The following is a 66,379-nucleotide window of genomic DNA, read 5'->3' on the forward strand; positions in this document are numbered from 1 at the left end:
ACCTTCCTGAAAGTAAAGAACTCATTTTTAAAACTTGCAAATAATAATATAAATAAATACACATATAATTCCATGAAAATTATACAGTAATGTAAATTTACAATAAGAACAAAAGAATATTTGTTATATACCTTCACGCCTTTGCCCTCAGTAGCGATACACGATTGTATTTGCCAATCACGATCTTTGATATTGTGTAAGCCGAGCCCTTCCGCTATTTCGGCTGCCGTCACGGCGTGTCCCAGATCTTGCTTATTTGCATATACTAACAACGGTACACCACGTAACTTTTCTTCCAGTAAAAGTTCTGACAATTCCTGCCCCGTTTCCTCTAGCCTTTTGATGTCTGCACTATCAACGACATAAATCTATTGCCAACAAACATCGTGAAACTTTAATTTAATTTTTATCCAGGAAAAAGTACGAGCTTAAAATATCCGCATAAATTTTAAGATAAAGTTATCTGTAAATAAACGTACGAGTGTGATAGAGACTTCTTGAATAATCATAATTAATTGATAACATTTGTTAAATAACATCGACAATTACAGAAATCATTAAAATACTTTTCATTTATATGTTTTAGTTATTATTATCGTTATAATTATTACATTTATAGAATATTGCAGTTGAAAATACATTTGAATGCATTTGAAAATACATCATTCTCATTTCAAAACATACTATGTAAAAGCGGATGGTTGCTCCAGATTATTATTAAAACAATAAAGCTGTAGCGTAAAGGCAACACAAATTACTTGTTTCCAATAATATTTTTTATATTAAACTTTGCAATAAAATATTTTATTGAACAATATTTATATTGTTGTCACAAAATGTTATATAGAAATTCTAAATAGTAACAAAGTACAAAATGTAATTAATAATTTTTGCATTAAAACTTCAATATTTGAACTTAATTAGGACTTACGAGTACATCCGTGTTCTCAAAATAATTTCGCCAATAAGGTCGAATTTTGCGAGCTCCACCAATATCCCATACGTTCAATTTGAAACCTTCGCTTTGGACACTTTTTATGTTAAAACCTTGTGTCGGAGTCACCTTACAAAAAAAACTCAGAGTTTATTCGTTACATATGTTGCAAGATTTGTTAGTTATGTCAATTTTTACCACACTTTTCAGTAAACCGTCATTATGGAAATCGAGAAGAAAGGCTTACCTGCGTGATATCTTCGCTAGCCAAAGATTTCAAGATAGTCGTTTTTCCGGCATTATCCAGACCCAGCAGTAACAATCGCAGCTCTTTGTCAGGATTCGATCGCAATTTTCGTAAAATAGCAAGCAGACCCTGACAATTTACATGTCAATTATTTGCAATTAATTGCAGTATTGTGTAAAAGTTGTGTCAAACAGCTTTGTAACTTAAATACTAACAATTGATGCATTATTTCTCAATGCCGATAATTAAATTAATATAGAAAAAGAAGAAAAGTCCTCGATTACAATTCTTTATTATATTGCATCATATCATTACAAAATTTGCTCTCGTAAAAATATGGAAATTCTATTTCAAACCTTACTTGAATACACAATACTAAATAATGCAATTTTGTATATTTTTTAGTATAGTAATATAAATATAAATTTATATTATTTTATTGTATTATGCTGCAATCAAGAATTTTGCATTCACGAGAAACAGCATTCTCGTGTACATCAACATTTTGAATTTCGTGTAATCAGTGTATGCAATTCTAATAATATAATTCCCTGTTTCTAGTTGAAACTTGAAACGTAACGAGTTATGGCGATGAGACTATAGTCGGTGATAGCATTCCGAGTGTGCGGAGGGACACGTATGAAGTGCACAGAAAGAGTACAAGTGGAATTTTGTACAAGAAAAGATGATAGAGATTGCTTATTTTATTTAATGATATACTTTGCAACTTTTGACTTCCCAGGCAGCACTTAATATAAATTTTGTGTGCTACAACAAAATCCTCGCAGGTTATGTTTCGATTACTTCGTGCATTCGAGTGTATCAGGCGGTGGTGGGGAGAGGAAAAAAAGAGTGCATATAATATTGTGCATTTGCATTTAATTCACGTGACATTTTTTTTACCATCTTCTTGTTGATATATATTTCAGGTACTGGAACGAAGACGCGTTAACAATCTACTGCGTTATTTCGACGATTTCCATTACGTATTATCAAAATGTGTTGTTTTCCTGGTATCCAAGGAAAACGGTGACATCTGCACGTTCTAACTGGTGTTACACGTTAATCGATATACCTGATACCATTGGAAGAAACGACAGTTCGGTTACCATGTGCGAATATTTTCTATTACTTTTGTAAAACAACAGTAGATAAATAAATGCATTAGTGTTTTACCTATAATTTTATTTATTTATCACACTTGTATTCCTTTTGATAAAGAGCATATATTAATTACTTTTTAGTTTCTTGCTCTTTGCATTTAGCTTTTTAATCATGTCTTGATAATGAGATTACTTATTATTTATTAGATATTTTAGTTAGACAAATATTTATGACTTCGTCAGTTATATAAATTTAAACAATCATAATTTAACAGAATTTTCGCAATAATAAAAGACTATTATAATAATAATGAAATAAGAAATATTTTTAATGACAAAATGATGATGTTATATTAATATTATATTTTTATTATTTGCAGAGACATGCCGGTCTATTATACTGGCTTAAATGCCAGCCCACTTTTTTCAAATGAGGATGGAATTGTCACATCAGTATCGCATTTGACTCAGATCCCATTTCCTGGAGTCACAGACATTGAGATTGGATGGAATTATTTTCTTCTGTGGCAAGACACAAAATTATACATCACGGGTAAAATCAGTGAGAAAGATGACAAAAACAGGCCACGTTTAATGCAGATTCCGGAGGAGTCGTCAGGAAGGTAATAGACGCAAAATATCTCTTTTTCCTTTCTTACAAGTATTTTTTTATTTATAAATTTTTTATGTAAATACTTCATTTTTTAATATAGCTGCAAAATGGCTGTTCCTGGTCGGGATAGCGTAGTTGTTTTGTCCACGCGAAATGTAGTCTGGAAATATAAAGTATACGACGACTCTTGGCAAAAAGTAACACCTTTCATTCCCACCAATGATAACGTACTGGCTGAACACGCCATCAAACTATCACAAGCAGGATGTACAGTGATTTTAACTAATTTAGGTGTGCAATAAAAAAATACTCCGCTCAAACATTATATTATGTTTTACGTTAAATGTATGTTTACTCTAAAATTTCTCTATTTCTTAAGGACGTATATTTAACGCCCCGCTTTTGATTGAGATGCCAAAGAGAGTCAAGTTTGTTGATCTTGCTTGCGGTTTTGACCATACTATCTTATTGGCCGAGAATGGCGACGTTTATTCAATGGGAATGGGAATGTATGTCATACATGCAAAATTTTTCTTAGATTACCTTTACGTTGTTTAATAAATGAAATGATTATTACTATTCACACCGCAGACGTGGTCAATTAGGACACAACGAGTTAGAAGATTGTGATAATCCAAAACTTATTGAGGCCTTGGCAGGGCTGAAAGTAGTACAAATATCAGCAGGTGGTTGGCATAGCGCCGTAGTCACTGATCAAGTAAAGAAATTAATTAAAAATAATTCAAAATCGCATCTATCATTGTGTGTAAATAAAATTAAGTAAAAATAACAGGGTGATCTCTATACTTGGGGCTGGAATTCAAATGGCGAATTAGGAATCGAAAGCAAGGACAAGAAAGTTTACGCCGTTCCAACTCTAGTGGATTTTAAAAACGACAGAGGAGAGGATATAGAAATTAATGTTAAAAAGGTCGAGTGCGGCAATTCTTTTACTATATGCTTAACAGGTAAAAAAAATCTCCCCTACTGACACAATATAATTTTGCAAAGGTTGTATTTCCTACAAGAGACATAACATTTGTCTTCTTCTTCAGATGACGGCATCTTTCGGGGCTGTGGTACTAACAAGTACGGCCAACTGGGGCAACTTCAACGAAACGTGGAAAATTCGTATAATTTTGTCAAGTTGGACATTCAATCGCTAGATTCTAAACCAGTAAAAAAATTCAAATGCCGCGAATGGGGTACGGCGATAATCACAGAATAACATACACTATACTTAAAATTGTTAGGCGATACCAAATAAAATATTCCTTCAATCTTATGTATTTATTACATTACATGTTTTCTGCATGCATTTCATAGATTTGTGCCGCTTCATTCGCTTCTATCAATGGTAAAATAAATTGGCGATTACCGGCTAACATTTCTTCCTCGATTAACGAAGGTGGTGGTGTCCGAGGAATTTTCGTATCTAAATCTTTAATTGTTTGCCCCTTTCTCGCATCAGTCATTTTCTCTCCTGAAATTGATTAGTTTTTAATTATCATATATTGCAGACAAACCTACTGCACAATTATAACAAAATAAAATATAAGTACATTACGATTATAATTAAATAAAAAATATATTAAAACTATATTTTAATATAAATATATCAATAGAAATAATTTTGCATAATATCGAACACAGCATGTATAAACAATTAAATTCATAAGTGCTCTATCACACCATATTTACCTTTACTTTTTTTGCCATTGCTAATTATTGGTTCACTAGCAATCTTTTCCAATCGTTCGCGAAGCTGCATTTCAAACGATCCTTTAGGATCCGCCCGTTTGATTTGACGTGGTATTCGGAAAACATGAGGCATATGAAAAATTTGTATCTGTATCGGTTTTACAAAAACTGCATATATAAGGGCATATCGCAGTTCATTAGCATACCTGTTTTTAAAAAATATGATAATAAAATCTTTGTACCTTCTTTCTTCGAAATATTAAAAAATACTCGAAATACGCTACATTTTCTTATCTGTATATTCTTTACGTACATATTGTATGTTGCTTCAACAATTACATTTAGGATGTCGACAGGATTCGTTAAATTAGAAGATCCGACGATTGCGTTTGTATCTGTGAAAATATCCTTTTGCAAATTTTCTGTAGTTAATAAAGTTTTAAAGTTTTTCGGTAACTCCTCTTGCAAATCATTTGTTACACTAAAATAAGAAATTTTATTTAACGTATTTAAAAAGAAAACAACATGCATAATAAAGAATGTTAAGTGTGTAATTTATAAAAAGTTACACTTTCTTCGATTTACCTTCCGTTGCTGTGATTTGTCAGATCTCTTTCGATAAAGGAAAATTTATTCTCTTGAGACATATATTTGGCATCTTCTGTAATTAATTCCTTCGTAGAGAATTTATTCGTAATTAAATATTCCGCTTCACTGTTTGCAGATGCATCGGTGGTAGAATTTTGTGACATAATTTCCGAATATGCGTCCACGAGTAACTCCCAATGCAGCAATCGATCGTTATTAGATAATTTCTCAGCAACGAGGAGAAATAATATTTTTATTTCTTTGAAAAAGTCTTCCCGAAGTAACTTCTTATCTATAAAAATATTCCGTCTCTAAAAATGTGTTTTTACTCATTTATTATCCTCATTATGTTAAACAATATAGCAAGTTTATTTAATATACATTAATTTGATCACCTCGAATTAATTTCATTTCTCCAACCAACCAGCTAATTAATATACTTCTGTAATGATCATCTAGACAATTTTTGTAACGTATAACTTGAAGAGCTAAGATATCCAAAAACCAAAGAGCAGCTTTATTAGTCTTGTAGTCTTCAACTCCCAAAAGGTCACCTAGCAATCTGTAGTGCATTTATTTCAAATATTTAATATAATTCCAAATTTTGTGTGGCTTGAATAACTTTTATATTTTACCGACTCGATAACAAATCGTGGTTCCTCCGTTTCGATCTTTACTGTCTTCTCAACGAGACTGTTAAAAGCGCTCGGAAGAGTCCGCATATACATAATTCTCTCGAATATCTGTACTTTCAACAACAAACATCATAACACAAAGTTTTTACAAAATAATAACTACATTACAACGTAATAACATTTTAGTTAATAATTTAATCAATAAACGTCTGATATGTATGTATAAAATAAATGTATAACTACACACAAATTAGTTACAGATTAAAATTAGCAGTTAAAATTTGCTCGTGTATTGATTCAGGAAAATGACAAGATACTATTGAACTTCATCAAAATTACACATTTCGAATTAATATTAAATATTAAATGTATATTAAACAACCTCGTTATCCTTGTTAACGAATTCATTCGACACTCTCCTTCGAATGCTGAATCTTTTTCAGAATCTAATATGTTGGACGATTTCATATATTACGAATTGAAAGCGAAATGTTACGCGTCATATAAAGTTATTTGCATCAGATATTCACACTTGTGCACTCACGCGATATGAATGCAATCGCAAATTCCAACAGAGAATTGCCTGTCGCTGACGACGTGTCGTACATCGGGTGAGAACAAAAAAATCACATTTGTTTTGTTTTTACTCATTGGTTTTATTAATTTTTTTTCCATATTTTGTTCAATATTTTCAGAAAATAACACTCCAAAGCGAAAAAACCGTATATTCTCACCAATCCCAATGTATGTATAATATATATATATTATACTTTTCATATATAATATATATGTATATATATAATATATATATAATGTATACTTTTATACTTTTTATATATAATATTATTATGTAGAGTAGCGCACACTTTAGACTGTTATGTATCGATACCTTTTATAATTTTATCGATAAATTACAAATATTGAAAAACATGAAACAGACACAGTCGGCGGGGACGCGCGGACTTCGGCGTGGGACTTTTTCTTACGGAACCGTGAAAAAAGTTTTCGCGACGGATACTGCCGTCCGCTGCTTCCGCGTCCGCCTGCCTCGGGACGAACAAGCGGAATTGATCAACCGAAGAAACACAGTGAGTTGTCTTTTTAATACAAATCTTAAGAGAACTCGTAAAATAAGAGGAAGGAAAAGTGACGCAACTTCGATCGGACACAAAGCCGGAAGTCGCCGATCTTCTCTTGTAAAGTGTGTGTTTTTTTTTACCCGTTGAAGAGTTCTCAGTGAAAGGCTCAAATTGCAGAAGCGAATGTAAGGGAAGGAGGGAGGTACAATGTAGGCTGGCAGGAAGAAGCGGAAGCAGCTAGTCCTCGTCTCTCTCGTCGAACGCTAATAACTATAATATATAATATGTATGCGCGAACATACGCGTGCCCCGGCGCGACTGACTTTTTTTATTTATATATTTTCACACCGAAGTCAGAAAGGCAATACGCAGTATGAACTTACTTAGTACATTTGTGTTTTCTTCTCGTGTGTACATGTGTGTGTGTATGTGTACGCGTTTTTTTATTACGTTTGTGGCTTTTACAACTATTTTTTTTTATCATTTGTCTATTGTTCCGTGGCTTCTTCTTCTCCTCCATCATTTGGTTCTCCTATTTCTTTTTGTCCCGTAATAATACGCTCTCTGACTTTCTCTTTGTTAGATTATTCTACCCCCGTTTTACCTCGCATTCCCCGTTTCTTTCACTTTTAACTTATTCCGTCTTCCCCCCGCTCTTTCCGAGTCACGAAAATTATCCGGAGACGCGTGAGAGTAAGAGGGATAGAGAGGTACGAAGAGGAGGGATTTGAAGGATTGGGTGGTCGGAGGGTAGCGGAGAGATAATCGTATACAGACGCGGTTAATGGAATTAATTAACACTGAATTAAAGTAAAATGAGGGAAAGTAAGTATATATGTACATACATGGATGGGGTGGCAGTTACGATCGCAAATATCATGACTTCGTTCGCTACGCGTCAAGTTTTCTAAGAGATCTTGCGGCATTCCACTTCTGTAGAATATTGCAAGGTATTTCTCGACGTAATCTAAAGAACGGACACACGCATACAAGTTTGAAAGATACTTGAAAAGAATCTTAATCACTGTTAGATGAAAATAGTGTTTTTAATTAAAACGTACAATTTGTGTATCTCTTAATTTGCAACTGTTTCTAAGCGATTCGTCAATGGTTACATCAGAGAAGATCTTATGTTCTGCTGTTAATTGTTACAGATATTATATTAATATTATGTTTCTTCAGTCACTTATGTTTTTCTATGTAGTCAAGTACTCTCTGGAGAACACATTAAGGGCACCTTAGTTTTCATAAAGAAGATATAAATAGTGAACTAAAAATTGCAGCAACACTTTGTCCCCGTCAATGCATTCAGAAATCTCGATTAATTTTAGAAAACTCTCGCAATCGCAAACAATGCTCTTTTGAGATCGCAACAGACTTTGGGATAAGGCGCGCTTCCCCGTGTGTACGGACAATGAGATGTTTCAATTTCTCTCGTTATCTTGCTCACTTAGAAATTACTTTTGACCTTGGTATCAGATTTAAACGTAATTGCATTGCCGCAAATACAAAGAGACGAGAAGGAAATTGTGAACATGCGGTTGCACGATACATGCGGAGAAGCGAGAATTAACCAATTGGCAAACTGAATATATTTTTCAATCGATTTTATTGAAAATAATACAACAAAATGTCTCATAATAATAATATAATAATAATAAGAATATAATAATAATTAAAAATAATTAATAATTATAGATACGTACTGTGTTCTCTACTCGATATCTAGATAATCGCCTTAAAACATTGTTTAAATAATATTATCATCGTCATTTTAATCAATGTAATAATAAAATAATAATAATAAAGGCAATAAAGTTAATAATAATAATTATATCATAGAATAATGTATCAATAAACAAACTTAATAGGCTAATTACTCGTTAATCATTCGTCATCGTTCTCGATTGCTATCAATGGATCTTTTACTTTACCTAGTCATTAATAATGGATAATTAATTAATTCATTAATTAAATTACACGTTGCTTGGATATGCACATAGAGATATAAAGTCGTTTTTGGTCCCACCTAACTGCAAACGTTATATTCATACAATTTTTTTTGTGTGTATCGCTTGGATCGCTTTACATGTGTATGCGTATGTGTTATACGTGTGTGTGCACGTGTTGCAAATAACTACTGTCCCGCTATCGGTATAAAGCTGTCGTTTCTCTATTTCCCTTTTGTCCCCCGCATCCGTATTCCGAAATAGTCTATCGCGTATACACATGAACAGCATTGCGTGTGTGCGAGTGTGTACACTCGAATCGTATCTCGCGGAACGCGCTTGACAGGGTGTCCCCGAAAAACGGTACCGCGAAGAATGACAAACGAAAAAACAAACAACGTAAAAGGGGGAGGGGGGGAAAAAAATGAAAGGACGAAAATCCCGTACCGAAAGTTAAATACGCGTTCACGCCATTTAATAAAATATATACACATATACGTATACATATATACACACATGCACGATATAGAAATATATATGTGTATATATATGTATATTTATATTGCGATTATATGCATACATATCGCTTTTCTCGTGTCCCGTGCCCGTTATTACACCCAGCGTTTCGCCTCCCTATCCTCCCGCCCCGGGTCCCGCTGCCGTTTCTCCCGTGTCTTTCTTCTCGCCCCCACCTTCCCCACCCGCGAATATCCCTTTTGCTATCACTGGAGACAAGTCTCGCGTCATCGGAACACGTTCTTCTCGCCTCTTATCACCCCCTCCCCTTCCGCCCCACCCCCGACCTATCCCGTTTTACAACTGGCATTCCGTTCTCCTTCCGCACTTCGCTTTTAAAGTACGCTTAAGTTTACCTAATAACATTATACTCTCACTAGATACATCGCCGTGCGAGGGCTAACAACGTCCGTCTCGATTCTCCTTGACGTGTCAACCCTCGACGAGAGGTATTTCTTTTTTTTTTTCTTTTCCTACTTATCCCCTTTTCCGCTTGTACAGCCAATTAAATATGATTTTTTTTTTCGCGGCGACCGACGCCATCGCCGTCGCCGAATAAACCTAATTAATCTTTCTTATTAAGGCTACGCCGCGCAATTTCTCGCAATTTCTCGCACGAATACTGGTTTATATCAGTCTCATGTTTCTTCCGCCGAGCCTGGACGAGGCGAAACGTTCGCGTTCCCTCGGAACGGCCTCCGAGGGAACGCGGGATGGCTCGCCGGCGACTCCTTGCCATCGATTCCCCGTCGCCGGCGCCACGCACTCGGACCAGACTCCGCGTATAATGTAATGCCAGTTGTACGCTTCTTTTTTCGGAGACGAAACGGTACGTCACGCTCGTCTTTACGCAAGGAAAACGTGCGCTCGCGGAATAATTCGCTAGAATCAGGCGCTCGGCCCCCTTTGGCGTTCTAATTCGTCTTAATCACACGACAAGTGATAATAATTAACAATAACAATTTACAGGAAATCGCGCGCTGCGCGAGAACGCATTTTTCCCATTGGCCTTTGTCGCTCGCACTTTTCAATTTGTTTTTTCTTGTCTCTTGCAATCGCAAATTTCTCATACGCATAATTTTCCACATGTAAAAAAAATTTATACGCTAAATCTAAACAATATTAACATGAATATTGCGGCGTATACGTTTTACTAAAATATTAATAAAATTCTGTCCAATTCACGGATATTATTATCGTTAAAACGAAAGTGCAAGGAGTTAGCTTACGAAATTTGAATTTGATTGCGGATTCTAGAAGCACCATGTGACATTATTAATTAAGAGCCGCCTTTGATGCGAAGGAAGGTAAATGAAAAGGAATGAAGAACTAGCTTCGGTTACGATCTTTCCAAGAAGATACGAGCGATTGTTTTTTCGTATTGTCTAATTCGCGTTTAATCGCGCGAACAATGATGATTGCGGCTTCTTTCATTTCGCCAAATAAAATTGGAGAACTCAACGGTTGGTCGGAATGAAATCGACTCGGGCCGGTTTCCGACGCAACCGTATCAATTACAGTTGCGGAATTATAAAGCAATCGTGCCGCGTTCACGGACTAGTAACGAACTCACACGCAACGATCAACAACGTCAAAGCAAATTTACATCGCGGCGTCGCGTACACCCTACACGCTCGCATTTACCACTAATTTCGCCTCTCGACGGAATCCCGAGATCGGGTGAGCGCACGTTTTCCAGCTCGTCTCCCCGTGCCGGGCTCTCGCGGGCGAGGCGGCGCGAAAGCGACTTCGAATGGGAAGGATTTTCGCGTGCCTCCCGTTCCGGCTCCCTTTGCCAGAGGGAAAGGGATCCTTCCCGAGGGAGACGCTTCCGATCGCGAACGTCGGAATCCCTCTCTCTCTCTCCTCCCCGTCCACAAGCTCGTCAGGATCGCGCCGCGTCTCCCGCTCGACCCGTATCGTCCGCCTTTTCGTATCGTTAACATACTTCAAATAGTAATATACCTCACAACCATTTTGACAACAATCAACCGTCAACAAAAGAGCGTTCCTACCTCAAAGAACCTTCAAAAGGTGCGCCACCCAGCCAGCGTCGATCTCCGGCGACACCTTCCGCGTCCCCTTTTGATTTGCCGGCCGGAAAGACGGCCGAATTCTCCTCCTTCGTCGATGGCCGGAAATCGAGCTTGCCGGCTGACGTATCACATGTTCGAAAACTACGAACCACGTACGCATCGCGATCGTTTCGTCACTCTCGCATTCATTCACAGATCGCACAACAAAATGCCCTTTGATTTCTTTTTTTCTCCCCCCCCCCCTCTCTCCTTCCGTCGGTCTCGCTCTCGCCTTTCGCGTGCTCTGTTTCTCTTTCTCGCTCTCTCTTTTACTCTCGCATCCGCTTTCTCGCTCTCTTCCCTCTTTCGCTCTCATACTCGCGTTCGCTGTTCCAAAACTCCGCTCGCGAATACATTTCATACATTTCATACAACGTCATATTCGTCGCACGAAAGACGCTCGAAAGGCTTACACGAAATTTATTTTATCATAATTTCGCACACACTGTCGCAGATTTTTGCTCCCTTTCGCGCCGAGTTCTCGTCGGCGTGAAAAAACCTGAGCGAAAATCGTGTTTCTTAATGCAACATGCGTCGACGGGGTGGAAAATCATCGACAGTACGCGACGTACGTTCCAAGGGTCAGGAACCCGTTCGCGCGATTAGAAGAAATTTTCTATCTCCTCCTCTATCCGTGTCGAATCTAGTTATTAAAAAAGAATTTAATTAAAGCCCACGCTTTTGGTAATAATCGGTCGGAATGTATTTTCGATAGCATTTTAATATTCTCCGATAATAATATGGAGATTGAGACTGCGTGGGCTCCAGCTTCCCGATAGCTGAAACCTGGATTTCAGAATAATTTTTTTTTCCGCCCGTAGCCGTATTGGAAAACGCGGTGTTCGATTTCCATGCGCGTTTAAAAGGCTCGAGGATCGCGCGCGTCGAGCTAATAATATCAATCACGATGACTACAGGCGGGAGGATAATCGTATTTCATAGATTTCCATATCACGCGCGATTGCTGTTTAATTCCTGAGAGCGAGTCGCGTATTAAATAGAAACGTTCCTTCTCCCCCTCGTTTTTTTTTGTTTTCTCCCGTCGGAAAACCGGATAAGCGCGACGCCTCTCGATTAAATCGGACATCCCGACTCCGCGTTAACAATTAACAGTATCAACAATCCTTGGTCTTCAATTGGTTTATCGCGCGGTGCCAGATTGGCTCGTTTCCCCAAAATTGATCGCGGTCCAATTAGCAGCGGACGACCGCCGATGAATTTCCACCTCGCCACGCCTCGTCAATTATTACTCGCCTAATTCTCCCCGCGAACGTCCTTCCTCAATCGCATCTTGTCGCACGAAATGCGCACCGTTTTCTTTCTCGCCGGCGTCGATTCATCGCCGAATTAACATCGTCGAGTCGCGCGTAAAAATCCCCTTTCGCAGAGGCGGAGAAAGATGTCGTCACGGTACAACGGTGGATTCAGCGATAAATAAGCTAAACGATCGGTCGGGATCCTTCAGACACCGCGTTTACAGAGGAAAGTCCTCTGTCACGAGCGAGAATTCTAACATGAGACAATAGGTTTTCAACGTCCAAATTCAATCTTTTCTTTTCGCAACGATTACAGGATCGAGCAATCACTCCAATAAATTGATTGGTGGAACCGGCGGACGATGCCTATTAATTTAGCGGAAACTCCGCCGTCTCGCATTAGGAGCCTGTCTCGTAATAGGGGACTCTCCTCTAATAACGCAAAGGTATCGCGAAATTTTGATTGCGACATTGCGTTTAGTTTTACGTAGTAGAATGTCCATTTTCAACTCGTCGAAAAATGTTATGTAACGGTGACCGTCGTCGACGATGCGACCGACGGGATGAATCGTCGCCCCGTGTCGAACGTTCAAACAAAGTCGTAACGAAATTAACACTACTAATTATACACTTTAAAAACGATATATCCTAATTACATCATATTTACGTTGGTGTACGTCAACTCGGTTCCGAAATTGCTCTCGCCCGGCGCGTGTACGCGTGCTTCCACGTGCGTATCTCCTTTTCCTACTCCTCGATCGACCAGCGATCGAAATACCGGCACAATTCCCTGGCACAAGTTGAGACTCTCGTGCAACGGACACGACGAGAAATGTTGTAATCGCTGCGTACGCTCGCGCGACGCGACTCGTCCGAGGCGCGCGCGCCCTTGCCGTATCTATAACGTGGAAAAATTGCTACATTTGTCGAAATAATGCCGGTTCCGATCTCTGTTCGTGACTACCTCGTTCCGTCGAAAAACGATCAGTACATTAATTTGCAAATACGTTGTTTTAGCTGTCTCGTACGTGTGTGTGTGTGTGTGTGTGTGTGTGTACAATATATGTATAGGCGTGTCGGAATGCCCTGCGAGTGTCTCGCGATCGATCCTCGCCGTGTTTCCTCCGGCGTGCACTGTCTTTCGCGGAACGGGAGTAAGGAAAAGCTGTCGGGCCGGAAGGAGAAAGTGCAAAGGACGCACGGTGAGACGTGCCACGCACTCGCACTGTCGATAGTCGATACTGCATTTAATCGACCGGACCCGTCGAGAGGTGCCCTCAGATAAACCTGTCGCGCTGTCGTTGAGCGATGAGATAATATAATCGTTCGACGAGATCGCGAATGACACGTATACTGCCTTACGTGCCGCGTACGTATGGGCGGGGGTGCGTTCGCGGTGCGTGTATATACACGATAAAACGACAGCGCCTACCGCGGTAAGAGAATGATTGATAAACGATATACAATCGCGCGATCTAAACAATAAATGGCGACACGTATTTCAGAGATCGTGTGTTATGCGTGTGTATGTACGTGTGTAGGTGTGTGGCTTCGTATATATAGTAAATATGCATATCTATATACCCGCGTTAGACGCGCCTTAAATTTCTCCCCCTCCGGTACGAAACGATAATATATAACTGTAAAATCCATGTAGAATATAAAAAATATTCTCTCGCCGCCTCTATCTAACTATATGAAACGCTGCACTAAGACTGTATACTTCGTTACGAACGTATATGCGTGTGTATACCCGCGTGTTCGCGCTCGTGGAGTGTCTGCGTATGTGTGTACATATTTGTGTATGCGTGTCCTGCGAGGAGACGTGTACGTGGTCATGTTGCTTTTACGTACGATTTTTCCTTTTCAAGCTTACGGGAAAAAACGTGTTTTACGTCTAGATAGGTGGTGGGTTGGATCGAGGCACATCGTCGGATCGGGATCTTCTCAGTTCTCATCTCGATCAGTTCCTCCCTCTAAGCGCGGTCGACCGAATACCATTAATTTTGATTCAGCGATACGGTTGCGATCCATATTGTCTAAATTTCTAGTCGCTCCCACTAGTCGTCGCCGATTGCTCTCGCGTATCACGCCGGCTGTCGAGGCAATCCTTCCACGATTCATTTGGCATTCGACGGATCTATTATTGGTGCACCGATTTCGCGTGTTGCGTCGCGCTAATTTACAGTCAACAACAATTATCACAGGCGGCGCCAATTACATCAATAAGATTATGGCCCTCCAAATAAAACGTCTATAAATAAGTAGACGCGATAATTCAATGACAATCGCGCGCGGCGAGCCGACGGTTTAATCGACTTTCGTCGTATTTTTACGACACCGGCGTCGAGACGCCCCGTTCTTTTTTTTTTCGCGCTCGATTAAAACTTCCTTTTTAAGCAACGCTGGTAACGCTACAATTTATCTCGAGTCGAGAGAAGTGTTCGATCCTCGATACGCCTCGGACTTAGCTCGGGTACCTTAATAACTAGAAGATACATCGTTTAAATCAAAAGGGGGAGAAAATCCGGGACGAGGGTGTCCGGGGGAAGAGGGGGGGCGGGAGGAAGGGCGGGTGGGAGGGAGGGAGGAAAGGGCGGAGAAATCGAGGGTAGAGCGTAAAGGTCAATCGAGCATCGGGCGCTCGATCGAGAAGGTACGAAGGTACGCGATTGAGCGCTGCGGGATACGCTTTATTATCCCGCCTGCGCTGTTGTGTTGTTGTTGTTGTACTTGACGAACGATCACGAAGGGACACGAGAACAAAGAAGTAAGGTACAAAAAAAGACGCGTTGTTAAACGTTACGTCGGCGGGCTGTAACTGACCCGCTCACTACTGCCACCGTTGTAGAGAACCCGGGTCCTCCCATGAGAGGGATCGAATCGAGAGGGTTGAGGGATTCAACGGGATTGAGGGGGGGGGGGTGCTTCGCTTAAGAAACAAGGCTTCCGCCGTGCTGGATACAACGATAAAAATGACGGCGCCCGAAAGGCGCGCGCGCGCGCTCGATAGCGCCCGCGGTGTTTTTACGCGATAAGACTGGCTCTGCTGCTTGATTAGCCTGGGATTAATTAACGCCCTGTTTAACGGGGTGCCCTGGTGGCCGAATCGTCGGAAGGTCGACGGCCGTCGCGACATACCGCGCGATCAATCCCAAGATTGTACACGGCCTCGGCGAGGAGGCGCGTCTCAAACGAAGACCTAACAAATACGACTTGACCGGCGTAACAGGGGGAATTTGTGCCTTCCCCCCTTTACCCCGTTGTTATACCCTTGCGATTAATATCGATCTGCGTGAGTCGCGTTGGGATTTTATCGCTTAACGCGACCGACGACGTTACGAGGATCCGGACGGTTCTTGTGCCTTAAAAACATCTATCGTGTTACATGGATTTCTTTGAGGAGCAAAACAATGGACAATGTACATGGCGGCTACTGACTGTACGGCCGGCGTTTCGATCTGACGTGCGTGTCGGCATTTAGTGACGAAAATCGGCAATTCGCCCCCGCAAGCGCGCGTCGTTGCCGGATACAAATCTAACGTTCTCCTTAAATTGATTCGAGTTGTCTCGCACCCCGTGTCTCTCTCTCGATAATAATGACAACCGACCTCGATAATGCGAATCGGAACATGGAGATCGATCTTCGAAACGCCGGTCGCAGCCCCGCGTGAGAAGTTGGTTAACACTTCTGAATAGATAATCATACGATCGTCATCGATGAGTATTTAACGTAGGATCGTGGCTGATTAAAACGGATTTCTAAGCGTGTCCTTGCCTATGAAGAAGAATCGGTCCGATCGACCGGAGATATTAAAACGTGTTCTCAATTTACAGAAAAACGTATATACGTCTACGCGGTATGTACAAATATGATTCGCGCAATCTATATACAACCAAATTAGAATTACGATTTATTTAACGTTGGGCCACATCGTGGTAAAGCAGCGTGGATCTGTAGCTTGGTGTAGGCTCGCTGGGTGGATCTGTCGTTCATTCGCCGCCGATTTGGATGACACAGGTGCTCGAAGGACATCAAAGGGCTACCCCGATCTCCCATCGAGGCGGCTCTTCAACGTCTCTCGAGGCACTCCGCGATTTGACTAATGTCATCCGCATCAGAGTCACTTAGTCCGCCCATAGAATACACCTGAAATTTCTGCCTCTTGCAGGATCAACTTGTCCCGCCGATCCTGACGTTTCTTTCAACGAGAACCAACGGGCGCCCATTCGCGTTCGCCACCGCGAGAAGAGAGCTGTGAGACCTCGCTCTCACACGTTCCCTTCCCATTTCCTTCGTAACGTCCCAATGTCTCGGAAGACACGCGTCTTTACGGTACCTCGCCACATTGTCGCGCAAGGTGGGTGCAACGCGCCTTCCGTGCACCTGCCAGGAAATTTGTTGTTCGCGGAAGAGCAGCGACGCGTGTAAACGTGGGGGGGGGGGGGGGTTGTGAGGCAAAAGTATTTTCGCGGGACGCGCAATCGGAGAGACCGCAGACTGTCGTTCAATACGCTCGGTGGCTAAGCGGATCCCGCACACGCGAGCATTGCTCTAATTGCGGGCTGCTCGCACACCGAAAACGGGAAAACGTGTTGATCGACGTCGGATTACGGTATGGCGATCCGCGATTTTCGCATATCGAGCCGACGAGATGCCGAAGAAGGGGACGGGGAGGGAGGAGGGAAAAAGTCGACGCGAGAAAATTCGCAGTCTGTACCTCCGCTGGAATGAATTTACGTAATCTTCTACGCGGCACGATCTGTCCGTCTACCTTTCCGGTGATCACATGGACTCGCGCGAGAGCGAGTTGCCGAAGAGTACGAGTTAAGGAACGCGGTGGAATGATCGTGGAATGACGAGAGGCCCGGGAACGACGGGAGATCGATGCCGTTCGAACGAAAATTCATCCGTCCGCGAGTTCGAGAATTCGTAAGGGCGGGAATTGCACGTTTGTTTCACGCAGATCGCGAAGAGTTAGGCAAAATATCGAGATATCCAGAAACAGAACAATCGCTTTTTCTCCTCTCCCTTTGCCGCCCCACTCGCGTCTTCCGTTGCTTCTCGATTGTGGCCACGTGGTCGCTACGCTTTTGTGAACACATGTGCTTTTGATTGTTGCTGCGAACGTTCAAGATATCGCGCGCGGACAAGTGTCTAGGAAAGAGGTTGAAATCTTAGCAAACTGACGATTTCTTGGATTTCTGGCGAACTTAAATTGCAGAAAACGAACGCCCCACTTCCCAACGTCTGTAATGCATATACGTGTGCGCATACGTCATACAATTCCCCGCTGTTGGTTATTTATTTTCATCGGATTTGATATTTAAAAAGATTTTGGCGAATTGCCACTCGAATGCGTTTCTCGAATACGTGCGGCGTGCCGTTTCTTTATCTTTTTTTCATTTCGTCCTAGACCGAGTAGATCAATAAGTACAAAGTTGAAAAATTGATTTTTGAAAGTGCAAAAGGTCATCTCCTCGCGCCGACGTCCGGGCAGGGATCTATTTTAGTGGTACGATGATACTTTCAAAATGCCTTCGGGACAAGAGGCGAACTTGGTGATAAAACCGATGGAATAAAAGGAAGAGGCAGCAAATTGCACAATAAATATCGAGCCAAGGAGATTTGGAAAATGCATGCGTTCTATCATTCACCGGGGGGGGAAAAAAACTGATGAAAATAAGCTACAATTTTCAGTAACCTATTTTGTTCGAAGTGTCAGTGCTTTGTTTCTTTTAATGCAAAACCCGGTGCAAAATACTTTATGACGTACGAGAGCGCGATTTTTCATTTATCGTTCTCGGCGAGGACTGACCTGCTTCTTCGTGGACGACGATTGAGGCCCGGTTTCACCAAACGTCCCCTACTCTAGGAAAAACAAGACAGTTAGCGACTCATTTTGGGGCTCACAATTACTAATTGAATTATTTGGATTGTTCGTAACTCTAATCTTCTACGAATGTTACCCCGCGTAACTAAAAATCGCCATTAGCTGTTCTATCTATATCTAAGATTGTAAAGTAATACCAATCAATTCTCTCAATTAGTTCTGTCGATATTCAGTAACGTAAAGATAATTTTCGCTTAAGAGGCACTAACCGAAATGTTTAAAAAAAACCGGTCAAAATTTTTCCCAGAGCAGAGTTACGGACAATCCAAATAATTCCATTACTAATTGTGGGCCCCAAAGTGGGTTGCCAACTGCCTTTTCTTTCCCAGAGTAATCTTAGCTTAATTCATGTTTGTCTCTTTCTACAGTAACAGCTGGAGAGAGAGAAAGACAGAGAACGAATTAAGCCAAGCCCAAAGTTAAACAACGTTGGTGAAACCGAACCTAATTAAGATTACGAGAAAAGGAGGCGCTTTCGGAAACGGCACGAGCCAATCGGATATTGATCATCGCGATTCCGCGCGGATATTTAATGACAGTAATAATACATGACGATGATGAGGATGATAAAATTGAGGGTGATAATGGTGATGTCGGTCAACCGTCGTCGCCAGCGGACATTTCGATCGGCGCGCACATATGCATACATACATATGTATGTCGTAATAAGTAAGTCGTATGTACGTTATCTGTTGGTTTTGCATTTGACGCACGCGATCCGGCAAACCGCCCACGAATCCCTGCGAATGTGCGAACGCGCGCGTACAAACGCGTTCGCATGTATACGCGGATATATCCCTGCCGCGCGCGCGTCGGTTTTGCATATAATCGCGTACGTGATCGTTTCGGCACATCCCCGCGCACGCGTATACGTAGTACAGCTTAAATTTTTCATTATCCCTTATCACGAGATCACGCGTGTGTGCACGCAATAATTTTCAATAATATTTCTATACTTGTCTGAGCGTTCACGTTAGATCCGCGCGTCGCGTCACGTATCTCCGTGTGTGTGCGACGCGCCCTCGCGCAAGTCCGCCGTGCGTACTCGCGCGGGCACGCATTTCCGGGACACCCGCGCGCACTTACGCACACCGTACGCGTACGAGCGCGCACCAATCCCTCATTCTCGCCTTCACAACAATAATCACGTGTACAATAATGATAATGATAATAATGATGGTAATCACTGCCCGGCGCTAATCGCTATCGCGACGGCAATTAATGCGCGCAATCAATGAACCCCGGTTAATGAATATGCTTACGCCTACGTCTACTTAATTATACAATCGTAATGATAATTTTCGTAATTACTCGTACGCACGCTCCGGATCTATCGTCGCCGATCGACGAATGCGTTTCCTTATTCTGGCGCACCGTTTATTATCGACCGCGTGTGGGGAAACACGGCGCGGCATTTCTCTCTCCTCGATTGCAACGGATCGGGGACGATCGATTCCGCCCGCCGTCTTCGAATTGTCCTCTCGAGATGCGCCAAATCGCGCCAACCAAGAGATTTCGTTACGATAACGAAACGCAGAACGAACGAGGAGAAAAAGGAATATAATATTCTGGATAAAGTATCCGCTATTAAGCTTTCGCCGGAGATCCAATCGAGCGCCGTTAAATTTGACCCAATACGAATCATTTTTAGCCATTCTTAGAACGCCAACTCCTCGATATAGAGACGGTTAAAAAAGATTCGAGTGTAATTTGACAAAACAAATTTTACAGTGCACACACACGCATTATGAAACAGGTTGCGCCACAAATGTTCGTTCGACGGAAATCTTTTTTTTCACCTCGGAATATTTCTGACGCGTCTCCAAAGCTTTTTTCGTTTTAATTTAATGAATATTTTTGTGTCGCTTTATTCAGCTTATTCGACTGTCTGGTGTCCAATATGCACCTATTTCAGTTAAATTATCGGATTATTGTTTCGCAGCGCCGATTTCAACTAAAAATTCTAAATTTTATATCAACACCGAGTTGATATGATATTTCATCTATGCGTGTGTGTCGAAATATATCGAGAAGTTAAAAATTTCAGAAACGTCTGATGAATGGTAGTCTGGATTACTCCGGCGCGGTGTATTCCGGGAATATCGAGTCGAAGAATCTTTTTACGTGAAACCTAATAACGGCGTAGAATTGGGACGCGAAAAAATCGTCAAACTGTTTCCGACGACGGCCGAGTAATTGAAGTGAGCTTGGTATTCCGCAAACGTACATAACTTTCGACGTTAAAGATTTCTTATTGCGAGATAAGCGACGAGAGCTCTCGACGCGTGTGCATACATTTATACGTACACACTCGCACGAAGGACGCCTGTTTCTCGTTTCTGAAATTAGCATTCCCTCCTTTCTTCCCCGTCGAGCCTTTCCTGGCGTAGGGGCCCTATCAACCCTTACGCGAACGTCTCACGCCACTCGCTTCAAGCTTCTCCTCGCTGCTTTACGACGATCGCCCTGGTACTGTTTAACCTCGCGTACCCCTAACTTCGCGTTAGCATCTTTTTAGTTTTCCTTAAGAGCATATAAAAAGTCGTGTGGCACATTGACGGTTGGAATGTTATTTTGTCTTCATTAAATTTATAATAAGAATCATAATAATTAATAATAGTAGTAATATAGTACTTTTTTCGGTGTTATTAATAATATTGTTTTATGTATCGTTTAATAATAATAATCATAATCATAAGAATCATAATAATAATAATTAATATATTTTATATATAATATATCTTTCTGTGTTTATACTATAGTAGTTTGTTTCCTCTGCACTTATTTATATTCTGCATCTGACTGCGGGTTTTGATTTGTGGGAAACTTCGCTCGGCCTCGCGACGCCGCGATCGACCGCGGACGATCCGCGCCGTGGGTGTCGCGCGCGATTAGATCGACGTCCCCTCGCGCCCACTGTCCCTGCCGCGATCGTGCGACGGTTCCTCGAGCGAACGTTGGAACGTTCGTCGGGGAGGTCTGTCGAGCGTCTCCTCGACGCGTCTGCGTTCGCGAGATCGCAAGTCGCGGGATCGTCGATCCGCCCGTGGGCCCGGCCGATCGCGGCTCGAGGCCGAGGCGATCCTTGTTTTTTTTTTTTGCATTGCTCTTCGTGGCATGCTCTTCTGCATTAGCGTAAATCACTGCTGGATATATGTATATGACGTAGAGACTTTTAGTATAATCTGCACTTGTTATTTTTTCTTTTTCCTATTTTGTTTACTTTGCCGCACGGCGAACGTTGCGGGCGCCGCGCGATCGCTACGTGCGATCGTAGTCGCGGGCGCCACGCGATCGCCGCTGCGTGCCCTGATGCTGAGAGAAATGTCTATTGTTGCCTGTAGTGTGTATATGTTGTTGCCGGTTATTTATTTATTTTTTGCTTTGTTCGCTGAGCACCGGGCGAGTATTCAGCCCCGTGCGCGCACGGGCGCGCCAGTCTGATCCAGGATCGACGATTGCTCCGAGTGAACGCCGTGCGCCGCCGCGCTTTCGATCTCTAATCTACCGATTGGACCCGATTCGAGGTCCCGTGTCTGTCTCGAAGGACCGAGCCGGATGTCTCAGAAGTAGAACAAACGATTAATCAATTGTTTCAGCGGACAATGCAATTAATCGTTCGAGCTCGAGCCATTGAATCCCCGTCGGATTACTCGATACCGAGAACACCCCTGGAGTCCCCCGTTGGACCGAGCGGTTCCTCGTGATATGCTCCGTTGTCGATTGGTCATACTAATCGTCGCACGTATCTAGCGGTCTTCGCTATTCGCGCCTGTCGCGATCGCGGCAATGTCGATCCCGTCTCGGCGGCCCGTCTGTTACTGTAAGGAGACGACTGGTATCGGGAGGCTATTGCAATGCTGTTGTAGCTGTAATGTTAGAGAGCAGACTGCGTGTACTGTTATTTCTGGTATGCTGTTTCGCGTGTCGCCGAGTATGCGAATGCGGCCGGGGGGAATTAGCTGCGGATGAAAGCTGTAATAAGAGTGTAGGGTTGCGCGGAGGTTTCCTGTTGGCAGGACGGGGGGTCGGGGGGGGGGGGGTTGATCCTGTTGTAAAGGTCGTTTGGGGTGGTGCGGAGGAAGGGCTAGGGGACCTTCCGAGGATCGGATGCTTAAGTTTGCTTAATTCACCTCTCCCTCGATTATAGTCACTTTTCTTAATTAACCGTTAAAACCATTGTTGCCCGTGGAGGAGACCCGGCCTGGTTGCCCGCCGAAGTCGTCTTCACCGAGATCGAAAGGCGATAAAACGCGGCGCGAGACGAGAGAACTTGTGTGTGTGCGTGTGGTTTTTCTCTCGGCGTGTGTATGTCTTTTGATCGATTTATTACCGGTGATTCAGCGTACTTGGTCCGTAAACTAATTGGTCGTACTTTGAAGCTCTCCGGCGTATTCAGGTCTGCGACGTTTTGGTACTAACATTTGATTAGAGTACCGACGATCGATTTTCCGATATGCAACTCGATTTTGTTAATTGAAAAACGCGCTCCACCGCTGCACGCTCGTAAATCTTAAATTTTTCGAATAATGCGTAAAACAGAAAGAGGAGATCGAAATGTTTCTCAAATGTTTCCGCGTTGTCTTTCTTAAATGTCCGTCACGATCGAATGTCCCGCCGCGGTTTTTCTTGTAAACCCGACATATCGCGTGGATAAAAGTAATAATAGAAACGTTGGACGAATTTTGCTTCCTCGACAGTATCGGCACTCGTCGTCGACAAAAAGGTTCTCGTCTCGGCGATGTGGCCTGTCACGATCTCGGTGATTTGCGCAATCAGGCCGGGTCTGGCGATAGTGATAGTATATAGAAAAGAACACGATATATAAACAACCAAAGCGCCAAACTACGAGTACCATCGATGCTAGAGCTGCGTAGTACCAGCGCCATTTACCTAATCGCTACTAGTCGAAAAGTCTAGGCTGAGCCGGTGCCGGAAATGGTCGCCTCCGATCGGCTTCTCGGCAAGAATGGAGATCTGCGACTGCCGAAAATTGCAATTTCAGAACTTTCGCGAATCTGACAACTCTTCTGTCGTAAACAATTTTAATTGATATAGTTTCGTAACGATGTTTAATTGACAGTAGTCACGTAATATGAAACATTGATCTGCGAATTAAAATTTATGAACGGATCGAATTCAATTTAGCATGACTTGACGTCAACAGCAAAGAAGCCTACATTTCTGTGGTTGATTATACGCAACAAATTAACGGATAATCCATTGTATGCGTATGAAGCGACTGACGAAACTGATTAAATCGTACCATTTCTTTTGAAAATTCACTTAAAGATATTTGTAGCAAGATCATAGATATTTATTTGACAATATAGCGGCCAGTAATAAATAAAAATAAATCGCAAACTTATAGTTGGCCAAACTGGCGAGAGATTAATTTATTAAGAAAAAAAACTGCAACGTTTCGACCAAAGTACAGGTCCTTACTGATATTTACTTGTTTATATGTTAATATGGAAAAACGTTTTTATTGATTGCCTTTTTCGAATCAGTCAATTATTGTGCGCTACATTTCATCAGTTTCATAAATCACTGTATAATTCGATTACTGCATCAAGATTTGATCAATCTGCTAGTTCGCGAGATTTTGCTCCCTGCAATTTGCGAAATAGAATGGGTTTGCCTTCATTTTACTCGATTAAAAATGCAAGGGGAGTAGAATTTCGACTTCGGCGTCTCGGGAGTGTCCAAATGGCACGGAAACGAAATGGTAAAGGGCGAAAATATACAATCTCGCGGAGAGCTCGTTCATTTCCAGCTGTCGCGAGTCGCACTCGGGGATACTCTCGGCAGTCGCGACACGAGGAGCTTTCGCCTTCTTCGCGGCTCCTCGGAGACGAGATCTCGGCACCGGTTTCCCCATGTTGCCATTCTCGCGTTCAAATCTTCCGACTTGTTCGTCGTATATATCTATCTACCCTATCTACGATACATGTATCCGACGTCCGACGTCGAGACGACGGCGGCGATTCGCCCAGTTGAACACAATTCGGTCGGTATTCTGTTTCTCTTTTTCTTCTTCCCCTTTAATTAATTTTACAGTCTCCAACGCGCGTGCGGTCGATCAACGTATACAATGCTCGCTCGCTCGCCGAGCCTTTTGGTGCCTTTAGAGTCACTTCGTGACTGAAAAAAGCCTATGGATTACAAGCTTATTAAAGCCGATCAGGAAGGTACCGGGTCCTCGACCGACAGCGGAGGAGACTTTTTCGATTTACTACATTGGTTCAGGCGAACTCGCGTGGGACTTGTCGGGCTCGTCAACGCGCGGATCTCCCTCCACATACTTTCGATTATTTATATTTCCTGATTGTTCATCTAATTCCTTTTTCATTAATGACAACCGCCCACGATGTTCCTGTATACCCTTTCATTTACACGTAATATTCCACATTTTAAGATTGTAAAATATCATAAACTATTTTTTTGCCACTGGAGTCAATCGTGTCATTATTGAAACTAAGATAAAATAAAAAAATACTCTACGTTTGCGTAACTTTTCTGTTTCAATGGATTGTACGGTCGCTTTAAAAACATGTAATAATCGTCCATTTTAATGAAAGTTCAATTTCGATCAAGCAGGTCTTACTTCTTCAATCAAATAGATATTCTTTTCAAATAGGCAAATATTAGTTTCCAATTAAATGGATATTTTTTCCTATTAATGATACACTTTCGATGAACATTTCATATTTTTAATACCTGGTTCATTTTGTAATTAATATTTTTTAAAGAAGAAAGCGCAACTTGGAAATGTAGCAAAGATCCACTACTTTGCAATAATGAACATCGCAATTATGATGACGGCGATGAATATCGTCCCCGAGGTGAGGCTCGTGCGAGGTCGATCACACGGAGCACTCCTCGTTATCTCGGCGGTATCAGCGTATACGCAGTTTAGATTAAGCAATGAAATGACTTTTCTTTACATTGCTATACTCGAGAGGCGTGCAGGTGCCTCGTCAATTTTGAGGGAAGATCCGCGCGTATATGCGAGGGAAAGACCTTCTTTTCGTCGAATCGACGTCGGCCGCTTGACTGTGTACATATGTCTCGTGTATGTGCGCGTGTATTCGTGTACTCATGTTTTGCGTGTCCCGTGAAACTGTGTATCCCTATATGAATGACAGGCCAGCTCTTCGTTGATCACGAAAATCCCAACATTCGAGAATGCACGTGAATTGAAAATAGAATTTAAAAAACGGTAACTTAGCGCGTAACAGCTCGTTTTACTCCTTTTTTTTCGACGTGTCTCGCGTACGTGTGCGTGTAATCTGTGTGTGTGTGTGTGTGTGTGTTTAATGGGTGAATGTACGTGCCTGTGAGTGTGTGTATCCTGTCCGTGTACCTAATTGCACTTATTCGAAAAAACGGAACATAAGGTTGAACGCAAGATGGCGGCCGGACGGCCCTGGAACGTATGTGTAGGTAATATACACCCTTGTTTAAGTTACTTTAATAAGAAACTCTATTATACCGCTTTTGTCTCTATCGCGTTCGCTGTTGTCGCCCCCCCCCCCCCCCATTCGGTCAAGCGCGCTCGAACTAAATCCGTTTGCCGCTACGATAGTCTCATCTATTTTCGTTCGTGCTACTGTGAAAGTCGTAAAAACGTAACTTCATAACTTAGGCACAATTTGGAACTGTTTAGACCATTTTCACACGATCCCGTCTGCCCGACGCCCGTGTGTCCGCCGATCGTGGAGGCGAGACATTCTATTTGCGGTGCCGACAGATCGAATCGATGGTAGAGGTAACGCGTAACCGAGAGCAAATCGCTTGAAAATACTCACGACCGTTAAAATCAAATATCTCAAAATCTTGATGCATCTTTCTCGACTAAAATGACTTATCGTTTTACAACGCTTGTTCTTGTTATCGCGTGTAAAAAAAAAAAGTTAGCAATTTGAAACGAGCTCGAGTACCTTCGAACGTTTTTCACACATTTACTCGCATTTGAAATAATATACATTATGTAAAACATGTAATATTGTATGTGATACTTTTATCATTAAAATTCGAATTTTTAACTAAACTCACCGGTGAGAAAATATAATGAAACTGCGATAACCATAAGGCTTTTATGACAATGGGATACTCTTTTTATAAAACGCAATTGATGAGAGGTAAAAGTGTGCGGTAGCGTAGCGATCGAAACAATAAGATTTCGCGCCGAATTCGAGGAAGCAAGTCGCGAATGTCCTTTTTACGCCCATGTTCGTGACACACGAGCGTCTCTCTCGCTGGAACCATACCAAACGTGACAATATTGTGAGGTAGCTGACATTGAGCCGTTTCAGGGCCAATCGGACCAAATCTTCCAGTTTTCCATTATCCAGAGAATCGCGTCCGAATCCCATTCTACCTTCGCGCGAACCGTAAGGGCGTCGGAGGGGAGAGAACCGTCGACCCTTTCTCCCTTCCCCGCGCGAAGTCTGCGAAGGAACGGAGAAAGAGGACGTGAGAATCTCCCTTCCGTTTCCTCACGTTCTGCCGATCGTGGCTCGATGAAAGCGGAAAGAGCACGCGCGCGACAACACAAAGGAGTGTGCAAACGAAAGCGCAAAAACGGGAATCTTTGGACCCGACTTTCCGAGCGGTGCCCGCCATCTTGGTCCCGTCTGACCACCGGTGTGGATCAACGTAATTTCGCGATCACGCTTCCTTCCGTCTTCCTTTCTTCCTATTTATCTACCTATCTATCTCGCTCGATCTCTTTCACGCTTTTTTTTTCCTCTCGCTCTCTTTCTGCCCCTGTCTGTCCCCTGCTTGCTCGCTTTGTCCCGTTAGTTCTCGATTTGCCTTCCCTTATTCGTCTTACTTTGTCTTCGCACACCGTAATTACAATAGTCTTTTTTTCTTTATATATATATATAATATATATATATAATATATATCCATAATCTTATTACATATACACTAGCTGGTTACAATAATTTGTGAAAAATATACATCAAAATTTTGTTACTTTTTACATCACAGATATTTTAATATAATATATCATCTTTTAATTCTTAAAGATTTCTGTTCCTCCCCGTATATTCGACCAATCCGTCACTCGCCGGATTGTTTAGCGTATCGCCCGCGACGAAGGGAGGGACGACGGGATATACAGGCGCGAGCGGACCGAAGAACTAAAGGGTTCTTTTGAGTTCTCCGATCGCCAAGAACCAAGTTACACGCCAAGGTACCTTTCACGCATGCATTTCCGCTTGCCGCGTCGTGGTGCGACAATTATGCGTTTCAGGGATTTCCGAGGCAACGTAAATTTCTAGAAAAGAAAGTACCGAACGGAGAGGCTTAGAAAAGATATTCAGATTACTCGGATATCGTTTAGACGGATAACTTGTAGCTTTTCGCGTTTCTTCTACATTTTTTTTGCATCCCCTTGAAATACAATTTTATCGATAACGATATTACATACGTAACGTCAAGTTTTTTTACCAATCATAAGAAAATCGAACGAGCAAATTGTCATTTTGCGGCGCGCAAACGCGTGCATGAAAGAAACCTTGAGCTCGATTTCCCAATAACGGAGAACGATACGATTTCGACTTGGAGGAGCTTCCGCCGTGCCTTCGTCCCGCCGTCTCCCCCGCGAAAAAAAAAAGAGAACGAAAAGATCGACAGTGCTTCAACAATCGCGTCTACAACGGTACATGCCTAGCCTCGAGTTCTCTCATATCCCTCTCCCCGATGATCGCGCGTAGCAAATTTCTAGAGAGAGAACGGGAATTCCTCTGTAGATTTTATTCGAAGAAGGTCGCTGAAAAGATAGACAAACATCTCCCACGGTCGACGTCGATAAGCCCTCCCTTCTTGCGCGAAGGTACGAGACCTCTCGCGTCTCGTCGATCGCTCGTACGGACGACGATCGCGCTTTATCGCGGAGCCGCGCGCGGTGTTTCGCATATAAGTATCGCGCGATGAGAATGTTCGGCGTTGCCGCGAGAAAAAAAAAGGTTAACACGCGCGTCTATAGGTAGTCTAAACTGTTATGGCAGACACGCCGACGTGTCGCTGGGAGATCATCACGCGGGCGTATCGTTAATTAACGCCGTCAGCGCGTCGATCGTACGAATTGTCGCGACCTAATCGTCCCATCCTAATCTACGCGGGCGAGCCTCGTGCGTACTGGGATACTCTGCGGTCCGCGTCGTCGAAAACGTCGCCTCCTTGGTTGCAACGTGCACGTAGAAGCACATGCCTTGCGCGATTAACGACCAATCGCGCCAGTACACGTTACAGCTCTCTCATTATTTTGTTTTTAATTTGTAACACGTAGAAATAACGAATCTTTTATACATTCGAAAAATAGAATTAAAATCTAAAGAGGTCGTTTCGACTCAAGCGCAAATTCGCTTCTTAAATTATGATTTTTACTCGCCGAATATCAGTTTCAACTTCCAAAGGATAGAAAACGATGAGAAGTTCCATTGTATATTCGTCACCTAATCTTAAACACTCAAATTGCAAATAGCAATGTATTCACATTATTCCCTCGTGTCCCGGCCAATTTTCGCCTGGTTAGCGAACGTGTGTAAAATTACAGGTACCAATTGGATAACGCAGTCTATAGAGAGAAAAACCACTAACAATTTGATCGTCGTCTGCTTGCAGAATTTGATCCAATTACGAGCAATACGATGAAAAGGACAGGTATCCGTAGCGACTGCGAATTATTTTCGGCGACGCGGACAGTCTCGTTTTGTCCCACACTTTTGCCCGCGCGCTTTCTATTTCCCTCTTGGTGTATCACCTTTTCTTTCACGGAACAAAACGGAAAAGAAATCGCCGAAAGACGTACCGCGTTGCACCTGATGGATCGTGGAGATTTGAGATCCGCCGATTATAGACCGCACTTAACGTCGCGACGAAACATCGTAACCGTAATTGAATTAACGACAATCATAGTGTACGCTCGTTTACTATCATCCGCACGATAAATATCATTTTTTTTCACATCTAACGATAAATCTTTCGATAAAAGGTATCGGGCTTGAATTTCTAGGTGTGTCGGTGATGCGAATTCGCGCGGGTATAGGTTTGGATGGGCTTTGGGGTTAGAGGAGGGTGGTAAGGGGGTGAGTGAGTTAGTGGTCGGAACAAGTGTATAAACAGATTTCCCTCCTTTTCGCATAATAATGCCTGGTGAACGTTTAGAAAAAGACATGGAGGCATCGAGTAGGTCAGACCACACCGTGTGACTTGTATACTTGATCGAAGGTGTGTCTGCGAGGAAGTGAGGAGTAGGTGAGGACTAAAGGGAAGAGAGAGAGAGAGAGAGACAGGCGGTGGTGTGGTGGTGGATAGTTAAAAAGTGACTTAGCGGACACAGGGCGAAGGAAGGTTTAAATTTACGTTTACACACAATCATAATTAGCTTGCATTTCGCTTTGTTGCTGTTCAGCTTTTTTTTTCTTTAACCCTAAGGAGACCTTAACGTTTACACTCAATAACTTGTTTCCGCGTTTACGCGCGCTTCCTTTAAAGTTACATTATTCACGGTTTTTTTGCTTTAAATAGGGTAAATTTTAAGTTTAGTTCCAAAAAACACCGAGAGAGTAGCCTTGCCTATATGGTTTACTTTTTTCGTAGGTATAATTTTTTTTGCATTAATAAGGAATTTTTGCATTTTTAAAACACCGAACATACATGCCTTATACTTTATGTACAGCCTAGAGTCTTTCAGTCGTTACTTTTAAAGAGAGTCATGAGATGAGTGCGTGTGGATCATCCTTTTTCGTTTCCTGCTGCTGCCTCTGTATATCCTCCTCTTTTCTGTTTATTTATTTCGCGTCATTTTCCCGCGACTACGCTCGACTATGCGAGAAAAATAGGAAATCCTGGCCCGCACTACAGCACCATTTTATATTTCTTTTTGTCGCCGTTTTCTCGCGTTCGTCTGGCCTCCGATCCTTCCTACTCCGGCTTTCGTCTCCGTCTCGATCTCGTCTTGGTCCAACGGTCTGCCTGCTACATTAACGAAACGACGAAATCGCCCTTTTAACACTAACCGCGGATCCATCTCTCTACGAACTCCCAATTCTTTAACCGAAAGAAACGCGACGGCAGTCGCGCACGTCGTGAAATTATTCACCGGAGAAGTGCGTTAACTTTCAATTGTGTGTACAACTTGGATATTTTCTCGTAAGGGTATCTCTTAAGAAAATATATGCTATTTCTAAATCAAATTATCTATAGATTTCAATCAAATTGTCCGCAACATGTACACGTGGTCGAAATGGAAAATGTTTTCACGTCTGGATCGCAAACGCTGCTCTAATTAAATTACCGCGCCGTGTAAATTATCGGGCAAAATTTTGACTGAGAACCGCGTATCGACGTTTTTATACAATTATTGGCAAAACTTCAGACTTTCATCAAGATTCCAAGAGTTTTCATCGAACTTGAAAATTTACATCGTATCCAAACTCTCAAGTGTACTTCTCTCGAGTGACGTATCACAATCGCGTGCATAATCGGACGTGCATGACCGCGTAAATTCGCAGAAAAACCGAGTGAGAGAGAGAGTGTGTGTGTGTGAGAGAGAGAGAGAGAGAGAGACGTGTGGCCGCGCGAAACGTCGATGTTCGTCATTCGTTCGAGATTCGTGTCGTCGTTACTTGAAACCGGCGGCGGACGATCGAAACGCGCTCCAAGTGTTCCTCTCCGCCCAAAATCCGTCCCGACGCGTCACGATGGGTCTGCTGCTTCCTAATGCATATATCGCTCGCCGGAGCCGCGCGATATGTGTGAGAAACGAAAAGAGAGATTAAAAAATTTTCCTAGGTTTTAGTAAGTCTTTTCCCTTGCGAAGAAACGATACAACACTGCCTCCGCTCGCGCTGCTGCGACCGCAGCTTCGTTTTCTCTTCTTCTTCTTCTTCTTCTTTTTTTACCCTTCTTCCTCTCATTCCCGCTATGCAATAGAAAATTTGTATTCGTATCAAAAAGTGGGCGTCTCGCGCTTTTAAGAAAAAACGTCTATGCGCTTTCGGTATCGGAGAAACCGAATCGAGTGCCGGCGCGCATCGCGACGGTGTCCTCTCCTCTCTTGTCCCACGTTCTGACCTCGCGTTTGCATCTTTCTAGTCTCTGCCTCGAATACGTACCGCAATTTTATCCCGCAACGCGATCTTCGTGGCCGTAATCGCGCACAAAAGGGAACGACTGCGGAATTACTTTCCTCTTCGAACTCTGTACGCAGAAAACGCAGGACTAAAGCTAGACACGCAACAACAAGTGACTTCTAACTCGACGTTATCTTAACGATTCAGCTCTCGCGAATAAAATCCCCACGTTCTTCCATCCTTTTCGCGTGTCAAAAAGCTCGACAAACACTTTGCGCTTTTCAAAAAGTCATTAGAATTACGAAACATTGTAAAACATTCGAATCTTTCGTGCCGTTCGTTGTGCACAAACACTTTGCGAGGAAGAGATTCCGTGCACGAGCAGGCGTGAACGTTCAGCTCGAACGTGCCGTTGTACCGATCGTTCGAAACTAAAAGGGTCACTCGCGACCTCGTAGGCAATTCTCAACGACGAAGATCGCGCTCCGGCATTTTGCGCGTTCACGCCCGAAACGTGGGACGCGCTCGCGCCGAGCGCTGGCCTCGAAACAACCGAGATTATAGAAATATTGTCGCCTCGTGAAAAAGAAAAACGTCACCTACGCGCGCCAACAAAAGCCTTGGCTCGTTCTCGCCTCGCACACGTTCGTAATGACCAAAAAATATATGTATATATAATATATTATTCCTTATATAATTATATCGCTCCTTAGTTAAGTATAGTGTTTAAATAGTAGATAATAAGTTTTTTTTTTCATTTTGCATTAGGTAGTTTTACACTCGCAGAGGAAAAAAATATGCTCGTCGCGTCGGCGTCTTTTTGTTCCATCGTTTGACCTTTCGTCGTCGTCCACCGATTGATAGCGTGGTTTAATTAATAATCGTAATTAATAATCATCGAACGGCTAACATCTCGCGCGTCGCGCGCGCCCGCGCGCGCGTCGCAACGCGCCGCGGCCGAGAGCCTCCTTTCGACGGCCGGGACGCAACCGGACGCTCCCTCCCGGCGCGGATCTTCGCGGCTCCACCGTACAGAAAGTTCACATTGGCGCGAAATGAATAACCCGCGGCGCGATTCTGCGTGAAGCTCCTTCGCGAGATCTCGGCCGCGCCGCTGAGACGACGCGTGCTCGCGCGCAACGTCTAAGTATCTCGTTATGTTCCCCATTTTTGTATACTCGCGTATATGCGCTCGCGCTCGGGTGCGCGATGTGTGTATGTGTGTGTGTGTGTGTGTAAATGTGTGCGTGTGTATGTGTCGAGAGAGAAAGAGAATCTCGTGGAATGTCGGGCTTGTAGAAACGCGGTCAGAATGGGTCCTTGCGTCTGCTAAAGCGTGTCGCGTATGAATACTCAGCACGATGAACATGTCGCGTGTGTCTTTTTTTTTATCCGTTACGTTACTCGGTATACTCCGGTGCGAGGAGCGGTATCCTCGCCGTAAAGTCGAAAGGGTTCTCTCCTGCACACGCGCCTTACAATATACACACCGGGTTTGTCGGCCGCGCGGCACGTGCCGTGGGGCCAGCCGGACGCGGGTTCATACGGCGGGTTCATGCGCGCTTATACTGGCGGAATCGCAGTGGGTTCGCGGTTGGTTGTGCCTAGCATTTATGCATCGCCACTTTTTGTTCTCCCCTTCTTGCACTGTCTTGGACTTGCCTCGCAACGTTCGAGGTCTCTTCCGATCGGAATAGAAAGGTCGTGTGGGGGAGGGGGGGCGGGGGGGTTCGTGGGATAATCGAGGGTGTCTATCGCGTCGGCGACGGTATTTGAGGATTCCCTTCGTCCCTCGTGCTCGAAACGATTATTCGGCGCGCGAGGAGTCTCCTGTGTCGGACTCCTCTTAACATCGTCCCTCTCGCCCGACACGTGGGGGCGAGATCGGGAGGACAGGGGGTGGGGGGGGGGCGGGGGTAAATTGAGCGAGCGCGAAGGGAAACCCCGTTTCGCGGCGCGCAACAACGAGAAGGCGCACGGGGGGTTCGGTGCGTGTGAGAGATCTGGGCGGGAATGTGGGCTTACTGTATATGGGTCTTTTCTTTTGTTTTACTGTACTTCGTAACTGTATACTTTACTCATAACTGATACTGACTTTCGTCTACTCTACGGAGTCCTCCATGCTGAGCGCGGCGCCGCGCTGCTCCGCCGCCGCCGCCGCCGCCGCCGCCGCCGCCGGCTGCTGGCTGTTAGTCGGCTCGCCGGATCTGCTGCTCGCGGTGTTGTAGCCCCTCTGCAGTTGCACGACCAGCCCGCTCACGGCAGCGTATTCCTTTTGTTGTTGCTGCGGCTGAGTCTTCTGGCTCGAATGATCTACTATAAGCTTACTATCACAGGCACTTTTTTTGTCAGTTGACGCGGCGTAGAGGTTGTGTAAGTCCGGGTAGTGGTTCAGCTGTGGTTGCTGCTGCTGCTGCTGCTGTTGCAAGCTCAGAGGCTGCTTCCGGTCGCGATCCTCTTGGCCGCCGTTGTGAACCTCGCGCTCTCTGCTGCTGCGATCGATCCTCGAGTCACGCGTGCTGTCCTCGTCCCTGCTACCCGCTCGGGAGATGGACAGAGGCGTCGGCGGTGACGTCAGCCGATCGCTGCCGTCCTCCGTGCGACCTCTCTCCGACGGTGAGGGGCTGAGATCGACCGTGGGCACGCGCTCCGGTCTCTCTGGCACCATCCTGCCCGTTGGTCCTCGATAACTCTCGTCCTCGCTACTGTCCTGCGCCATTCGCGGCAGCGGGGTCCTCCTCGAGTTTCTGCAGAGCTGGTCGATCAGTGTCTTGCTGCTCATCGTTTCCGGATGTTGCGACGACGACTGCTGCTGCTGCTGGCTTCTCGCCTCCGCTATCGCCCGCTGGTCCCTTGGAATGCCTGTCTCGAGGCTCGACCTGATCAGATTGTCCAGGAAACTGCCGTTCGCCCCGGGCCCGTCGTAGATGCTCTCCACTATGTCGCGCGGCGCCTTCGCCATCGAGGCGCTTCGGGAGTTGGAAGTTCCGGCAGCGTCCGCCGTCCCTGACACGCCAACCCCGTCTCGGTCTCGCTGGTGCTGTTGCTGTACCATCGTGGCGTTTCGTTGTTGCTCCTGCAATCCGCGCATTCTCTGCGACGCGAAATATTGTTCCGGAAGGATCGGCACGTTCGGCGCGCCACCCATGAAGGGGGAGGGCATGAAGGGCGTCGGGTTCCAGAAGTTGAAGGGTCCGAATGGCAGGTGGGGCATGCCCTCCATGAACGGAGGCATTTTCAGTCCGTTCGGACCGGGTATACCGCCGGGCGGTGTGAACGGTTTCTGCGACTTGAGCTGCGGCTTCTTGTCGACGCCAGCGGCGCCCGGCCGCATCGCCGCCGCGGCCGCCGCCGCCGCCGCTGCCGCCGCCGTCGTCGTCGCGGTCTCCTTCGACTTGTCGTCCGGTTGCTTCTGGTCCCTGCGGAACAAGAGAAGCTAAAGTTACAACATTTTTATCATAATTTACGATTACATTGCGAGACATGTTCGTGTGTCACGTGGACGTTGTATCGATCGCCAACGATATGCGAATTATTTGTAACATCCACAGGTGAAAGAACGAAAAGAAGGAATAAGGTGGAAAAAGTCTTTTATCGGAACAATTAATCGACTTACCTCTTGCGCGGCCTCATGAGATGCCGCTCCTTGACTTTGTACTCAAGGGTGGAGTGCGGAACTCCGTAAAAGCTGCCAGCGCGATGCACGCTCATTTCGCCGCGCTGAACTGCGCGTACCGCCTCGACGAGGCTGTCCCTGTCGTAGTTCCTATATTTGCCGCGCTTAGGTCTGGTGCCCTTGCCGCCGGTGCCCGGCTTCGATTTATTCGCCTCCTGCGACTGCTGCTTGCTTTGCTGCTGTTGCTGCGCCGACGATTGCTGTTGCGGTGGCTGCGGAGGTGTGTAACGACCTCTCTTGAACGGACTCGGGTCAGTCATCATGGCCTGCTGCGACGAAACCACGCCGCTCGGTATGCCGGCCGCGCTGGGCGTCTGGCCCTCTTGGAACTTGACGCTGATACTCTTGGCGATGACGTCGCGGAAATTAACGGCCACCGCTTTGCCCACCAGCGAATTCGTGGGGCTGCTGGTGCCGGAGAACGCTGGACTAGCTCGCTCCAGGAGACCCGGACTCGAGGCGGCAGTCGCGAAGCTCTGGGCGAACGCGGCGGAAGTCGGCTCGCCGTTCTTGCTGGAACAGCCCGGCGTGCTGGCGGGCTTGTAGGACGGAATCTTCAGTATCGCTCTGCCCTGAGCGCTGTCGCTGGCCTCTTCCTCGATGTTAGGATTGAAGTCGTCATTCGTTATGGGCGCGCGCTGCTGCTGCGACTGCGTCTGCTGATGCGCGGCGAGGGGATGGTGCTGATGGTGATGCGGCTGCGACTGGTCTCCGTTCACGTTCTTGTTCAGCCTCTTGTCCTCGCACATCAGCTTCCTCATCACTTCGGGTATGCGATAGTCTCGCGTATCCATGCCTACGTCATTATTACAAAGCTCTATAGTAGAGATTCATCGACCTTGCTAGTAAACCAATATAATTCTGCAAGATTGTGCTAAAACTTTCGCAATTGTCATTTTTCACTTCAAGTTTGTATCAAACAAAAATTTGTTAAACTTGATATTTTACAACGTCGTATAAAAAACGTGCCTGCGCGCGAAAGATTTTTGGAGGAAACATTAACGTTTTATTTTTACTCGAGTGTTTGTCATAATTTCAAATACGGACGTAAGCTATTCAAATGCAATTGCAGTCTTCAAAGGCAGAGAAAATATCGGCGAGCTGATTAACTAGGGCCTGGCTTCTATCGATTCCAGAAGTCCTATTGTGGCGTAATACACTTTTCGGCTTTCCTCTCTTGACGCAGATTGGTCGGTCAGTCAATGAACAAAATAAACGAATGCTTATTGGAAATGTCCCGAATCCCGAGTATCAGCGTGTTGCGCCGAATTGTACAGCAAGTAAATTTCGCACGTGTGTAATCGCGCACTACATTGATAAAACGTAAATAAAATTGATTACTTGGAATTTTAGAAATATTTAACTTATTAAGAGTTTAATTGTAACCGAAACGTGTCATCCAAACTGCGCTGCAATTCTCAGATAAAAGTGACGGATAAACTTTGTGACTAACGGAGCTTTTAAGCTACTCTCGCTGTCATTTCGCGATACTAAGGAATTTAGGGGATTTTACCTAACGGTGCAGCGGCAGCCAACATCTTTTGAATATAGGGACCGATGTTCGCGTGTTCGAGTCCCGGCCACTCGGCGCCTGTCTCGTGTCCCCGTTGCAGCAGGTTCCTGAGGGAATCGCCACCGGTCCCCTCGAGCGTGGAAAACCTCACGAGATCCTCCAACGAGAGCAGAGGCTTCAGCAGGGCCTTCTCAACTTCCTTCTCCTCTTCCGCGCCGGATAATTCTTTGTCGTCCACCTGTTAAAAACATCTATTCTAGCGTTTTCTGCACACTCGTCGCTTACGAAAAAGCATCTAAATTGCAGATTACAGTCAAGTTGTCCTCTCGAGGAAAGTTAAAATGGAAGCTTCCACTCCGTCTCCGGAGACGTGACTAGAAGCATTGCTTTTCTCGTCATCGACAGTCATTAAGCAATCATTGCTGCTGATAAATGACAACTCCTTGTTCGAGAGTGCTTCGTCGAGAGGTGTGTATGTACGTGTGTCCGGAGAGTACGTGTACTTGTATCGTGTGTAGGTGTCAATTGTCCATGTAAATATATACGAAGTGTTTCCCGTAAAGTGACCGCATTGCATATTTTTAAAAAAATATCAAAATGGAGAAGAAACGTAATGCGGGAAGAGGCGCTTTAGCTTTGAGAACGTCGCACAGACGGATTTTATGTAAAAGGAATCACGCGTCTGTTTTAACTATTTTGAGATGACTTTTTGAGAATCTTGAGAGGTGTCGCTTTAAAACTTCTTTGCGAATCTTGATACTCGGCTAATTTTATCACCAAAGAAAAAGCCAAGTCACGCACACACACACACACACACGCAGGGGCTGCAATTAATAGTACCCCTTATTTCTATCCCTGCCACCCAACGCTTGTTGTACTACATTCAATATATTCAATTGAGTCACTTTACGCAAAACTACTCGGTACATATATCTCCAACGAATGTAGAATAGCTAAGCGCCATGCGGGAGAGCTGCTAATCAGTAAATGGTATTTTCGTAAGCAGCGGCAAGTGTTTTACAGGGGAGGAAACGTTCTCGATGCTCTCGGCGGTCGCCCGGCACGATAATCGCGACCGCTGCTTTCCCCCCGCTAGTCCTCGGTAGAAGGAAAAGAGGGCGGAATTTTGCGCAGAGAAAAGCTTATCTTCGGCGTGCGTTTCGACGAGATACGCCGGAATTCAAGTGCAGAGATACCACTCGGGACTCGTTCAAGGCGCATGCATTGCACTAAAAGTGAAGCAACAGTCCTCTATGATGGCCGCTACATACATATAAACGCGCGGTACGCGATCGCAGGCACGAAATGCAGGCACGAAAAATGAGACTTTAACCGTTCTCGTGCATAGACCGTGCTTGCGAGCTCGGCAAGTTATACCGTAAAATAGCGCCTCTTAGTGTTCATGCTGAGGCGAAGTTCGGCCGGCAGACGATTTTAAGTAGCGACTATTACGACCAACAGACCGTACGGATGCAGATACAATTTTTAGAAGAGTACAATACGGTTAAACGCAATGCAAAATATTTTCCCGGCTAAGGAAACGATTCGTACTACATGGCGAACACTACGAATTTTATCCCGCAAAATTTCACGATAGTGTCCTCCGGCCTCAGTTCTTTCCGATAAAAATGTACTCCCAAGTTCTAAATAGAATAAAAACTTGGGCCACGCGATACCGTCTCGATTGAAAAATTCCCAGATACTTCAACGTCTCATCGATGTCTCGTTGTTACCGAGCCACGATCGTTTCCCGTACGCGCGCTCAGCGAAATTAATCGCGATCGGATCGAGAATCAAGGCAAAAGACACTATCGGGTGATGAGGATTAAATCGGGCCGCCGCGTTTAATCTGCCGTAATCTTCGATCGCGCGACTGTTTCACGGATAGCGGGCGCATTCATACTGAAATTGTGATCCGCCCGTATCAAAACGGTTATTCGATCGGACGTCTCTATGCGGGGGATTGTATGCGCGACACACATCGAGGATGCAGAGTGTCGAGGTCCAGAAGCGTACATCGACGGATTCCGCGGTGCGACTAGGGGCACCCGTAAGGAACGAAAGCAAGATCGAGCCCGGACAAATCCTCCTTCCGTCTCGACACGACCTTCCCAAAAACTTACCTCGAATCTTGCAACCTCGCGGACACCAAGTTGCCGTGTGTTAAACTACAAATAGTGAGATAAAAAAAGTTAAACAGCCCATGCAAAAGAACACTGGACACTACGGAGCACCACGGCGACCGGTACGGAGCCGCGTAGACCATCGGTCTCCTTCCTTCAACGCGATCAAACGCACAGTTGCCGTCAACGTTCTTCGCACCAGGTCGATATTCCTTCATCTGCCCAATTGGCCAACAACGCGGGACATTGAGAAAGAGTATTCTCTCCTCTCACTATTTCTCCCTCGAGAATTATTTGTCAATCTGAGAATGTCCTCCGAGTAAAAGTCGAAGGAGGAAAAGCGAAATGACCGATGCATAAAATCCGCATTGTTTATTCAACATCGAAACTTGATTCGACAATTCTTTTCGTCGAGAAGCTTCTATATCATTTTATACATTGAGCGCAGAGTTTGGCAGAAATTTAGGACCAACGTATATCCAGAAATGCAGCTACTTCGAGATTAACTGAGGTTAAATGAAATTACGATCGCAGAAATTTTCTGCTCGACCGAGTCCGAATTGGGCGACTATAGGCGCGTCGTTTAGCGATACAAGACACATTCGGTCCACGCGAGATCCACGATCGCCGTGCCAGAGGTATGTTTTGGGGAAGCTTCATTCGTTCTTCCTAACCAAAACCACACTTAGGTACAAATGAACGGTATATATTCGCGAATTTTCCCGGCGAGATTTCCCTCGTGCATCGTTCGGTTTCCCACCCTTCCACGTTTCTCTGCATGGTAATCGGCCTATTTTGCCACGTAAATCATGAAGACTTATCACTCGCACGCGGACGATTCAAGTCGGAAAACATCGTACATGATCTCTCAAGTGTCTGACAGTATTCTATAACGTTGATCAATGCTTTTGGAAATTGTAATTATAATTTTATACTTTCGAGAGAGATAATTAAGATCAGATTTCTTTACATGTCGTTCCTCCTCGTGAATTTTTACATTTTGAAGAACACCCTTCTTCGACTATCGACACGTACTGCAAATTTATACGAAACTTGGCTCATAGATATTTATAATTATCACTGCAATTTGCCCAAGGACAAATAACTGTGACGAGTTTTATCTATAAAATCGTTAAGCAATCTGATATCAGTTTTTCTAACGGAAATCTAATCAGATCTGTCTATTTTCTTATACCTTTCGTCGTGTTATACCATAATCGACGTGCAGATATTGTGACATATCGACTAAAAGTCCAATTACTTTTTCGCGATGCTTTAATATTTGCAATTTATTGGCCGATATAAATCCGCGATGTAATTTGCAAAATCAAAATAACGTATAAACAACGTTGGAGATCGTCAAGGCGGTGGATCACGGACACGAGATACGCGGCGGTATCGATCATCGACATCCCGCGATTATTCGAAACGAGTCAACGCAACAACCGCCGAAATCACTCTGTCGCGCCATCGACTCGTTTCCGGATGAGAAACATCGGACATCGATACCGGAAACGCCGGAGATAAAAAGAAGATACACGACGGAGCATCCTCGCTTCGGCGCGTCGCATCATTTCCCTCACGAGATTCCCCAGTCGCCGTCTATGCCAATTTGCGTCCTCGGCTTCTCTACCCGACACGCGTGAAAGACCGACGAGATTTGGACTCGGCACGTGTCGCTGGTACGTTTCCACTCCCTCTGCATCTCGCCCACTCTCTCGCTCTCCCTTTGCTCCCTTCTTTCCTTCTCGCTCTTTTTCCCTCTTTCTCTCTTCCTTTCTCTCTCTCTCTTTCTCTCGCTCTCTTTCTCTCTAGACTTCTAACTATCTTCTGCTGTCTGTCCCCAAAACCTACCTCGTCCACTTGCGGGGGCGGAGTGGTCGCGGAGGCGTTTTGGGTCGTATTTGGTGGTGTTGTAGTAGTAGTAGTGGTGGTGGTGGTGGTGGTGATGGTGGTGGTGGTGGTGGCTGGGGCGCCGGGCTCGTGAGGGTGTGAATGGGTGCTAGTCAGGGACGCGTCCCTTTCGCGCTCCATCGCGAGCTTGTAGACCTTGTTGCGCAGAGTGCTACGCGGTATCCCGTAGATGACCGCCGCCCTCCGCGTGCCGAGCTTGCCGCTCTGGATGTCCCTGAGGGCGGCCTGCAGCTCCTCCTCGGTGTAAGTCCTCCTGCCGCCCCCGGCACCCACCACTGGGACACCACCGACGCCTGCCGCAGCCGCCGCCGCTGCCGCCGCCGCCGCCGCCGCGGTCACAACCGGTCCGGTCATTCGCGGTTTCGCGCGGTAACACGAGCTGAAACAGCGTTAATCAACGTTATATCGGGGGCCAGCTGATGGTGTTTTTGGCCGCGACGCCACCCAGCGTCGAAACGCAATTTCGGGAAATAGCGTGTATGCAGGCGCGTATGGAAATGAGCTACCGAATAAAATGGTCGGCGAGCACGGGTTCGCTTCGTACACCGGCGTCTCCCGAGCCCTCGCAGTGCGCTGCGAATATCTGTCAAGTATTGAGAGACGTCAATGGAAACGGAAACAATTTGTTGGAATTCACGTTGCTTGTCAATTGCACTTTGTCGTAGGAAAACTTATTTTTGTGCCCCCCCCGCTCGAGTTTTTCCATCTCGCTGCCCCGACTCCTAAGATAGCTTCTATAACTATCCGTCAGTCATCGTATCAGAGATCTCGTTTATCCTGTCGTATACTAATGTCGGAAAATTAATTTTAGTTTCCAAAACGGCGCATGTAAACTGGAGGAAGAGGTAACGTATTAAAAAATGCTACATGGCTCCCGGAGAGGAAAAATCAATGTTACATAAAGCAGTTCGCGTTCGCCGTTCTTCTGATTTCCTTTCATCGGTAAAACGGGGGGAAAAAAGGAAAAATGAAATATTTCACCGAGAGTTTCCGTTTGCGTTCTCTTTAAAATTGTTATGAAAGAGAGCCGCTGCGTCTGGTTGAGACACAGAATATGAAACATTCAAACAGACAAACATTGCGAACGAGCAAGTAGCCAAGAGACGGTTTGATATAATCGATTGGCCAATAGATGCGCGTTCGATACTCGCTCAAGCCTCGTATGTACGTAACAAAGTCAGATTATTCGCCATTTCTCGCAGTGCGAGCTCACGTGTATCCACGTTTCCTAAACTAACTCAAGAGGCGACCCGCATCAAATGGCCACGTGGCCGTTCCGACGCCTGCACGTGTTTGACGTCGTGCCAATGGCGAATTGCGAATCCGTACGGCTTTGATCCTGGCTCCGGGGGACATCGAGCCATGCAAATTAAGCTTTTCAAACGAACAGACTGAAAAACGCGTTAACACGGCAATTTCGCATATTGCATGAAATCGATTTCCGGCCGGAATAAAAAAACAACCGCATTACACATTCGAGCATTTAAGCTTCTTTAAATATGTAATTCATTTACATAAATATCATTTCGCAGCGCGATTTATACGCGTGTCATGCGAACGAGATTTATCTATGCAAAGATGAAAATTAAAATAATGCACCGGTTAAATTGCCAGAAGGCACAAGTCGTGTATTAATAATTTTAATATTTGTCCGCGGGAATTTTCTTTTTATTGCCGCCATAAGTTTTCGCGTCGCTACATCGCCATTTCCCGCATCGCATTATGTCCGCGAGGCAAATCTTGTTGCAGCAAATTATCCTCAGGTGTCTGCGAAAGCGTTCATTACATATTCGTTTCTTGAACAAAAATCTTATCCCATCGAACTGCATACGGAGAAAAAGACAAACAACTAATGCAATGTAGGAAATTAATAATCGACACACCTGTCAACTTTTAATTAAAGAAATTTATTGCGAAAAACATTACCTCAGCCGGGGTTTCAAGCCTGGACCTCCCTACACTCTAGGCGGGCGTTTTTCGCAATAAATTTTCTGTATTATTAAAGATACCAGGTATGGTCAAGAAAACACTGACGTTGTTAATGACCGCTGGCGACATTGAAGAATTCTGATTAGGAAGCTACCTAAGTTTAAGCGACGTTGGTGAAACCAGGCCTACTATGACCTAATTATGACAAACAATTAAACAGCATGGGTTCAAAGTGTGCCTTTAACCATCGACGCCCGTCACCGGCTATCGAAATAATGACGCAAACGTGACATCAACTTAATGAAAATTTAAAGACAGCGTAAAAGACATTTTTATAAAAAAAAACATTAAAAAATCTCGGCTCTATTTCCGAGGGACGACACGTTCCCTCGATCGTTTCCAATATCGTCCAATTACCTCGTACGCCGCGTACGAGGGGCAAGTATATATTTTCGGTGCGAGAGCATCCGGTAATATTTCGCGCTCGCACAAAAGAAGGCGACGTGGAGCGCGAGGAGCGATGGATATCGGGTCGGTGTAATTTGTCACGGAGCGCAACGATAAGATTAGGCGTAAGAAATCATCGCGCTCCCACCCCCGCTCGCACCGTACGAGCCTCCCCCCCCCCCCTCGCGAGTTCGTCGACCTGTTCGCCGCTGATAAAAGTGCATTTCGTCCGACGCTGGCCTCCCGGATAGGTCCCGCTACGTCAGTAGTCATCGACCGGCGCTGATTTATCTGCGATTTTTGTTTGTCGACTCGTCTGCGGTTTCACGCGACGATACGCGGCAGCTACGCCGGGCGTCGTCGGAAACTCGGTCGGCGCGCGCGTTTCCATGTGCGTTTCAGGTTCAACGTTCCTCGAGCAATGTCGTCGCGCGTAATTTCGAAGAGAGAACGGTATCCGCGTACGCCGAATAAAACGACGGTGCGCGTATCTGACCGCAAGGAATTTAGACTTTATCATCGGCCGCCGGCGCGTTTCCGTAAAAACACGTCGTCGCGACGTGCCGGACTTCTTATCGCACACCTCCGCGACGGAAACATCGTATCGCGCATTATATTTTCAATGTAACGCGGCAATTTGTGTCAAGAACGAATTCCTCGACTTGAGAGGCGGATTTATCTCGACGCGACAATGCAAAGTCTCGCGGGCACGCGGGAGATCTTCGGGTAAACCCGCTGAATGCGAACAAGTGGAAAAATTGATGTCTTCAATGTCGACGTATTTACAGATGCCGGAAACCGAGGTTCTATGATCGAACCGGACGGTTCGGTTTAGTAAATTCTCGCATAAATCACGGGGCTCACGCAATCGCGAACCAGATAGTCGTAATCTTGTCCTTCGCAGCGGCGTCAATATCTCTTTGGCCAGCGAACCTTCTCCAAAGCCTTCTACGAACCGGTTTTACTTCAGTGCCCGGTGTCTGGTTTTATTGCAGCTCGCCTATTTTTCAGTATCGCGGCCGCGCAAGTGCGAACCGCACGTCTAATTTCGTTTCTACGCGGCTACTTGCCGTAAGAAGACACGCTCTTAAATCTGACCGGTCGGCTCTTCTCGTATTAAATCTCCGAGAAATTTAATTCGTGTTTTCAGTCTGCCGCTTCAAAATGTAAAACAGCTATAATGTCTTATTAAGATTAATACAATGTCACGGGAAAATATTTTAAGTAATTAAGCTCCCTCTGGTATTTGGCACAAAAAGTTTCAGCCCCGTACGGACAGGCCTGCATAAAAAAATTGAAGATCGCGCCATAGAAGGGCAAACGGCAGTTGAGCTCAAAGAAAAGTATGAAATTAGTCAAACTAGTTTAGCTACGCAATACCAGTTTATAGACGACGCTAAGTACCTTGAGGCTTGTCTACTTTGTAGCACCAAAGTGAAGTGGAAAAACTTGGCGAGCTTAGGTCGCATGAATTTAATAGGTATATACGCTACGACTGTATTAACGGTCTAACAACCTACATAATTTTCGCTCCACTTGAAATTTCTTACGTAATCGCGTAAACAATGATTAAGTTTTCATACGACGCCCTTATTACGAACAAAGATCTCCACAATTAGTATCGCTCAAGTATACAGTAATCTGGATTGTTTTTCAATGAACCGCGTTATAGCGCGAGTCGGGTCCAAATGCAAAGGAAGGTGCGAGCGAGATTGCCGCCTTACGTACTCCTCCATTCACACTCATCTAATGAATTCACACTGCACGGGGTGTGTCTTGATCGGAACAATTCCCGAGAATACAGAAATCACCGGCACTTTCTATGAATTTTTCATGCAATACACGAATTTAGTTTCATCGAAAATTCGATAAACCCGCGCCTTTTCTCTCGCAACATTTAAATATTCGATCCTGAATTCCTCTCGAGAAAAGTGACGGGTGTAATGAATTATTTGAATAGGCGCATTAGTGCAGCACTTTTTCTTTATTTTTCGACACAATTCTAAAGGCCTGCGTCCACGATGTTAGAACTTGGACCAAGTTCTAGCGTCGTGAACACAGGCCTTAAGGCTACATCCCTGCAGATCTGCTAAGCCCAAGATGTAGATCCACGCGAAAATCCAAACATCCGCGCTCCAATCTAAATTAGGCTTTAATTTCGACTCGACGGTTTCGTCGGCGGTCCTATCTTATCGCTAATTACGCAGTCGCGTACGCGTCGGCGCGAACTTCTCTCTCGCCTCTTTCTTTTCCCTCCCCCTCCGAACTTTCTTCCCTCTTCGCTCGCTCGTTCTCCGTCCCGCTCCTTCGCTTTCTCTTTCTCGCATTCCAGTCTCCCCTTTGCGCTTCTTCATTACGCGCCGCGACATACATGAGGTACTCCGCATCTTCGATATGTCAGGAGGTGCAGATTACGGTGGACTAATAATAGACGATGATAAAAATTTGACGCGCAAAATGTTCCGCGGGGGAAAACAGCGAAAACATGGGGGCAACGTACGCCGCCAACAATCTGGCGCGCTCGATTCGCTCAAGTTACCGATCTTTTTCACTTTTCGCGAACCGTACAGCGGAGATAAAAATTGACATTCGACAATAATTCAAGAGTATAAAAGACTTCCAAGATAAAATTTGTCGTCATCTTTGTCAACCGTTCACACGGCATGCCATGTTCTATTCTGTAAGTTCTTAGGATTCTAATAATGGTAAAAAAAAATTGGATTTTCAATATTCAACTTGAAGCTTCTTTCCAGGTTAAATACAAATTTCACTAAATCTAATATTCGTCTGTTACCAGAATTCTGACACAAAGTGGTACGCGAAAGAAAACTGTATAAATGCCATATTTTCATAACTAACCCGTCTCGTAGCGTCTTGATGAAAGAGGCGGAATAAAATATGTATGAAACTTTTCCCTTTGTTGTCATTTATTTAGGCGTCTGGGTAGGTTTACAAAATTTGCTCCATCATGTTTCGTATTCGAGACCACAACCGAGTTGCATCGATTCTGTGAAACGGACTGCTTAAATATTTATCGAGGTACGTACCGCAGACGTATAGCAGTTTAAAGCTCAAAGGGTTGCAAAGTTCAAGCAACTCGTCGGTATTATTACGGTTTGGAGGATACCGGCTGCTTACCGCAATCGCACAAACGTATTACAACGAAATTTTTTCGTACAGTTTAAAACACTGAAGCATGATACATTAAACATTTACGTGTGAGAACCATGCAATAAGCGGCCCGCCCAGTTGTGACAGTTTAATCAAAGAACGTATTATTCTTTTTACGTCACGGCAAAAAATGTATTACGCCATTCTCGTCGCGAAGAAAATATCTCTACAAACTTGAACTTTATATTTCGTAAAGCAATTGCAATTTCCAACAAATTAATTTTCACCATTCTTCGCAATAATATATATTTATGCGGAGACTGGCAGAAATTCTCCGTTTATTCCTTTATAATTATTTGCTCAATTAAAAAAGGTGGAAAGACGCAAATGTTAAAACCACAAAATTATTTATCTCTCTAATCCAGTAACATTTTAAAAGGTAGATGGAAAAATGATCACACAGATTAAATGTGATGAAGATTATTAAATATTTTCCTGAGATAACCTACTGCGACATCGATCATAATTGATTATCAATTGTTTAAGAACGCATTATTGTGAACAATGACACGTGTGAATGAAGATTATATCCAACATCGCGAAGAAAGTATTAAATTTTTGTGAGCACATCAGTCGCGAGATGAGAAATCATTTTTTCGAGTTAATGCAATGGGAGTTGACGGTTTGCCGAATCTGTAATACGACTTTATTTATCCCGACGCATAAATTTTTCGCAAGCCATTGGAATTATCATTATTTCACTGCAGCAGCCAAGACGATAGCCAAGAATCGCGGGGAAAACATCGCGCCCATGCAGAAAATGAAGACTCGTTCGCGGCACCGAACCATTTAATTAAACAATCATAATAAAATGTTTTGTCCTATGCAATTATTAATTTGTTATGCAAATCAGTAAAAAAAACACGTTTCATTGATTTCAGATTATTAGTAATTTTATAAGTTTTGCAATATCTTCGCGCGTTCGTATTTGTATTAATTTTACAGCGTTATCTTCCCTCCAGAGAATACAGCATGCATATCTAACGCGTCTAGTACAATCGAATGTTCGCAATAGTATTATTACGATCGCCTCAATAGAACCTCCAAGTTCACCTAACGAACTTGAGCTTCGCTGCGATCCTAGGCTCTGATAACCGCAGCTCTTTATCAACAACCCTGTTTATCTTTTACTGTAATTATAGCACAGCGACTTATAAATTACACACACACACAATGCAACACAAACGTGAGAACCATTTAATGACACGTCCGACAAAGGTGTTTTTTTTTTAAGTGAAAACGATAGCTTTGATAATTGTAAGTAAAAAAACGTAATATTTTTTGTTCCATCACAAATCGATTAAGACGAAGGAGAGGAAGAGAGAGACGTCTAAGATTCGAATTGTATTGCACGAATTGGCGATTTTATTCCGCATATTTATCCAGATAAATCTGAAAATGCAGCACACGACCGCGAACTCGATCAGCCCGCACCAGTGTCGAGCGAACGATACGATTCCCCTCTGCCGTTGTCGCGCATGACGTCTTTACGAGGGAGATAAATCACGGTTATGCCCGGCCGCGTGATTGGCACCTAATTGCGACGGCATTCCGGATCGACTGGCTGTCAGTTTCGCGATTTTCGAAAGTCGTTCGCCGGCGGTGTTTTAATCGACGCCTTATCGAAACGCCCGCCCGGCCGGCCCGGCTTAAACGGCCACTCGATCACGAAGAACGTTCGCTACGGAATGCGATCACGGATCGTATTCTTTTTTTTCCCCTCCCTCCCACACTGGCGTACGGAATGCACGCTGGTATCGGTGACTATACGCCTCGAGATGCAAAGCGAGTTGCGCGATAACGCCGAAACGATGCCGCATTGTCGTTGACGAACGACAATTTTTTTCCAGCGTGTGGGAAAGAACGATCTCCCGTCGGAGCCAAATATTCACGCGAGTTTTTAAGCCTGTCCTTCTCGTCTCGCTTTCCTCAGTTTCTGTTCTAACGCGCACTTATAGCTTTATCAGCCTTTTGCGCTTATCGCTTGAAATGTAGAGTTGAAATAGTTGTTATTATACGTTTATCGCTTTAACACTTTAGCATTACCATGTCAAGTTAAGTTTGTTAAAGGATAAAAGTAAAAGAATAAAATTACGAGGTATCAAATAAAACAATTTAATTGAACGCATCAAATTTCGATGTGATTCGAATCTTTTCAGCTTGTTCCAGCTTTCATCTCTGTGCTCTGTAGCAGCTTGATTAGAACTGCCTTGTGAATAATTTTTGCTTGCATTTTAATTCTATTTGTCACACCGACAAGTTAAATACGAGCGTGTTGCTTTTTAATAACGCACAGTATAGATCTATAATTTGAATTAAACACTACGTCTGACGCGTAGCATTGATTTACTTATTCTGGCCAATCGATTTACTTCTTCGGACTAATCGGTACAGACCGTCACTTGGTACGAAACTTGCTACATTGTCTCATTAATTAAAGAGTGTTGAGAAATTACTTACTTGAGGATAGTCTTGGGATCGATGCCTGTCGGCATTCTCAGAGGTATTTTCTGTTGCTCCAGTAGAGATATGTTGTTGTCCTGAACAAACAAATGGATAATAGTATTAAAAATCGTCGAGACGGGAGTGACTTAAATAAACAAATAACTAATATTACGCAAGCGTACAGCCTAGTTACTTAGACGTTAGCGTTAGTCACTCAGTAATACGACATAGGAAGCACTAATAAAACACTATGTGAGAGGAATTATTGTTCAGCAATATATGAAATGGCGATCGTCGCGCAAATAATGACCGTATCGTGTCAGCCGGCGAAAAAAGTATGAATAATAGTTGCGGATAATTTGCACAGCGTTCGCAGTCGACTTCGCTCATTGCGTGATTCTTCATCGAGCACTTGGCGAACACCGCGCAACGCACGATATCGAGTCTTCGTCGCGAGTTCAACTCGGCCGAATCAACTCGGAGCGAGCGCTGCGAGAGTAACGACGAAGACGATAATGAGAAAGACCGCGGCGTTGCCACGCGGTAGAATCAGTGGAGCATCGAACTTACCTGAGAATTTCTGGGTTTGGCCGAGAGATCGAGCGGTTGATCGGCCGCCGCGCCGCTGTCCTGATGGGTCTGCACCCCAACGAGGGGCGCCTCCCTCGGCGGTAAGCACCACTGGGGCAGCAAGGTGGGGTAAGTGCCGCTGAGGGCGGCGGCGACCACGGACGCCGCCATCGGGTCCACCTGGACCGACATCGGTGACTCCGCCGATCGCGAGCTGCTGCTACTGTCGCTCTGCGGGCTCTGCGGGGCATAACACGGAGGGACGTGTCATCCCGGCTCGCGCGATACCAAAAGGACTTGGCCCGACTGAATGGCCGGTGGATTGCGGTCGGATGGCAGAAAGGGCTATCCGGGGAGGGTGAGATCCGCGAGAAGACGCGACGCAGCGGGATCGAATTCATTTCTCGTAAGGCGCGCCGCCTTCGCGAGTCCTCGTGAATCTTTTATGGGGGTCGTCAAAGTGATCAAAGCTGAGAGACTGGCGGGGGGCGGGGGGTGAGGGTGGGGGGGGGGAGGACGAGACGGTGGTGCGGCCGGCGCCCAAGTACGAAGTACGCTCGACTTAATCAAAAAGTGGCAAAGGCCGGATCAGAGCCGAGCCGCGCTTGCGATGGCACAACAGGTGTGTGGAATGAAGATGAAACGAGATCCCGGTAACGCGATTGCGATAAGTGCATTGCGGGCGAAACGAGCGGCGTTAGCGCGCGCAGATTTGTCTACCGTCTCGGTGAGTCATCAGCAAGACCATCGAGGTACATTGCGAGTCGGCCGAATCTCGGTGTACGAATTCCGCGCGAGGGAAGATCACTTCTGTGCATTCCCGTCTGTGTCGTCCCCCTCGCGGATAATCTCTCTCTACACAAAATTAGCGATGGAGGACGAGGTCGATGCTCAGCCATGCGCAACCTCACACTCGGCGGACTCGCCGGAGGGTACTTACAAGGGGCGGCTGGTCGTCGTGGGGTAGCTTGCCGTCGAGACAGAAGTAACACTTGTCGAGTGGCTTCCAGTCCTCCGGCGGCGGACTCGTGCGTCTCCCAATGAGAAACGGCGTCGCGACGCTCGTCGCGGTCGCGTTCCCGTCGCGGCATAACAGCCCCGACCTGGTCCCTTCCGAATCCGTCGCCGGCGCCGTTAGTATCGTAGTGCCGCCGCCAGAACCCGGTATCTCCTGCAGCTCCTCCTCTTTCTTTACCCTCAGTAAGCCCTGCGTTACCGGTGCCCGCTCCAACGCGATCTCCTCCGTTCGTTCCTGAAACGAGGAAAGACAACAAGGGTGAAGAACGTTCAAGAATGGAAATTTTCAGGTTGCCACGACCTCTCGAGCGTGGCGTATCATTAAGTCTCCGTAGAAAGACTGCCGTCTTTCAAACGTCTTTCTAACCAACCTTGGTCCCTTCCGTGTCGGTAGCGTTGGCAGTCGGATGATCCCGAGTCGCACGATCGTTCTCCGTTCTGAGGGGGCTGACCGCCGACCTGTCGGCGTCCTCGTCGAGCTTGAGCCGTTTCTCCGCCTCGTTCTGGCCCCGTCCCGTCTCCTCGTCCTTCTCGTCGCCGTCCTCCTCCCCGTCGACGTCCTCCCCGTCGTTTTGCCGGCGAACGCGTCGCCGTCTCGTCGCTATCGTCGTCGTGCCGGTCGCCGTTGTCGTTGTCGACGTGGTCGTCGCGATGCCGGTGGTCGTCGCCGTTACTGTCGTTGTCGCCACTTCCGCCGTCGTCGTCGCCGTCGTCGACGTCGCCGTGTCCGTCGTCCTCGCCGAGGTATCCTCCCGCGCCGCGGTGCCGTCCGTGGGCTCCTCGTCGGCGGCCTCGATCTTGACTTCGCCCGGCCTCAAACGACGCGAATCCTCCTGCTGCTGTTGATGGTCCTGGGCTGGCGCGGGCAGATGGTGATGATGGTTCTGCGGATGATGCCTCTGCAGGCTCTCCTGCTTCACCGCGCCGGTCGTCGTCGTCGTCGTCGTCGTCGTCGTGGTCGTCCCCGTCGTCAGCACCGTCGACGGCAACGACGTGGGTGCCGGCTGATGCAGCTGCGGCCCAATCTGGTCCAGGCTCCCGGGTATCGGGTTGCAGGACGACGACAACGCCGGGTAAAGCCGATGGTGGGGCTGTGATTCGCTGCTGCGGGTGCCGCTGTACAGGGTGTCCTGGTATTGCTTCCATCTCCTACGGCCCATCAACTCCTCCGCTACCCGTTCCAGACCTGCGACACCACCGCAACTACATCAAACAATGACGTGCACCGGTTACCCGGGACCCCGTGTGGAAAGGAGCTTTCGGTAAAGGAAGACATACGGTTCTTGTGCGCTTGACCAGACACATCGAAAACAAAATAATGCGAACTCATTGATCATTTTACGCATCTTACGATCAACTTTGGTCGCATGTACTCATGCATTAATGACAATGATGGGCAGCCTCTTGAAGCTTCAAGTATCTCGGCCGCAGATCCACAGCCTTTTCGGAGCAGCTGTCTAAGTCTGTCGTTGAATTTATACAACGAGTACATTCGAATTCGTCGGACGATATGAGATTTCAACTTACAGTTAGTGGACTATTTCGTTTCTGATCTTATCAGTCTGAAAACAGTCTGCTGAGAATAGCTGCGTGGTACCACATGCGCCGAAAGCCAGGCGATAAGTCTATCAAAGTGTATTTCTCCGAATGTTAACTATCGCTATCGTAATCGTATGCACCAAAGTAAGTGGCACGCGGTTTTATAATCGCGGTTGCATAATCGGTGAGTTACGAGGAACGCGGCCGCTGCGGATGACGATATCTAGCCCGCTGCACAAATTCACGCACGCGCGTCGCCATAATGCGCGGAGCCGCGGCTTGTTTGTCATAGGAAATGATGGACGATGATTAAGGTTCCAAGGAAAAGCACGCGGACACTCGCATAGCTGCGAGATGCGGATGCAGTTCTTCCAGCGAGAATCGCACGCGAAATTATGCAGATCGCGCGCGCGATTGAGTAACCGGACATGGTGGTTTCCGAAGGACACGGCCGCCGGTGCGGCAAGGCGAGGCAGAAAGAAAAAAAAAAGAGCCGGACTTTTGCGAGAAGAAACGGCTCGTTTTCTTTTCCCGTTTTCAAGCCGGCGCGTAATTCGAGGGGCGAAATTATCGCAATTATTGAAGCTCCATCGAGGACTTAATTGCACGCGCACGGAAGTAAAAGGTGTTCATATAATTAATCGTCCTTTTCATTGCTCTGAACAAACATGTGAACGCTCCGGGCGAATTAAAACACATGGAAACGTAATTTCCTTGGAACTCCGCTAATCTTTACGTAATTATGAGCAATTATCGGGTTATCGCGAAAGTTTCGTTGGCGCTGCTGAAAAAGAAAGAGACTTTTCCGTTCGATGTTGCACTTAAGTGCAGACGTATCGAAGAAGGTAAGAGCATTTAAGGGAAAATAACACTCGCCATCGATTTTCGTATAATCCCTTGAAACGTACTGTGAACGCGCTCAATATCGGGGGAGAGGGGAGGGAAAAAAAACGTCGGTTTTTGTGTCCCACGGGCAGCTACAATTCGCTCATGCCAGTTATAATTCCGCTCCACTCCCCAGAACGGCTCGCGATAGAGACGGCGATAACGGGATTTTTTCACTTCCTTATCCAAAGGCCGAATAGTTGACTGTTATCACAGCAGCGTGACGCGCCTAACTCCGGCTCCGACGAAAAGATTACCGAGCGTCAGTTCTGCGCCGGCGGATGCTGTTTAATCGCCGGCAGGATTTTACAAATTATGATATTTATGCTAGTCGAAACAATTATCAGAGCCACGCCATAGTACGTTGCGATACGTGTGCATTTGTGACGGATGTTAATTTCCTGAATAAATATTTAACATCGCGGAAATATGCCCGCCAGCGCGGGCTTGTGTTTTTCGCTCGTTCATTAATTTAGCAAACAGTATTCGATATTCATTTGAGCAAAAGCTCCGTGATCCCGTCGTACATTTTCGTCATCGAAGAACCGTGAAAACGATTTAATTTGCAACGTTCGAATTTCATTTTGCGCCAGACGTTTTCTCGCGCCGGCCGCATTTTCGCGTCTCCGCGAAAACCGTGCTTAGGATTTCGGGGGGAAAACCCCATCGATCCCGTCCGTTGCTCGCGGGCCTCGCTGCTCGGGCGACGCACACGCGTCGCGGGGACAACGGCGGGATAATCTCATTACTTAAATCGCTTAAACAATTTATACCCTTTAATCGAAACGATCGCAGTTCTATCGTTCGCTCTCGCCCGGTCCCTCGGAACACGCCGAGCGTGCTCCGTTGCAGCTCCATTGATTTATCACGCGGGAAAAATAGGATTTACCCGAATCGCCGGCCTCCAACTCTCAAAGAGCGTTTCCCTATCCGCGATCAAACGCAAACCGATTACCGGCCGGCCAGTTACGGCTTGGACACGCCAATCAGCGCTTCTCGGCGGACACCCGGTATCGCGGCGCGCGTGCCGCGGATGCAACGTACCGTCACGCCAATCGGTACCCGGTGCCCGTGTGTACGCTCGCACCCACGTGCATACGTTTCGCACAGACGTGCCCGCGTTTCTACGTTTCGTGGGGACGATCGCGAAATACGCGCACGTACGCGCGTACATATGTGGAAATATCGTACACATCGCGTGCGAATCGAGTCCGGCGGCGATTTTTCATGGCGCCCGCCTTCGTAGCGCTGAATTGATTTTGTCGTTTGCCGCGCGGGCGGGATAGTCATTAGGGCCGCAAAGAGCCGGCCGCGGGTCAACCACGGCACGTCGTTTCTGCGAAACGCGTTGTTTCCGCGGAACGGCGGGGAATTCGCAAATTAAATTGCGCTCGGGATCGATCCGACCGCTCATTGGTGTACGATTCGGCGCACGTCTTGGAATTTCGAGGCCTTCGCCGGCCGCGCGCCGGACCGGTTCGCGCCACAATTTCATTTGCAATTTCATTTCCAATTACATTACGGTCTAATGCGAATTCGACCAATCATTTCACGTCAATAGGGACTATGCGGCAAGTGTGTCCGCGATAGAGTGATAAAGCATGAAAATGTTTAATTGGGCCGGTGCAAAGTGCACGCAGGCGCGGCAAGAAAAGAACGCGGCGAAAAATTGTGCCGGCGCAAAAGAGATCGCGGATCGAATCGCGCGTTCTCCTGCTTTGAAAAATGTATATATTGTTCTAGAAATATAAACCTCATTACAACGAGACACCGCTAGGATTCAACGCGTTGTAACCGTACCGCTTAATTCGGGATCAATTTGCAGCGGACCAGCGGCTTTGCGGTAAAGCAGAACCATTGAAAATTTCAGAGGGGAAAATTTCGGCACGCTTGAAGCAACGATTGTTACACTTTGCCTTCGTGAATTTACAAAGAACAATATCACCTGTGTTAAGTGAATGAGCGATTAAATTATAACGCAACCTCCAAGGTTTTCCACTGTGTATCGCGCATTTGCATACGATTGCGTTCGAACAACTGAGCCTCGCGAGTGTGGATTAAATGTAATTGTATCAATTAATGCGATGCGGCGATGCTACGTCGAAGCTAGGATCATCGAAAGGAAAATTCCTCCGCTTTTGCAGCGATTTCGAAGGATACGTCGAACGTTAGCGGGTTCGCAGAGCGGGAAACAAAATAAACGGCCTCGTGCCGTAGTAGCGCAATCGTGAAAACAATTTCGAAAGTACATTAGGCTCTTTCTCTAAATTAAAGTCCGCTAAGGTCGGTTTATCTCACGCAAATGGACATTCGCGCACAGCTAATTATTCCGCGGCCGCAATTATTATCGCCTGACTCAACGGCGCGTATCGGAGTTAGTTTAATCGTGTTATTTTCTTCGAAGCGCGCAGAACTCCTGCGCGGTCCGAAATAATCTGTCGTCGCGTATCTCCCGGGCGAACTTCGGGGGATGCGAGTCGGAAATCGAAGTTGCTCGATCACATATGTATATCGCCGTTTGGAATTTCGCGAGCGTAATGAGTCTTATGCGTTTTAGCCGTTAATTAGTTCGGTCGTTAATTATGCGTTTCGCTCGATAATTACTGTGTTATTGATTTACACCAATATTAGCGGCCAATGCGCGACAGAAGAAATTGATAACTATACAATTGTATATTATCAAGTGCGTAGATATCGCTCTCTAACTGTCCGGTAAAATGAACTTTAACGCGCGAACCCCACACCCTCGGAAAGGTTTTCCGTTACCGTGACAAAATATATTCTTGACGCATATATATTTCTCGCAACCTCGTTTAGTATGAAAATGAGACAATATCAAAATTAAATCAATAATTCTTAATCTCCTCTATCGAATTGAAAAAGATCGACTTACTATATTGAGACAAGAGTAACTTAATATATTCTTGCGTTTGAAATCAATTTTCCCTCCATCTTGCAACGCACGAAGTTGGCACCGCGATATTCGACAAAAGACGGATACTATCATTCTATTCTACATTTTAGAATGTTCCATTTGAAATTAAAATATTCCTTTCTCTATAATAAGTATGATTAGCGCTATATCAATTCTATTTTCGGATACATTCAAGTGTAATAGCATTGGATTCGAAGCTTCCACGTTTGAGCAATTCCCGTCCCAATTTTTCATTTCGCAAGAAAATGACTCTCGGAGAATCCCGAGTTCAGCTGTATTTGCAGTCCAGTGGGATTAACATGCTAAAAACATCAACTGTATAACACAGTGTACTACTGAATTTGATATCGAAATGATTCGATAGCGCGATACCGTAATCGTGTAAAAAAGTTAATTGGAGCTCCCGTGTTCTCGAAACTTGTGAATTCGTATAAATCAATGATTTCGGTTGCAAGTTTGCGAGTACGACTGCCTGCAGCCTTGTTACTTAAATTTATTATCAATTGGTAACCAGTTTGTTTTCAGGATACCGAGCACTCGGCGGCATTAATTAATATGTAACGGCATTAGCATGTTAACCGGTTCTCCAGCGAAGTTGATAGAAAGGTTGGAACAAGTAGCGAAGTTGATTTTCAGCGCAAAGGGATGGCCGGTCTGCCGTGTGAAACGCATACAAATTTCGGGGATTACTGCAGAGTATAGTGATCGCGGAAGATATATCGCGGGTTTCGCCTGAGTTCATGAATAAGCGCGAATTACCGCGTGAAGAACGAGAACGCCATTGATCACCTTGGATGGCTCGCAATTATACCAACGTACGTGTTGAAGCGAACGAAATGTTAATCCTTAATTCTAAATTGGCGACATCATTTTACCAAATTTCTGTTTCAACTATCGTAATTATCTCTAAACTATTCGAGCGTGAGCCTCGTAATTGATTTTTCAGACAAATGTGAATTGAAAAATAATTAAACACAAAATAACGACTTTCTCTAGCCAATTAGACTTTTCAACCGTCGAACCGTTCGAAATAACTGAATGTAGAAAAAATAGGAGATGTATAATATAAAAGATTATGTAACAAAATATAAGAGTACAAGGCAGTAATTTCTTAAAGAATAATATCTCTGAAGATGCAAAAGATGAAATTGCCTGTTACATTTTCTTTCTTTAAGTTCGTTGTCTTTGTGCGCGGGCACGGGAGAAAAGTAAACCGAGAAAACCTATTCGAATTAACGCAGTCGCTTGGAAGCTCGCATGAAAAACATCTGAATAAATTATTATTGTTTGTCGAACGTTTCGAACGAATGGCGACGCCCATCGTGCTATCCCATCGTCGACGTGTGCGGCCATTATTTAAACGCTCTACTTCCACGCAGCTTATCAAATACAGGTATAATGCGCTTTGCGGAAACACGAACTGGATCCACGTCGGCCACGCCGCAAGATGTGTGTGCGTATGTATATGCGTTTGCGCATGCCTGTCAGAAAAATGCACGACTGATATTACGGTCAGGGACGAGTTTAACGCCGCAGTTTTAAGAGCTTACACCCTTATCATCATTTCCGAAAAAATTACTGCCGCAGCGGTTTGCGTAGTAATCTCTTTCATGGATGAGATAATTTGCAACAACGACAAGAGGCTCACTTTTAATTGGATTTACAATTAAATCGATTACACGAATAAGCTGATCTAATTCTTTCGTGGTACTTTCCGTCGCTCAAGTAGATTAGAATTAATCGTTCGAAAATTAAAAAATTGCTTCTCGCAAAAAGAAAGACACTAAGATCAACTTTTTAACACTTCTGCTCGATATTTAGCATCGTTACAAAATTTCTATGATTATCGATCATTTTTACGGATCGTAAAATTAATTGTCTTGCGGATAAAAGTAGCACAATGTAATGTTTATAGTACGTAAATATAAAAGTATAAAAAATATTGCGTTTAAAATTTATTCAGTGTCGTTCTTCGCGACATACAAATACGCGTATCTCAATTTGCAAAAGAATCAAAGTCGAGAGGAAAAATCTGCATAATCCAATATGTTCCGACATATTTGTAATGTACTTTTCTCGATAAAGAACGACATTGCAATTCGGCAAATTTGACAAATTTGGAACGTAGTTTTCTCGATAAAGAAAGACATTGCAATTCGGCAAGTCCGATGCAATTACGAGAACACGCGGAAAAATATCTGCGAAATTCCAAAGGATCAGTCTCGCGCGGAGCAACGGTACAGCCTTGCCAGACTTGCATGGCTATTCCATGCGACGGGTGGCAGTTGATTGTCATCGACGAAAATGCGCGCCTGCATTTCGCCAGCGCATCAGCAGTAAAGTTTTAGGTTACGATAAGACGCACCGTGATTCTTATGCGCGGCTCGATAAACCTCGCAATACCTCACCTTATCTTGCTCTGTGCAACTTGCGAACGAGCTTTTGCGTTCGCGCGCATACAGTGACTCACTGTTGATCGCAATTGCAAGTCGTCGCGAAATATCTGATAACATCATTTGTCGCATTTCGACGAGCATGCATAACGAAACAAATGTTTGTTCTTTGATACGACAAAGTAGAATAGATCGGACCTGCACAAGAATCATTCATACAGCAAAAATATCCCGGTCAATAATTGTTAATACCATTTGCACGTGTCCTAAGATAATCCTCTGTCGACCTTTTGACCCCGCGATCCCACCGAATCTCAATCGATCGCATTTCGCGAAAAGGAATTCATATCATTAATTTATTCAGTTCTTTTCTATTACGAGACCCCGCATCAATTAACCAAATTTCTCGTGTACCAAGTGATTCGCGACACGCGGCGCGCTTTCGCCGCCAAGTGCTAATTGCTTATCGACGAGTTCCTTATCGCACTGTAAATTTACGATAACGCATTGACGATGAACGCGCACGAAAGGAGCGATGCGTTAATTAAGACCCGGGGGATATACGAGACAGTGGCGGAGAGGAAGTGTACACGGCATGCCTTCGCAATGAACATTAATTTTTCGTCAATGGCGCGATAATCGGACGTTTAAATGCAGGTGCGGTGTACACGCAACGATATAAACGTTGATAGATGACAATGGTTAGATACAAACTATGCATAACGAGACGAATGAATAAATAGCACCACGAAGTGCTTTCAATTGGTAATAAGTTAGCCAATTTTGACCAACTCCGTGTGGAACTTGCAAATAGAAAATATTCAAAATTTAACATTTGAGGTTTATTGCTGTTATGTAATTTCCAAACTCGGATCCCAATGATCCAATATTATTATACCCGATTTTCAATAATTTCTTTATCTCCACTCGTCGCGTCTGCTCGTATACTCGATTAATAATGGCGTCTTAACGTAGCAATGGCAAGGAGAACGAGCGCCAAGAACGATCGCGTGAATCACGAAAAATCGTGTTGCGCATTAACGAGGTGTCGAGAAAATCTTCAATTCCTTTGGAATCGCGCAACGCGTATACGCCTCGATCGCGACCGCAGGAATCGGGCAAGTCATCGTCGCGCCGGAGCGTGCAAACTTCAAGGTTACGTAATGAGTCATGAAAATCTGGCCGTGCAGCTCGCCGGCCGTCCGGCAAATATTTTTCCTCTCCTTGCAAAAATTCGCGCCGGCGTTTCGGTTTTTCCCGAACGATCGGCTTTGCCCGAAGAAAGATTGAAACGCGAGGATGCGAAGAGGAGAGAGAGAGAGACGAGACGAGCATTCCCTCAATAATTTCCACAAGCCGGATTGATAAATCCGCAACCGTGAAATCGCAAAGGTCCACTTGCGCTACGCGGAAGTTAGCGCGATTCAGCGTTTTCCGCGGAATCATTGCGTGTGACAATGCATGCAAGCCGCTTATCTCGCGATGATTTGCGCGATGACTGCGATCGGATTATCGCGAGATTAATCATCGAGCAGAAGCGACGGTGCTCCTTTCCCTCGTGAGGACGACTACATCCTTCGTCGTATTGACTTTATTAAGACCCGAGCAATCAACAGAGGTGAAGTATGAACTTGTACCGCGTGTGCATTGATAATAGTCGACATCTTCGCGCCGCGTATGAATGAAATGATATAATCTCTTACTGCTACATAGATAGCGTGGCAGAAGGAGATGTAGCCATCATAAATCAAATCCTCGGCTCTAAAAAGACCCGAGACGCTTCGCCAAAAAGTTGGAAAACCCGAGGCAATTGCTCTTTGTCGAGCACCATACTTTTACGTACCGCGTCTCATTACAAAATGACACGTTTATCGTACAAACGTATCGAAACTCGCCAATACGCTCGCACGGCTTTCCCGTGTCTTATCGTCTTGTAACTTTACACGTGAAATGATAGTATAAGTAAATAAATAAATTTACTACTCCGCTCTTTAATGACGTGCGAAAATGGCATTCTATTAGAATTATCATCTTATTAGCATTACTCCATTTACTAAGCGCGTGCTTTTTCTAACAAGTGAGTCAATAAGACTTTTCCTTGACGAGACTGGCGTGCGAGAAGAACAGCGCAGTCGGTCTACGTGTTTTCCGCGATTGTTTCATCCACGCCAGTTCGTTATATATTCACGACAAGCGAAGCCCGAGTCCTTGATCGATTCTATCCAGAAGTAATTAGACTGCAGGCGCGGCTCTCGGATGAAATTCCAGGCAGGAGGTGCCGAACCAATCTTATCTCTCGTGCCATTTAAGAAGACGAAGAAGTAGGGCGGGTGACCACGCCCGGGATTAAACCAATGACGCTGTGCCAGGAAACAGTCCGTCGAATAAAATCATTATCTATCTCTACGTGTAGATTGGCCGTTTACGAGCTGAATGCGACTACGATTTCGCGTCGCGTTTTCGAGGCAGTCGAGTCGCTACGTTGAAATTGTAAAATAACAAGAAACAGGTATTTCCCGCGCGTTCCTTCAAATCTTGCTAATGCGATTACGAATGTAATTAGTTTACTTACGCAGGATACATACCGAAAGAAAAAGTAACCCGTAAACCCGAAAAAGCTGGAGTGCTTTGCATAAAAATCCCAATACTTGTTTCCATCGCTATTAAAACGGTGTTAAAATACGCAGCTACTTGCTGCGATATTAGCGCTAATTGTGCACGTTATTAAAAAAAGGGCACAATTTGCCAATTGTTGATTTCTCTTTTTGTTAAAAAAAACCTGTCGTTTTGATTTACATATTAATGCTAAGAGATTAATTATTTAGGGAACCTTGATCGAAGTACATTGCGGTAAGCTGTTATACTATCGCTATTACCGTCATTACATAATGCACTTGGATTGAATAATTCATGAATGATAATAATTCATAGTCCTTTCAATATTAAACGTCACTAATATAATCCAAAGAAAGATACGCGAGTCGATAAATCAAATTGCACAATTCGGTCCGCGTACTCTAATCGACCTAAAATCCGCACGCGATAGCCGCGATTCTACGATGCGAGTTGGAGAAAAAAATCCCGAGGAAAAGAAGAAACGTGTGGCATTCTCCGGAGCGAAAAATTGCTGAAGAAACTCGACGCGCCTCTCTCGCCTCCCTCTCGGCCGTCACGCAGATCAAAACGGCGAAGATTCGAGAACGGTGCCACTTTCTACGATCGTCCTCCGCGGATATAGCGGCGAGGATATAGCGGCACCATTCCTCAATTCTAAACCGAATGGCCTCGAGGGGCCCCGCTCGGCCAATGGCGGAGCCGCGATTTTTAGCCCGACGGCCCTCCGCGCTCGCCTCGGTTCCTAAGCCGCTATATCGCCGGCGCGGTGCCTTCTCTAATCGGTGGCCCGTTTCGACCAATGGCAATCCAGTTATAGACGGGAGTAGAGGCTTAGGAAATGGCCAACTTCTATCTCCTTCTCTCCCCCTTTTTTTCCTCTCTCGGTCCCCCGGCCATAGTAGGGCCGCGACCGACTCTCACGAGACACAAGGCTATCCTTTGTCCGAAACTCGCTTGGCACTCGGCCGCGTTGAAAACGTCTCCCGGCTCCGCTATAATCGTGCCGTAATTGCGATAACGAGCGGCCCGTCGCCGACGGTTCGGCACGCAGGCCCATGTTTTACGTAGATAAATCCAGAATATTTTCTTCGCGATCCCGTAAGCTTGTCTTTCGTGCTTGGTCGGCGCGGTGCCGCCGATTTACGTCAGATCTTGATGACACACTAAGCCGTAATTTGTACGAACATAGCTTGGGATTACTCGACGTTACGTGAGAAGATTTCTTTTAACTGCAAGCTCTCAAATTTCTTGATGGAGTTATTAATAAGTGCAATTTATTATTAACATAAAATATAAGAACCCACTTACATGTACTTATGCAAAACCTCCAACAAATATCAAATCAGTGTTGTGAAAATCTATAATAATGATCTAAGGAAATCATAAGACAGTTATAATAATATATGAGAACGTCCTTCTTCGTTAATTCGCAAGTTGCAAAAGTTGTCGTACAAATGAAGCTCGTAGCGAGCGGCGCGAGGCCAAACGGTACCAAACGATGTCGTTAATGGTACTCCCGTTTGCATAACGCCATCGTGGAAAACTGGATCGCTGTCACTTTCAGACCTTGTTTCACGTCGGCCGGGTTAAACGTGACGGTTGCGATTTGACGGAAAAAGGAGAAAAACAGGCGTCCACGCCTAGATGCAAGTTATCTGCGTCGCTTTGTTGCATGATCGCGAGAATCCCATTCACCTGGCGGGATCGCTTAGCGGTTTCCGAGCCGAGCGAAGGACGACGGTGTACACGATGGATGTCGAAAGGCCCCGGACAGGAGAGCGTTGCCTGTCTCTCGCGAAGGCACAATGCAGGCATGCCTGCCTGCCTGCCTGCCTGCCTGCCTGCCAGCCAGCCTGCCCGCCTGCCTGCCTGGCTGCCTACCTGCCTGCCGTGCCTCATTAATGACTCGAAATGATGCTCGTCGAGGACGACGATCGCGCGCGAACTCGTCGCGTATCAAAATTCTCGATCTCGCAGGGCGTCGAGGATAAAAATGAGCAGCGATGAATAGTAAGTTGCGCGAAACGAGAGTTCCCATGGAGACCTATTGTTGCCGTCGTTGTCTGATCCCTGGATCGCGTCTCCTTGAGCATGAAAGTATTAACAGACAGTCACGAGCCACGTTTTGAGCGCACGCCACCACCTACGTTTCCCGCATAAGATCGCAATCGCCGGCCGTATAATTAGCGCTCTATGAAATAAAATGGTAATTCCCAAACCGTGACACATCCCCCATCGGAATTCCCCCGCAGCTCGGAAGACCCCCGTTTCCCGTATTCGCGTGACACCGTCGACGTCACGAACATTTCGCGGCGGCGCGACGCGCGAACGCGCCCCGGTGCTTCGACGCCGGCAAGCCACGTTCGCGGCGATTTTTCGAGTGGCTTCCAAAAAGCGAGGCTCGACGTGCCCCCGAAATCACCCAAAGGGTTTTCAGACGCCGCCGGCCGAGGTACCAGCTGCCAAATCTTTTACAGCCATTCTCTTTGTCTCCCTCCCCCTTCTCTCTTTCTCTCGTTCAGAGTCCTGGCTTACTAACGGCCAATGCACCACCGAGGGGTTGCTTCCTTTTCTTCAACGGCATATTGTGAGGATGTGTGCACACGTCCACGCGCATGCAACGCAGACAGAGTCGCGCGGGCCTGGAGCTTAATCATCTTTTCGACAATCATCGAGGAACGACAGTACGATCGAGTGAAAGGGTATTTTGCAAAAAAAAAACACATTTTCGTCCGGTTACTTTGCGCGATGCGTCACTTTAAAGAATATTTCTAAGCTAAATGAATTTTTTTGTGACTCTCATTGACCGTTGAAACCTGAAACTGAAGTTAAATATTTGGCATCTGCACGCAACGTATACGCGAAAATAACGTACGAAAGCAAGCTAATTTCGCGAATAATTTTTCTCGTTTGCTTTTTCGAATTTTCAACATGGTGCAGCATGCGTGAAATTAAAAACGTTGAAGCGCGTTTGATAAACCTTTCTGGATTTTAAAGACGTTCCGGGCCTTCAAATTTCACACGTGCAAAAGATCTTATCTAAACTAAATCTATATCGATCGTCAGACCGATCAGGTCTTTCTCCGATCTCTCTTTTGAAATTTCGTATAATTTTAGAACAATAGCCACGATCTCAATCACGATTTAGACCGAGTCAACATACCTCGTACGGAATATCTCAGTTTTAGTGTCATTACTGCTCGGTATTACGACCGTTCGTTATTCCACAGCTCGCAACTAGCAATCATTTTGCAACAATGGCCGCTCCCATTCTTTACAATAACAAGCGCGTATGAAAACTTTAAGGGGGAGATACCTCTCCGGCGCGACGTTCACGGACGATCGCGACTTCTTTGAAGCCGCGGTTGGTGGAGCGCGGTGCCCGACGTACCCGACGGCGTCAGACCGATCCGATACCCGAGTCGAAATTTTGACCCTATGTTGAACCTTTAATTCTGTTATATAGTAAGACCTAAGACAGTAAAAGAGGTCGAACTGCAAGTACAAAATTTACTCCTACTTAAAAACTGATATTGTCGGAAATTTCTACTTTTGCCAATTTAGCGTTAAAGTAGGGACCAAAGTACATTTTTAGAATTAAAGATTCAAGGGAGGAGTAAAAAAATACAATATCATCAAAGTAGGTTATTGCTGGTCTATGTAGGTGTATAGATCAGCTAGGTGTAAATTATCCTTAAAAGTGCGAAAATAGTACCAAAATTTCGACTCGGGCAATCGTGGCACATTCCCGAATCGGTTTGGCACAGGTTAATGCCACGACGTGCGGAAATACGCGGTGATAATGTTGACGCGAAACCCAAACGTTCGATCAGCAGAAATAAATCTGATTAATCGACGGCTTTTTCCCCGCGTCGCGCGGGGGCTGTCCGAGTTTTTTCGTCCACGCCGTGCACGCCTAACAAGACTTTCGTCGTAGTCGCGGCTGCCTAAGCGGTAATCGGACACCACAAACGAAGCAACGGAGTCGTTGTCTGGTGACCCATTTATCGCTCTACGCCGTCTAGTGTTACAACCGCGAGAAGAGTCGCGTCGCGAAATATTATCGTACGGGCCACGGCAGATTCGTCAGTGACAAAGGAGCGACAGTGATGGACCGGGCCGTGCGGTCGAGCACCGGAGGGGAAAGCGAGATCGCCCCCCGCGTTTCCATCGAAATTCGTCCGTTTTCTTTCGCAGGCGTAATCGCAATATCCGCAACCGCGCCGGGGAAGATTCGAATCTCCAGGCCCGTCGCTCCGAATTTACCCGACGAATGACGCGCGAAGCGAAGTGAAGTGTGATACAATGCCCTCAGATCGAACAATGTGCTCTAAGATCGGGGTAAAAGGTATCTTATTTATTTATGATTTTATTGTTGCGTGCTAAATTAATCTCGTCTGAGGTGAAGTTTTAAATTACAGTTACTCTTATTGAACGCAAACATCTCCGGTAACACATTACGAGCATCGCTCTGTAAGTTTACAACTTGTGAATGCTAGATTGAATAGATTTGCATAGAGAAATTCCATTGAGTTCCAGAGCGCGTCATTTATTGTGCATTGTATTACGCGTCCTGTACGCGACGCTGCGGAGGGCGACAGCTAACGAAAAATGTTGAAACGGTCAGCCAGAAGAGGCCGGGCGATGTAAGAAAGGCGAAACGATAAGCGGAGAGGAGCGGGTAAGTCAAGGGAGAAGATAAAAGCGAGCGAGCGAGAAGAAAAGGGAGAGAGGAAGAGAAAGAACGTGCCACGAACTATGTAGAATGCAACAGTTAGCGCATGGTACGAAGAGAGATGCTATTGCTGACGTGTGCACGTGAGCCGGAGCGAAACGCGACGCGGGAGAAAGAGACGGCGAGAGGCTGTGCCGGTCTCACAATGTCGCTTTTTCAACGTACGCGCGTACGCACGCACACGTGCGCGCCCGCGTGCACGCACGCAGACGCGCATACGGACGGAGAAGACGAGCCGGGGCTCTCTGCGGCGGTTGAATATCGGCGTTTCGGTCGGCGTGATAAAGCGAAGCCTCGCGCCGGATGAAATTTTGCGGCGTACGCACGAGGGACGATTAAAACGCAACAGATCACCGCCGCCATCCGTCACCGGATTAGCCCCCGTGTTTTCAACTCCGCTTCGCTTCACCGCCGCGCGCGCGAGTGATATTCTAACGGCCCGCTCGCGGATCGTCACGGAGAGCGTATGGAAAGCATCCCGCCATTCGAAATGAATTAACGTCCGAAGAACTGTAATCATTTTATCCTATTATTATTATCCGACAGGTGTGAAATGAAATGAAGGGGAAAAAGTGGGGAGGGGAAGGGACACGGGGGAAGGATTTACGGTACTCCGTGCTTTTAGTTTGGGAAAAATTGACGTTTCATCTCTTACTGCCCACTTCGCGCCGTTCTTTTTCTGCCGTTCTGTAGGCCTTCGTAATCTTTGTACAGACTTACATCAATTAAGGGGATGCTGGAGTGATTCTGCACTTTCGCACCTTTTGCACTTAAAACTGTCTGTTTCGTG

General features: G+C 45.3%; 4 protein-coding genes across 4 annotated transcripts in view; 1 reads left to right on the forward strand and 3 right to left on the reverse strand.

Moving 5' to 3' along the window:
- LOC105568051 (ADP-ribosylation factor-like protein 3) overlaps positions 1-2,162 on the reverse strand; it is a 2,526-nt gene extending 364 nt beyond the window's left edge. The window contains exons 1-5 of the mRNA XM_012023415.1: positions 2,085-2,162; positions 1,182-1,310; positions 932-1,063; positions 132-368; positions 1-6 (exon numbers count right to left, since the gene is read on the reverse strand). The exon at positions 1-6 is cut by the window's left edge and continues 364 nt beyond it. Of these exons, the coding sequence (XP_011878805.1) occupies positions 1-6; positions 132-368; positions 932-1,063; positions 1,182-1,310; positions 2,085-2,087 (507 nt within the window). The 5' untranslated portion in view covers positions 2,088-2,162. The remainder of the gene's footprint in view (positions 7-131; positions 369-931; positions 1,064-1,181; positions 1,311-2,084) is intronic.
- Positions 2,163-2,216: 54 nt separating this feature from the next.
- LOC105568050 (RCC1 domain-containing protein 1) lies at positions 2,217-4,212 on the forward strand. Its single transcript, XM_012023414.1, has 7 exons — positions 2,217-2,293; positions 2,665-2,907; positions 2,998-3,188; positions 3,277-3,406; positions 3,489-3,615; positions 3,691-3,865; positions 3,953-4,212. Exons 2-7 carry the CDS (start codon positions 2,669-2,671, stop codon positions 4,123-4,125), a joined length of 1,035 nt encoding a protein of 344 aa, XP_011878804.1. The 5' UTR covers positions 2,217-2,293; positions 2,665-2,668; the 3' UTR covers positions 4,126-4,212.
- Positions 4,177-6,355, reverse strand: LOC105568049. The gene is made up of 5 exons (XM_012023413.1): positions 5,582-6,355; positions 5,184-5,478; positions 4,912-5,079; positions 4,599-4,804; positions 4,177-4,380 (listed from the first exon to the last, which is right to left on the reverse strand). Exons 1-5 carry the CDS (start codon positions 5,757-5,759, stop codon positions 4,196-4,198), a joined length of 1,032 nt encoding a protein of 343 aa, XP_011878803.1. The 5' UTR covers positions 5,760-6,355; the 3' UTR covers positions 4,177-4,195.
- A 27,327-nt stretch (positions 6,356-33,682) lies between these two features.
- Positions 33,683-51,816, reverse strand: LOC105568090 (mushroom body large-type Kenyon cell-specific protein 1). The gene is made up of 9 exons (XM_012023475.1): positions 51,765-51,816; positions 50,858-51,672; positions 50,410-50,721; positions 49,470-49,709; positions 48,915-48,994; positions 40,848-41,286; positions 36,871-37,108; positions 35,298-36,153; positions 33,683-35,037 (listed from the first exon to the last, which is right to left on the reverse strand). The coding sequence occupies exons 1-9, from the start codon at positions 51,814-51,816 to the stop codon at positions 33,783-33,785; spliced, it is 4,287 nt and encodes a 1,428-aa protein (XP_011878865.1). The 3' UTR covers positions 33,683-33,782.
- Positions 51,817-66,379: the final 14,563 nt, after the last annotated feature.

Source organism: Vollenhovia emeryi, unplaced genomic scaffold (assembly GCF_000949405.1).
Source record: "Vollenhovia emeryi isolate VEMERY1.0 unplaced genomic scaffold, V.emery_V1.0 DF939132.1, whole genome shotgun sequence".
In the NCBI taxonomy this organism is placed as follows: Eukaryota; Metazoa; Arthropoda; class Insecta; order Hymenoptera; family Formicidae; genus Vollenhovia; species Vollenhovia emeryi.

Bases quoted from the DNA above. Each gene is read 5' to 3' on its own strand.
- LOC105568050 (XM_012023414.1), top strand. From the start codon at position 2,669: ATGCCGGTCTATTATACTGGCTTAAATGCCAGCCCACTTTTTTCAAAT. The intron at 3,189-3,276 runs GTGTGCAATAAA...CTATTTCTTAAG, and splicing joins AGTGATTTTAACTAATTTAG to GACGTATATTTAACGCCCCG. The intron at 3,866-3,952 runs GTAAAAAAAATC...CTTCTTCTTCAG, and splicing joins TTTTACTATATGCTTAACAG to ATGACGGCATCTTTCGGGGC.
- LOC105568049 (XM_012023413.1), bottom strand. From the start codon at position 5,759: ATGCACTACAGATTGCTAGGTGACCTTTTGGGAGTTGAAGACTACAAG. The intron at 4,805-4,911 runs GTACGTAAAGAA...TTTTAAAAACAG, and splicing joins GTTGAAGCAACATACAATAT to GTATGCTAATGAACTGCGAT. The intron at 4,381-4,598 runs GTAAATATGGTG...AATCAATTTCAG, and splicing joins CAATGGCAAAAAAAGTAAAG to GAGAGAAAATGACTGATGCG.
- LOC105568090 (XM_012023475.1), bottom strand. From the start codon at position 51,816: ATGAGTTCGCATTATTTTGTTTTCGATGTGTCTGGTCAAGCGCACAAG. The intron at 49,710-50,409 runs GTAAGTACCCTC...TATGCCCCGCAG, and splicing joins ACGACGACCAGCCGCCCCTT to AGCCCGCAGAGCGACAGTAG. The intron at 35,038-35,297 runs GTAAGTCGATTA...GGCGGCAGCGGC, and splicing joins CTCATGAGGCCGCGCAAGAG to GGCGGCGGCGGCCGCGGCGG.